The 72,089-nt window shown below is 35.3% G+C and overlaps 1 protein-coding gene and 1 non-coding gene across 2 annotated transcripts; one reads left to right on the forward strand and one right to left on the reverse strand.

Annotated features, from left to right (window-relative positions):
* Positions 1–13,611: 13,611 nt before the first annotated feature.
* LOC145611341 (RNA polymerase II C-terminal domain phosphatase-like 2) lies at positions 13,612–41,774 on the forward strand. Its single transcript, XM_081666659.1, has 15 exons — positions 13,612–14,504; positions 18,943–19,153; positions 23,140–23,297; positions 23,383–23,453; positions 23,580–23,685; positions 23,767–23,856; positions 24,083–24,218; positions 24,320–24,570; positions 24,715–24,769; positions 25,455–25,597; positions 25,901–25,954; positions 34,285–34,381; positions 39,456–39,610; positions 40,260–40,336; positions 41,155–41,774. Exons 1-15 carry the CDS (start codon positions 13,755–13,757, stop codon positions 41,249–41,251), a joined length of 2,451 nt encoding a protein of 816 aa, XP_081522785.1. The 5' UTR covers positions 13,612–13,754; the 3' UTR covers positions 41,252–41,774.
* A 28,222-nt stretch (positions 41,775–69,996) lies between these two features.
* LOC145612829 (small nucleolar RNA R71) lies at positions 69,997–70,102 on the reverse strand. The gene has a single exon (XR_014106745.1). It is a non-coding gene; the product is annotated as a small nucleolar RNA R71 (small nucleolar RNA).
* Between the last annotated feature and the right edge of the window lie 1,987 nt (positions 70,103–72,089).

A 72,089-nucleotide genomic window follows, 5' to 3' on the forward strand; every position in this document is an offset into this window, starting at 1 on the left:
AAATTAGCTTGAAGCTTTTATAGGGTTTTTGAAAAGCCAACATTACAGTGAAAAAGAACTAAATGCAATAAAAGCTTTCAAGCCTAACTTGATAAAAATGAATTGGAGGAGCAATTGGGACCATAAGAATTGTGGTGTTTACTTGTTGAAGCATATGGAAACATACACATTGGAACCTTCAGTAGAATGGGTTTGTGATCTGAAAGCTGATAATGTAAGGTTTCAACTCCTTTAAAATTCAATTTATAACTGTGTTCATTTATATAGAGTGTTTGTTCATATTTTAAATATCTATGTTCATACATTTTTCCAGATTGATCAAATCAGAAAGCTAAGAGTGAAGTATTGTGCTGAGATATTACTAAGCATTACCAACAGAGAAGCACACAGGATAAAGATGGCTGCAAGACGAAGGATGGAAGAATCAACTTAGTTTTTATAGTTAATAACTTTGCAAAGACAACTTACTTTAATAGTTGTGGATTCCTTTTATCACTTGAAACATCGGTTTGTATGATACTATTCATTAAAATTTGAGATTTCTCTCATTATTATATAATGGTAGATCACTTATATAATGCTAAATAAAAAATCAGTAAATTAATTCTTGTAAATCAAAACCATTTATAAAATGAAAATAAGTAATAATGTGTTTTGTTACAACTTTTAGGCAATTGAATAAATTGTCAATTATTAAAAAATCTAAACATTGATTGTCTTATCAAACATGGATAACATTTCATTATATTGTGAAACATTTGAAGATCCACCAACTTCAGACCCTTCAACTGTAGCATTGCGCCCAGCATCAAAATACTAAAAAAAAAGAGATAAAATAAAAAACAATTACAAAAACACATAAGTTCAAAAATAAAAAGCAAATGTTCATAAAATTAACTAGGTTGTTCAGATTTACCTAATACCATTTGCTGTTCTCAGAATGAAAACTTCCTTTTTTAGCTTGATATCGAAATTGACTTGATGAAGAAGGTTGACTCGTATTAGTGTTTTTCTTTGAGGGTCGTCGCCCATTACCCTGTAAATTAAAAAAAATGATCATATGCTATTGCATAAAATTCATATTAATAAACTTTAAGTTCACATAGATAATTACTTTTGATAATGAAGTCTGAGAAGCATTTGTTGAAGTATTAGTGTTATTCTTTGAAGATTGTTGTCCAGTACGCTGTAAAATAAATGTTCAGGTTCTGTAGCATAAAGTTCATATAAATAAGCATAAAGTTCAAATAAATAAGGAAAATTTGTCAAGAATAAGTCAACCTTTGCGTGGTTAGCTCAAAATAAGTCAAGCTTTCAATTATCTCAAAATAAGTCGACCTTTATTATATATCTTTTCAAAATGGGTCAAAACCTGTTAGATTAGAAGGTAACCGGTTGTTAAGGTTAAATATGACATGTGTCATTATGTGGTTGGTCCTATTTAAAAATAATAATTAAAATTTATTTTTTAATTGATTATTTAAAAAATTACAATTAAAATAAACAAAAAATAAAAATAAAAATGAAAAACCCCAGCCACTACCAACTGCCAGTCCACTCCCCCTTCCAGCGGCTGGCGGCCAGAGACCATCTTCCTCCTTCGTCGCCGGCTGCCACATCCCCTCCCTTTCCCCATTCTCGTCCCTAAACCCAACTCCCAAACCCTAACCGAACCCCAGACCCTAAACCCAGCCCCAAAAACCAGTAAACCACCTTATTACTGGTCATTTAGCGGTTCACCGAACTCAGCAGGAGGAGAAGGGGAAAGCGCAGAGGTGATGAGAGAGAAAGTGGATGAAACAGAGATCGATTCAACGAATACCCAGCTCGTGATGAACGCAAAACAAATATTGCGAATGATAGATAATATTCATAGATAATATTCATATATGATGAAAAAATAATTACTTTTGATGATAAAGTCTGAGAAGCATTTATTGAATTGTAAGTATTTGCCCTTGATGAAGTTTGAGCATCATTTGCTGGTACTTTTCTCTTCTTACTTGCACCTTGAACACCCTAAAAATATTATTAGACATTACTAATAGAATACTATTCTTTCAAAAACAAAAATAATAGAATACTATTATAATTGAAAGTATTTTAAAAATTACCATTGATGATTGCTCATTCGTCTGTTTTGGAAGGACATTAAGACTTGAATCCTTTGTTGTTGGGTGTGAATAAGTCAAAGGATCACCATCATCATCTAAAACCTGCAACATTAAACACAAATATAGCTATGTTCATATCCCATACAAGAATATTCACTTAACTACAAAAAAAATTCATAAAAGTACCTGAAAAACCTTTTGAGCAGTAGCTTTAACTTCATCCTTGTATTTATCTACTTTTTTCTTCCACCCCTTGGCCTTATTATAAGCTTTTTCAACAGTGCTCTTTGGCGTTTCATTTCTTTCACCCTTTTTCCTAATTACTTTCGGATTTTTAATAGGTTGTGCATCCTTTTCAACCTCTTGAACCTCTTCTTCCTCATCAAAATCAATTGGCCCCCTAACACTCTCAACCTTCTCCCTTAACATTTCAAATGTATATTCAATTTCTGCTCGTGCTTCAAGATGATCTTGGCAAGATGTAACAAGTTGAACAAACTTTCTTATCATATGAGCTCTCCAAATAGAAGAAGAAATCACATTCTCTTGAACAACATCTTCATCAACCACATGACTACACATCGCGGTTTTGGTCCATCTCTTACCTATATATTCTTCGGGTATCTTTTGAACACAATGAATATTGTAAATACGAAGAGAATGTGAACACAATAAACCCATTTCACTCCAATACTTACATGTACAATTGATTACCCTAGTGAATTTATATAAAACAACCTCATGCCTAATAATATCCTTATTAGGCCTCCATACCAAGTAACTAATTGTCTCTTCATTTTCATACTTTCTCTCTTGAGAACAAGAAATAGCTTTTGCAAATTGATCTTCAAACACAATATAAACCGAAATTGTATAAACCTCTCTAGCATGAATAAGAAGACTTACATTAGCAACCGCCAAATGACGATTACCTCTCAAAAACCGAAAGTCCTGCTTACTTTCCTTACTCCTCCACTCAGCCACTACATCAAGAAAAGTCATGTAAAAATCACACAAATTAAACCATCCGTCTTCCTCAATCTATGAGAAACCGAACGGTTTGTGGTTTCACTCCTTTGTGAACTCAAAACTCCTCCAGAAAAATATTCTTTAGAATAGGCTGGACACCATCTTTCTTTGATCGAGTACAAATGATTTAACCAATCATTATCATTACAATTGTACTTGTTCATCATCCTAGCAGAAGAAAGTTCACTTTAATAAAAATTATATTCATATATTACATTATTATGTTCATAATAGATAATATTCATAAAACAAACCAGTATACAAGTTCATACTGAACCAACAAATTCATAAAAACACATATTCATAAAATAAACCTATAAATTCATAAAATATCTAATTATGATCATAAACAATGATAAACATGTTCATATAAATAACAATGAGCAAGAACAAAATTAAAGATAATTATATTAAAACATATGTTCATGTTTGTATATCATAAATTCATTGTTTCATATAGAAAGTTCATAATGATGTACCAGAATAACAACATAAAAAACAACCAGTTACAGGTTCTTACTAAAACAACAAATTCATAAAAACACATATTCATAAATAAACCTATAAATTCATAAAATATATAAATATGATCATAAACAATAATAAACATGTTCATATAAATAACATTGAGCAACAAATTAAATTAAAACAAATGTTCATGTTTTAATATAGTAAATTCATTTTTTAATTAAAAAAGTTTATAATGATGTACCTTGGCCAATAATGTTCGAATTCTGCAGTAGTTTCACAATACTTGAGCAGATAATAAAAAAGATTAGTGAACCCCTTCAAAACTCTGAATTTACCGATATTTGTTTTTGAGTTCTCAGTAAGATTCCATGTACACAAACGATGTCTAGAATTTGGGAAAACTTCTCTTATACCCGCTGCAATAGCAGGTGCTTGGTTTGTCATTAAAGTAATCGGATGAGGCCCACCACCCATTGATCTCATGAAAGACTCAAACAACCATATGAAACTGCTTGTTTTCTCATCTAGAACAAATCCTATCCCAAACATGACATTGTTACAATGGTGATTCATACCAACAAAAGGGGCACATATCATGCCATACTTGTTTGTTCTATAAGTAGTGTCAAAAACCAACAAATCACTAAAGTGTTCATAATCCCTTTTCATTCTTCCATCTCTCCAAAAAACACAAGTAAGGGAATTTCCTTCATCTACCTCAAACTCATAATAGAAATCAGCTTCCTTTGCTTGCCTTTGAGCAAAATACTTGATCAATTGATTACAATCCGAGCCATCAAGTCTATTGGCCTTTTCAGTAGACAAAGCATTGTATATATCCTTTTGTAATCCCCCGTATTTTTAAATATATTATTAATGAAATTATATTTTATTCATAATATTTATTTGTATTTTTTTCGGATTTAATTTCAAAAGTTTCAAATTATTTTTGGGTTTGATGAACGATTTTATTACAAAGAACTTTTTATGAACCTTTCTTCTATAATTTTAAGTCCAACAAACAAACCAAACCCACTTTACTTTCTTAATTGGCCCATTAATTTTATGAGGCCCAACCTTAAAACTAACCCTACACCACTCTCTCTCTCTTATAAATACCCCATACATCCCCAAATTTCCCCACACAAAAGGTTAGTCTTATTTCCTTTCTCTTTTGTTTTTATTAATTTGTGTAATTATAATTATTGATTATGGGTTTTGATTTTATTGTTTGAATTAATTTAATTAGTATCAAATTGTATTTTGATGATTAAACTTTATAATTTCAGATTTATAAATGTTATAATTTTCAGATTTGTAAATTTAATAACCTAGGGTTTTTAATTATTGAAAATCATGATTTTAGGGTTTTTATGAACAATTGATTTAGGTCTTTTATAGTAATGATGTTTTGAAATTTTGGTGATTATTACTAGTAATTAGTTTAACTTAATTTCAGATTATTTTGAACACGTAAATTCGTGTTTTAATGTTTAGATTTCAATTCGTTAATATTAATCCCGTTTTAATCCCGATCAGGTTCTGAACTCATCCTATTTTGACAAAAAAAGTAGTGTTTTCCATGTGGAAACGATGTTTTAAGAAGCCAAATTCTGCCTCTAAATATGATTTTCGGGCAGTTTTTCATTTTTAACGAAGTTTTTTATGCTTAAAATTTTATCCTTGAGTTTGATTAATAAAATTAATTATGTTTAAAGTTAATTAAGCATATAAATATGTTTTTTTTATTTTAATAAGTTTTTCATCATATTATATTGTTGGAAATTACTTGGGATAGTAATATTAATTGTTGGTTGTTTTCTAGGAAGTGATTATTCCCTAGGAGAATTTTAAGTGATTAAAAGTGGCTCAAAGGATTGTTTATATGAGGTACGTACATGTCTACTTCATTATAAGTAGTATCATGTTAGGTACCGAAAGGAAAGAACTTAATTTCATGATTAGGGAACACTTGGATGAAAATTGTTTGGTTACACATTGATTTAGTTCATGTGCTTATGTTTATGAAACATGTTTTGGTGAATTGATTATGTTTGTATGGAATTATGGATGCAAACATGTTGAATTATATTAGATAAAATGTTTGTATGGAATGTTGATACAAGCATAATTTTATTGGATTGATTTGTTAATCACATTTGGATTATTAAAGGATTGGAATTGAATGGTTTAAATGGAATGAATTTATTAATTATTCCACAAGGTTATTATTATTTATTTATTACTCAATCATAACTTGTTAGTATGTTGAGTAAAGGTGGATTAAGCCGAAATGGCTAGGTGAGTTGACTATGTTCAACAATTTTGGATAATTTGGAAGTTTAATAGAATTAAAGGTCAATTTGTGATGTGATCACCATAATCCTAAATAAGATTAAAAATAAATTGATGTATGATTGTTATGTATGGTCTTCTTGATTGAGTCGGCTATTAATTAAAATTGTAATCACGTAAAGTGAAACATGGATGAGCAATAAAACTCTGGAAAGCGTGCACTTCTAGAGTATTGACAATTATGGGTTGGGGTACTCGGTGGTAGCCCGTGGCTTTTCGAGGCTTGTTTGATCAACATGTCCTCTTCTCTTTTGGTATTTACATTCTATTTTATAATGAAAGTTAGATGGGATCCTAGACTAACTTTGTGAGAATGGAGTCGTGCCCATTCTTGCATCGCGCTAAACTTTTATTTCAAATGGTCATTTGGGACCAAATTGATTTGGTGGATTGGACAACCTGGTCTATTGCTTACTCCAAACTAAATTAATTAAATTAAATATAGAGTCAAGTGTTTTGAATTAGTTAGTAAGTATGTTGAGTCAATTGAATTATTTAAGTGTGGAGTCTTGATTATTGAATTCACGTTGTATGTTTATTTACTTTAATTAATTGAGCATGCTAGGTTTTGTACGTTGTAGCTTGTATGTACTCAGCTTTGCTGATTGCGTGCTTTTGTGTGTGTTTTCTTCTGGTCATGGCCTTCGCCTTTCAATGACCCTATGATGATCCAATTATTACACTTGTATTATTGGGGAGCAGTATTGCACAGGTTAGCTTGATGATGTGAAGTTCGGGGATTTGACATACGAATTGTCAAGGGATTGGTGTGATTGAGAGTATTCGTTCCTTGTGTTGAACTTATTTATGTTTTACTCTTTTAATTATGTTTTGGGATTTTGATTATTGGTTTGGTTTTAAATAAGGGCCTTTATGGTTCCAATTTGTAAGCTTTGACTTATTGATTTTCTAAACTATGTCATTTTAAAGACTTAAGTTTGATTTTCCGCTGCGATACTTTGATAAAACCTTAACGTTTTAACACGTGGCGGTAGCACGTCAATAGTTCTCCACTATTTTATTTAAAGCAAGTGGTTTGGAAAAGGGAGAATTATTGGGGTGTTACACCTTTCGAGTACACCCAAGATTCGGCGAACCACCGACTTCTTTAGACAAAAGACGTAATGAATCAGTTACCCTAACACCACTTGCCTTCATTACACTTATGACCTTCAATTGCTCTTTATTCACATTTCTTTGAGACCTTAACAAATGTCTTTTGTCAATTGGTATAAAAGGATGATTATGATCCATCTGATAATCCACAACAGTCCATACACCTGGATCAATGATAAACTCCACAAAAGCGCCACAATTTGTACGAAAATCTAACTTCTCAAACTTCCTCACATGCCTCTTAGAATCATTCTTCAAACCAGCACATGAACATACATATCTCCTACTTCGCCAAACAGAAGTCTTACAAACTGTTCTTATATTTCCCTTCCGTATACTAAAACCAATCTTCAAAGCATAATCATTGTACAAATTATATGCTTCATCATCACTAGTTACTGTTTTCCTCAATAATTCAGATTCTTTAGCTTCTGAATATATAGTTTCAACTGGAATATCTGAAATAAATAACACTGAATGTTCATAATGTATAATAAGTAAATTCATAAATATGTAAAGAATATTCATTAGACACCTAAAATAATACAAATAAAATGTTCAATATCAAATGTAATGTTTATTATTTAAGACTCAATGATCATCATTTAATAGACAATGTTCATTATTTAATAAACAATGTTTATAAGTTCATACTTTTGAAATGTAATGTTCATTATTTAAGAATCAAAGTTAATGAGAAATAAACAATGTTCATAGCTTCATAATTATAAATGTAATGTTCATTAGTTAAGAGCCAATGTTCAGAACAAATAAAAAATTACAAAAATCATAACAACAAACAATAGCAGCACGCAATAAGCATGATTAATCACAGCAATCACACAAAAATTTTAAAAAATATCACATTCATCAAAATTAACGCAAAATATAGACATAATTATACGATCAATTGATTTTATTATTAATTCATCAAAAATATCACATTCATCAAAATTATACGATCAATTTCAGTAAATCAAGACATAATCTATAAAATTAATATAAAGCATAAAAATATATACATTAAATTGATTTAAAAAATGCAGAAAATCACAAAAAATTCAATTCATAATAATTAAGAAAATCAGATGAAATTGAATTTATAATCAATCGAAAATCAGAAAATCACAAAAAATCAGCACATAAGAATACGAAATTTATACATAATAGATCAAGTTGATCGAACATAACCAAAAATTAGATGAAATTGAATTAATAATCAATCGAAATTAATCGAAGCTAACCTAAAATCGTACAAAAAACAATTACAATTGAAACTAACAAAAAAAAAAGCAAATTACAAATCGCAAAATCAAGAAACTAACCTGCGTTAACAATGTATTCGTCGAGAACAACCAATTCCATATTTATCCAATCGAAACATATGAAATCACAAAAACAGAGAATAAGTTTTCCAGAAAAACAAAGGAAAAAGGAATTAAAGAAGGAGAAAAAACAGAGATATTTTTTTTCCAGAAAAAGAGAACAAATATAGTAATGAAAATTTTTATGGAAAACTTTGATTAGAATTAGGAAATATAGGAGAATAGAAAAAATTGGGAAAGAAGAAACCAAAAAATTTGAAAAAGGAAACTAAGAAACTTGAGCGGGAAGAAACGTTGGAGAATAGTAAATAGGTGGGCTGCGTTTCACATTGTTTCTGCTGCGTTTCACCTAGTGACACCTATTTCTAGGTGTAGGAGGTTACACCTAAGAATATGCACCCTATGTCCTCTGTCTTGATATCCGGTATTGGACTTGTAATAAAACTAGTACTCTGACGAACCGAGCCCTTAATCACCGAATCAAATACCTTTAACTCGGTCTTGGGCTTAAAATGTATAGTCATAAAATACGATCATCTCTAATATTTTCATAGTGGCTCAATAAAGCTCGGGAATTGACATTAATCTGCAAATTCCTACAAAATAATACCAACTCTACAAAAACACTAGAAAACGTATATTAGTAATAAAAATAGCTCCGCAGAGCTCAAATAAGCACACATATTGTGGCGCCAAAATTCAAATATTATTTTGGCTCCAAATAATAAATTTACTAAAATACCGTTTTTATAAAATAATTCCTAATTAAAAAATTAAGAAAATACGTATGAATATACTGGGTATTACATTGATCACTTAAGCCAAGGCGAATCTTGTTTATTTTTGCTCCTTTCATGGATTTGAATTAAAAAAAGAATAACGACTTTGCAATGTAATTCCTACGTAATTGATGCATATAAATAAAATTAACTAACTTAGTTTTAGGTATGACATTGCGTATATCGTTTGTAGATGAAATTATGAAAAAGGAAGAGCTAGTAGAAGCCGCACTAGGGCTAGGATAGCGATTCCCCTCTAAAGGGAACATTATTTTAGTATTCTCGCTCCCGAAATCATTTCTCATTTATGTAGACCAATTTGGGCAAGGGTAAACTTACGATTCGTGCTAATTATCCCATGAATTCCACATGGGAGAAAGGCATGAACGAGGTTTATGAGTTTTCCTAAAACTCATTGACGGCTCCCTACTTGTTTCTTACAAAAAAGCATAATGATAGAATCAATTCTAATTTAAGGTCCCCTAAATAGTTATGAATTCAAATCCTAATACACCCTAACAAGTGTAAAGTCCTAGGCTTTTAAAGGGTCATGGGCATCTAAGGAGAAGGATCCCCTATGGTGGGAACACCCTCCTTACACATATATTTCCTCATCCACTCCATTTAAGTGAGAATGAGTTTATCCCTTGCATCCTTGATCACAACATTAAAATGTTTCACAGACATTGTTTAATAGCATGTTTGACTTGCAAAAATAAAAAAATGCATGCCTAGACCAATGTTGTGCTGATATATTTGCTAAGTATGTAACACCCCAATAATTCTCCCTTTTCCAAACCACTTGCTTTAAATAGAATAGTGGAGAACCATTGACGTGCTACCGCCACGTGTTAAAACGTTAAGGCTTTATCAAAGTATCGCAGCGGAAAATCAAACTTAAGTCTTTAAAATAACATACTTTAGAAAACGAATAAGTTAAAGCTTACAAATTGAAACCATATAAGGCCCTTATTTAAAACCAAACCAATATTAAAAATCCAAAACATAATCAAAATAGTAAAACATAAATAAGTTCAACACAAAGAACGAATACTCTTAATCACACCAATCCCTTGACAATGCGTATGTCAAATCCCCGAACTTCACATCATCAAGCTAATTAACCTGTGCAATACTGCTCCCCAATAATACAAGTGTAATAATTAGATCATCACAGGGTCATTGAAAGGCGAAGGCCATGACCAAAAGAAAGACACACACAAAAGCACGCAATCAGCAAAGCTGAGTACATACAAGCTACAACGTACCAAAACCAGCATGCTCAACTAATTAAAGTAAATAAACATACAACTCGAATTCATCAATCAAGACTCCACACTTAGACAATTCAATTGACTCAACATACTTACTAATTAATTCCAAACACTTGACTCTATATTTAATTTAATTAATTTAGTTTGGAGTAAGCAATAGACCAGGTTGTCCAATCCAGGTCCCAAATGACCATTTGAAATAAAAGTTTAGCGCGATGCAAGAATGGGCGCGACTCCATTCTCACAAAGTTAGTCTAGGATCCCATCTAACTTTCATTATAAAATAGAATGTAAATACCAAAAGAGAAGAGGACATGTTGATCAAACAAGCTTCGAAAAGCCACGGGCTACCACCGTGTACCCCAACCCATAATTGTCAATACTCTAGAAGTGCACGCTTTTCAGAGTTTTATTGCTCATCCATGTTTCACTTTACGTGATTACAATTTTAATTAATATCCGACTCATTCAAGTAGACCAAACATAACAATCATACATCAATTCATTTTTAATCTTATTTAGGACAATGGTGATCACATCACAAATTGACCTTTAATTCTATTAAACTTCCAAATTATCCAAAATTGTTGAACATAGTCAACTCACCTAGCCATTTCGGCTTAATCCACCTTTACTCAACATACTAACAAGTTATGATTGAGTAATAAATAAATAATAATAACCTTGTGGAATAATTAATAAATTCATTCCATTTAAACCATTCAATTCCAATCCTTTAATAATCCAAATGTGATTAACAAACCAATCCAATAAAATTATGCTTGTATCAACATTCCATACAAACATTTTATCCAATATAATTCAACATGTTTGCATCCATAATTCCATACAAACATAATCAATTCACCAAAACATGTTTCATAAACATAAGCACATGAACTAAATCAATGTGTAACCAAACAATTTTCATCCAAGTGTTCCCTAATCATGAAATTAAGTTCTTTCCTTTCGGTACCTAACATGATACTACTTATAACGAAGTAGACATGTACGTACCTCATATAAACAATCCTTTGAGCCACTTTTAATCACTTAAAATTCTCCTAGGGAATAATCACTTCCTAGAAAACAACCAACAATTAATATTACTATCCCAAGTAATTTCCAACAATATAATATGATGAAAAACTTATTAAAATAAAAAAAACATATTTATATTCTTAATTAACTTTAAACATAATTAATTTTATTAATCAAACTCAAGGATAAAATTTTAAGCATAAAAAAAACTTCGTTAAAAATAAAAAACTGCTCGAAAATCATATTTAGAGGCAGAATTTGGCCACGAGAGGGTGGTGCTCACTACCAAAGGTAGTGAGTCTTTCTTAAAACATCGTTTCCACATCGAAAACACTACTTTTTTTGTCAAAATCGGATGAGTTCAGAACCTGATCGGGATTAAAACGGGATTAATATTAACGAACCGAAATCTAAACATTAAAACACGAATTTACGTGTTCAAAATAATCTGAAATTAAGTTAAACTAATTACTAGTAATAATCACCAAAATTTCAAAACATCATTACTATAAAAGCCCTAAATCAATTGTTCATAAAAACCCTAAAATCATGATTTTCAATAATTAAAAACCCTAGGCTATTAAATTTACAAAATCTGAAAATTATAACATTTATAAAATCTGAAATTATAAAGTTTAATCATCAAAATACAATTTGATACTAATTAAATTAATTTCAAACAATAAAATCAAAACCTATAATCAATAATTATAATTACACAAATTAATAAAACAAAAGAGAAAGAAAATAAGACTAACCTTTTGTGTGGGGAAATTTTGGGATGTATGGGGTATTTATAAGAGAGAGAGAGTGGTGTAGGGTTAGTTTTAAGGTTGGGCCTCATAAAATTAATGGGCCAATTAAGAAAGTAGAATGGGTTTGGTTTGTTTGTTGGACTTAAAATTATAGAAGAAAGGTTCATAAAAAGTTCTTTGTAATAAAATCGTTCATCAAACCCAAAAATAATTTGAAACTTTTGAAATTAAACCCGAAAAAAATACAAATAAATATAATGAATAAAATATAATTTCATTAATAATATATTTAAAAATACGGGGGATTACAAAGTATTTATAGGCATCTTCTGACAGAAACTTTATAGACACTATGGCTACCTCAAAATCAATAAAAAAAGGACTTACTTAGCAGACAATAAACCAAACCAAACCATGAAACAATAAACAAACACATGACATCACCATTTACTGAACCTAATTAACACATAATTACCACAGTCGACGATTGTCAGAAGATTCCTCAAGTTCCACTTCAGCAATGGAGATGACGATGCTCCCAGTTGAACCTTCTCTTTTACTAAGATTTTTATACGCACACAAACCTTGGATCTGAGGATAAGTTAGAGAGAGAGAAAAATTGAGGAACTTGTGTAAGGGAGAGAAAGAGATTCGTGGGTAAAAGAAGGTCAAAAAATAATTCAATGAAGTCAATAATGGAGGTTGAGTGTATTGGATGGGAAGAGAGAGAGAGAGAGAGAGAGAGAGAGAGAGAGAGAGAGAGAGAGAGAGAGAGAGAGAGAGAGAGTTACGGGGAAGGAGAAGGAAGGTAGTTAATAAGGTGACCTTGGCTCTCGGTATCGGTATGCCTTCGAATTGAGTGCTATTACCTAAGCAGCCGCCACCGATTTCCGGGCCCGGTTCAACTTGAGTACTCCATTCGGGCCCCCTTCTAGTCCCTCCGGTTGGGACTGTGAATGCGAACTTTTTGGTTTTTTCAATCGGCCGAAATAACCATGAGCAGCTAAGACCGAGAATGTCAATCTTTCTTTCGAAAGAAGGGAGCACACGACACATTGACAGAAACCGTCAAGTGATAATTATTTCTACATTTAGTGAATTTGGGTGGTAGTAAAGTAATTTTTTTTTTTTTTTTTTTTAACAGGTAGCAATTGTGACACATGGTACTTTGACCGGTAGCAAACGTCAATTTTTCCTTTATTTTATAGCTCTTTTTGTTAAAAAAAAAAAAAAAAAAAATGTACACTCTTTCCTTCAATTCCCCAAAAACTAGCGAAATCCGAGTAAAGGTCATCGAGCCCTATATATATGTGATGCAAAATTCAATCCTCCATATTTTCAGACTCGCAACACACCCCTGAGAGAACTTACCCAGATTCTGGAATCAAACTTACAGTGGCGCTCAAATTTTCACAAACATTCTTCAATCATCCTTCAATTTAATTAGTCATTCAATCCCATAAATTAATTGAGTTTTCTGGGTATTAAAAAAAAAATGAGCAAATTAGGGTCGAAAATGGCGGTTTTTCATGGCGAAACGAGTTTGGGAGACTTAGAGGTAAAATCTATGGCAAAAGACTCGAAATTCCAATTTCCGAACAATGAAATTCGAATCCATCATATTTCGCCATCAAGCGAACGGTGTCATCCACTGTCACTTCTCCGTATCATTTCTCCCTTCTCTTTTCTCTGCAAACTCGAACCCTCCGATCAACAACAGCAGCAGCAACAAAGCCTCTTGAGTTTGCACGCTTCTTGCTTTTACGAGCTTAAATCTGCTGTTGTTTTGCTTAACAATGAGGAGATTCATCTTGTTGCAATGCCCAGTAAGCAGAAGAAGTTCCCTTGTTTCTGGGTTTACGCTGCGCCGGTTGGGCTTTATGTTTCGTGTTTAGGGATGTTGAATTTGCGGTGTTTGTCGATTGTATTCGATCTCGATGAAACCCTCATTGTTGCCAACACTATGAAGTCTTTTGAGGATCGGATTGATGCGTTGAAGAGTTGGTTATCCCGGGAGGGGGATCCGGTGAGGATTTCAGGGATGAATGGGGAGTTGAAGAGGTACGCTGATGATCGGGCGTTGCTTAAGCAGTATGCTGAGAATGATTGTGTTGTGGATGGTGGGAAGGTTTATAAGGCGCAATTTGAGGAGGTTGCTCCATTGTCGGAAAATCATGAGACTCTTGCCCGTCCTGTTGTTCGGTTGCCTGAGAAGCATCTTGTTCTTACTCGAATTAATCCCGAGGTGACTTAACTTGTTCTGCTTATAACTCACTATCTTAATTTATGTACTGTCTGTTTTACATATACATGTGATAGAGTATATAAATCGATTTGGTTGAGTTGGTTCTTTAACATGGTATCATACATGAGCTCATGAAGATTTTACTTTATCTTAAAGTGGTTGTTTGATATTAGGGCATAGGATTGCTATTTCGTGTTTCTAATTTGTTCGGTAGTTGTTCCTCACAAATTACCGGCATTCAATTTAGGATTCAAATGGAACTTTCTTGTGTAAGAGGATCATGGGAGTTTATGTAGTTCCCTGCATTGATACTTTATTTTGTAGGACAGTAAGATAACTCTAGGCATTTCAAATTTAGGCTGGGAGTTAAGATTACACGTATTGAGTCGACATGAGAAATAAAACAGATGGTTATGGTAAGGTGATTGGACACATCCTCCGGCTTTTAATAAGTTCTCCATTAACACTTTATGCACTATTCCGTAGTCACTTGACCTACTTTGACCAATGTTTGTGATTTATGCATAAAAAAAAATATAGTCTAGTAGGTATTTGTTGGAATTGCCTCGATGAATTAGATTATTAATTTACAATTGTTATAATTTCTACTTATTGATAATTAAAGATATTATTGGCCAAAGGTTTGGATCGACATATGTGCCTACGAGAAATGGATCACTAATTAAAAGATGGAGGGAGTACAATATAATGGGTTATTGTTGAGGAGATTATGTCTTTTTACGGGTAAGATCGTGCTGGATGTACATAGATGAGTGGTCTCTTACGATCATAGTTCTTGTGTATCTGATAATGATTGTTCTTTGTAAGCGAAATCTTAAGATTAAGGATATACTAATCATGTTGTACATTAGGTGATAAAGCCATGAAGGTTAGTTTCAGTTAGGAAAATTTGTCAATTACTACCGCGTATCAATGTCATTTTGAAAATTACTATCGCAAATTAAAAATCTTGTGAATTGTTATCGTAAAAAATTTAAAAAGAATTTACTACCAACCTCCCCTTTATACCATTAATGACGTCATCTTTTCCCCTTAACCCACGTTTAACCCTTGATTAACCAATTAAATGACAAAAAAAAAGAAAAATAAAATTCCTCTTAACCCATGGTTACCCTAGCTGAAGTATAACCCCTCTTTCCTTTCTTTTTCTCTATAGCTCCACATTGACCCTTTAACCTTTAACCACCATTGAAGACTACTCTACAAATTGGTGTCAAGATTGACTCATTTTTTTTTGCTATAAGTCATCTATTCTCTCATTTCTTCGTAAAATTATACTTGAGAGCATGGGCAATAACATCCTCATTCTCATCCTTTTATATACTCTATCTTTTATTCTTGTTTTGACACCTCATTTTCTCTTTCATATACCCCACTTTCCACTAACTTCATTCTCTTAACTATTTTTCATTCTCTATTTTCCCCACATCAATTAAGGATCCTCTGTTTGCCAAATTGGTGCATGTTTATGTTTTTTTTTTTTAAAATAATTCCCTTTTCTCTTCTCACGTGTCACCCACCCACACAATTCCGCCAAAAAATTGGCTCTTGAGCCAATGCTTCTTCATCCTCCATCTATAGAGGATTTACCTACATCCTCTTTGATTGAGGATCCTTCTAAAAGCTTCCACAACAATCCTCATCATCTAACTTCACAAAAAAATATAATAAGGATGAGGATTGTAGTCCCCATTGTGGGTGCTCTTGTAGGTGAGAATGTTTTTCAAGTTTAATATAAAGAATATATATCTAATTACTTGAATTACAACAACAATGTGAAATGGTGGTCTTGTAACATATGTGGCTGTGTGCTACTTTTGTGTAGTGATAAATATTAATTGTTTTATGGGATATTTGGTTTTACTATAGCCGTATTAAGGGATATTTAGATGTGGTAAAGGAATTTTGTTAAAGAAGTTTGATGCTTATGGTTGGAAGTTAACTAATCATAGAAAGGGGAAGCATTGAAGGGCAGTTGGGAAGCCCGAAAAAGCTTTCACAAATTCTTTTAAGGGATACTCCATCTATACGAGACTGTTTTAGAGGCGCATGTGGGTTTTTCTTGTAAAAAAGACATGAATATGATAATTTTTAAGAAAGGAAGCAATCCAAATGGGAGTGATCACCGCTGCTCATAAAGCTAAGATACACTGGGTGAAGGACATGTTGGCCACAAGAATAATTAACCCTTCAATCTTTCATTACCTCAAGTTGGTGAAGAAAATGGAATGGTCGTGGCACTTTTGTGTCAGAGTTAATAAGCGTATATTTAATCTTGGTTATAGATGAGTTGTTGCATGAATTGCATCAGTAGTTAGTATTTTATGAGCTAGATGTTAAAGTTGGGTATTTCAAGGATGCAAGATTGCCTTTTGGACACACAAAGGGCACTATGAATTTCTGGTCATCTAATTCGGTTTGACAAACGCCCCCACAACCTTTTGATCCTTAATGGATGGATTTTTTTTGCCCTTACTTAAATTTTCTTCTTGTGTTATTTAATGATTTCGTTGGTTAGGCATATCATGGTAAGCACATGGGGTTAGTTTTGACAGAAAATAGCTTATTTTTTTATATGACAAAATGTGATTTTAGGAAGGAGGAGGTGGCATACTCAGGACATGTATATCCGATAATGGTGTGACACTTGGTATGGAAAAAGGGGGATTTGGTTCCTGCAGTGGTATGCGTTTGGAGTCAAGAATAAGAGTAGTGTGGTATGGAGATGGAACTTATACTTAATGCCCTGTATATGGTTTTGTTAGGTAATGATTATTTTTCTTTTACTTAAGACCTAAAAGTCTGGTATGAGTCGTATCCTGTTCCCCCCACCCCCCGGGTTTCTTAAAACAATCGGGGTTTAAGGTATGGGTTTAAAAATTTAAATATCTTAAACAAACACTAGGTATTGGTTTTACCCTTTTTTAAACAATACCTCATACCTAAATTATTTGAACTAAACACCCCATGAAGGTGATGCTTTAATGGCCATTACTAAGCAACCTAAGACAACTAAGATGATTTTTTGGGCTCACCGAGTATTAGAGAAAGTTTATTAAGCAATATGCACAGATAGTAATCATTAACGAAAAAGTTGATAATTTTTAGGGGTTAAATGAGGCATGAGAGCCTTTGAAAGAGGATTTCCCGGAATAAATTTTGTGGTGGAATTGGAAGCTTTGGGTTATGGAGTAGGTGTTTGTGCCATGTTATGCAAGATAATAGGCCTATTGCTTTTTATGAAAAGTAAACAGCTTGGGCTAAGGGCTTAACCTAAATCCATATAAGAAAAAGAACTACGGTAATTTAGCCAACAATATAAAAGTTGAAGTGCTATATTTTAGGTTGTCATTTTGTGATCTGCATTGATTAACAAAGCTCGAAGTTTATAACCTAACAATAAGAAATTGGGACCAAATATGATAGTTTGGTACAATTACATATAAAGGTTTATTTTGAAATTTATATCAATCATACTTTATTTTATTTTATATTTAATAGCAACGTTGGAGATTTTGCTCTATTCACACAACCTCTTTTGACCGTTCTTTGTGATGTACTTTCTCCGTTTCTTTATAGTTACAACAGACACTTTATCACGGTATTTAGGAATAGTGGACCTCACATAATATAATACACTTAAAATGGGGTTAATTGGTTAATCATTTGGGCCATGTTCTTTAAATATAAAGGTAATAGTACAATTTTCACCATAAAAACCTAACTTTTATAGTGTGTTGCAACTATTGTGACATTTCCATTGTAGGGAAGTGTTGCAACTATAAAGAAACGGAGGAATTATATGTTAGGACAAACATAGTCATGTGGGGTCTTGTTGGATTCGTCTTGATATTCACTTCTAAAATATTAACTTTCCATAATATTTTACTTTAGTAAATTTGAAGATATTAACTAATGGTATTAAAGTGTGGGTGAGATAGAATTTGGGTCATTAGTAACATCTCATGGAGTGGTTGGGAAGCTTTGGAGAAGAAGATTTTGGGAGATATTTTATTTTGGATTCATAAAAGACTTAGCATGAAAGATAAAGCTCATCAAGGGAGCATCACAGTTTAGCACCCAGCGTTTTTTTGAAATCAATTTGCTTGCTTGGCATTTGGATCTTGGGATAGAGAAAGATGGAATTAAAAAAAAAAATTGAAATAGTTTTAAGGTCTGTATGGGATTGTGTAGTTCACTGTGCTTCTGCTTTGGGCTATTTTATGGGGCTAATCTGGGGTTCTCTTTTAATGATATATAGTAGCACATAACATTTTGTTTTCCTTCATTTTATTTTTTATGACCCTTCATGTTTTCATTATTTACCTTTTTAAGACTAAATCTTTTATATAGAAGAAATTGAAACTAAACCATTGATAATAAGCAGAACCTCTGATCAACCATTTTCTATGGGCAGAATCGTGATACCAGTGTTCTTGTGCGGTTACGACCTGCATGGGAGGACTTGAGAAGTTATTTGACAGCAAAAGGGCGCAAAAGATTTGAAGTATTTGTCTGTACCATGGCTGAGAGAGATTATGCTTTAGAGATGTGGAGGCTTCTTGACCCTGAAGCAAACCTAATTAATTCAAAACAACTTCTTAATCGGGTTGTATGTGTGAAGTCAGGTAAGCAGGATTTCATTATCATTCTCTCATAGGCTCAGATATTCATCTTGATATTTCTGTAATTTATGCTTATGCAACTGAAAGTAGCTAATGATGCTAAATAGTTGCATCGTAAGGGGATTGGGTTGGTCAATTATAACATATAAGGGCGAAGGGTTCGAAATGACAACAAAATTGATAGCCATGCGAAAGATGCTAATATATATCTTCAAGTAACTTCAAATTTTGATAGCCTTTCCAAGACGTCGGGTATTCATTTGTGATATTGAAAGGTAGTTGTTAAAATGCCTATTTTTGATCCATGAGCATTAGTTTTTTCTTTCTTTATACGTCTTTCGTCATTTAAGTTAAAGCCCATTTCCCTGAATTTCTTCTTTATATATTAAAGCCCCATTTCTCATTTGGAATGGGGCTATCATCCACTAACTTCTTTTTTTAATACACTTTCAATCAACAGAACCCTTTAACCCCATTAAATTCTCTCTTACTTATTAAAAAACAATAAATTGTTAATCAACAATTTTATTTGATAGAAAGGAGCATATCTTATTAAGGCTACCCATTTATTGCAAATGGGCAACTATCTATCAACAATGCCGCACTTCTATTCCTTTCCTAAAACCATGCCCAAGGTAAGTTAGACTTTTATTTAGGGACCGAGGGAGTGTATGAATATAATGAATAATTTTGGCCCCTGTTCATGTTGCTTATTATTCTAAAATCTACTTGCCAGGAAGAGTACAATTAACAAATAACATACTCTCTCCATTTATTTTCTCCTACCAACCCAACTTATTGTTAAATTAGCTAACTAAAAAAAATAAAAAAAAGGTGGGTAAAGTAAGAGAGGAGTGAACACTGGGTGTTAGTAAGAACAAGGTGGATAAGAGTGGTAAAAGAGGGGTGGGGGGGTGGGGGGTTATAGGTATGCTAAAGGTAGAAAGCAATAAACAAAGGGAGTATTTGTGTTGCCATTAATAATATAAATAATTATGTGACTTTGAACTTTTTAATAAATTGTGTTACCATTAAACGAGTATATAGTGAATAATTTTGGCCCCTGTTCATGCTGCTTATTATTCTAAAATCTACTTGTCAGAAAAAGTATAATGAATAATTTTATTATACTTTTATAGGATATGATACTTAAGAACGTTTTATATTACATCCTTTAAAGGAAAGGATGTTTGTCCTAGAAACAAGAAATATACGCTAAAGTATCATAACTCATCTGTTTTCTTTTTGAAAGAAATCATAACTCATCTGTTGATTATACTCTGGATATGTAAGACTGGCCTGGATATTGGACAGGTAGAATATTTGGTAACAACATCAATTTTGATTCCGATTTCTATAACAACATCAATTTCTTTTTAAAACAAAACAATTTTTCTTCTGATATTCAATGTTATAACGTTTTTCCTAAATTTCTTAGTGGTCACCAGCAATTGTCTGAATAAGCAATTAATAGTTGCTAAAAAATGAAATTATTAATTATATACTATGTCAAAAAGCTATTGCACACAAAACGAAATGGGAAGTAAAGGTGCTGTATTGGATGTCTTTTTGCTGCTTTTAAGTTTTTTGAAGACTAATTTTATAGAAAGCTGTTTTGTTTCCCATGTAAGCATAACCTGCCCACTTTAAGAAATAAAAGTTCCTTCACTTTGGTATCTTTGCTTTTCAGTAATTTGGTCCGGATAGTGAAGCCTAGGTTTTCTTCAGGAAGAAATTCCCAAAATAAGAGGCTATTAAATAATATCGTAAGATAGCTGAAACAAAGGACAAGCTAAAAAGTTCCTTCAGTTGAGTATCTTTACTTATTTTTTCAATTTTACTGGATAAGAAGATTATTATAATTTAACCAGCACAGAAACAAGTACAAAGGAGAGGACAAGCTGTCATTAAACTGAATCAGAAATCAAATTTTCAAACCAACCCAGTTTCTGTAAGTCTTTTCATTAGAAACAATAATTTTCGGACCCAATTGTCTTCTGCTCAAACTAAACATTCCACAAAATCCTCATTACAGCATTGCACCAATGCAACATCTTCTTTTTTGCTTAATTCTTCCAACCCCATAGAGTAAATCTTGCAGCAAATTCATAATTTTCAAAGAACATACTTAAGTTTCTTTAAGCAAAGTGAAAGCCTTCTCAATTGTTAACTTGCCACCTCATAATGAAGGAAAATATGTGAACAAGACTATTTGTTGTGTCGATGAAGCATGTAGACGTAAGGTGATAGGCCACGCCTTCCCTGGATTGTGCTTTACCAACATCTACATAAAGCTCTCGCCTTAGAGGTTCCTTTGCCTTCTAGATGATATTAGCTATAGGAAATGCTGGATACTTGGGGGTGCAGTTAAGCAACAAAGAAAGGACTTACAAGAAAAAATCTCTATAGAACTTTCCATTCACACTCTAGAATCTTCCATGTTAATTAACTGTATAAACTAAGAGTCACACTTAGAATCTAGCTCTTTTATTTCTTTATCATGGGTTGGTCTTAGGAAATTTTAATCTCATGCGTTGCTGCCCAAGAAACCACACACAAGAATCACGTTGAGTAGATAATCAGAATATATTGTGAAAATGAGCACAAAAAAGGCAGCTCTCTTTCCTAATAATCCGTTCAAAAATAAATTTGCCGATTATCCCGTTAGTCAACCTTAAAGAGGAGATAAAGAAAATGGAAACTTGTGGAGCATATTCGTTGCACATTATGAGTGGGGATTAACTTTTGGGAGATTCTACATGGTGTCCTTCAAATTAGAAATTTTATTTGGAAGAACATTTTTTTTGGTATTCTATGTAGTCGCATTAGGGAATGGCTAAATTAATTATAGTGGCCGAATTTTATAAAAAGACAAACCACCATCACTACCCCCTCACCCTCAACAACAGCCACCGCCTAACATCACTGAGTCGCAGATAGTAGAAGCCCGCAATGACCCACCATCGCAGGCTGTGATGGGACAGCAACAGCAACAGCACCACCTCCACCTTCACCCCACCTTCGGGGTTGGATTTTCGTAGGGGGTGGGACCGTGGGTGTTTGGTCAGATTTTCGAAGGAGAATGCTGTGTGGGTTGGATTTTCGAAGGGAGTGGCCGGTGTGAGTTGAATTTCCGAAGGGAGTGGGTGGTGTGTTCAAATTTATGAAGGAAAGGGGCTGTTTGGGTCGGGATTTTTGAAGGCAGTAGTGGTGTGGGTCTAGTAAAGGGGTGGCAGTATCTGGGCTAGGGTGGCACTGGTGATGGTGGCTGGACAAAAGGGGGTGGGTGCATGGTGTTTGGTGTTGGGTTGAAGAGAGGGGGAAGGTTAGCTTTTGGAGGGTTAGTAAAATTATTCAGTTTAAGTACAGGTTTTAACCCATTTAAGCTTAGGTTAGTCTAGGCCACTATAATCAATTTTTCCATTCCCTAATACCACTACATAGAATACCAAAAAAATTGGTCTTTCACATCAGTGTTTGAAAAAGCGCGCCTAGGAGCTGACGCGGAAGGCAATCAGGGGGTGAAGCGTTTTTGGTAGGCGCACCAAAAGCGCACGAGGTGCACCCGAGGCGCACATGAAGCAAACATCAGCCGAAATTTTTAAACTGGCCATATAGCGCGCCTCATTTCAAAGAGGCGCAATGAGGTGCACCTAGGCGCAGAAGAACCCCTCTCGCCTTGAGCTTTTTTATACATTGTTTCACTTAGAATATATTGTTTATCTGAAACTATATGGAGTAGATTTGATTGTGAAGCCCTCTATTTAATTAATGTTAACCTATTGATCTCTTTACTAAGGACGACAAACACAGAGGTAATGATGCAAAGGTCCTCATCACGCATTGTCAAAGTATAGAGTGATAGTAAAATTTCCTGTTTAATTACAGCTCTCCATCCTAATAATCCCTCTACCTATGCACATCCACTTTTTACATCCTCGAAAGATTATAAAGATCTCTCTTAATCCTTGTTCTTGTAAGCTTTGCAGGATCAAGAAAGTCGTTGCTGCACGTTTTTCAGGATGGTGTTTGTCATCCTAATATGGCAATGGTGATTGATGATCGGTTGAAGGTATGGGAGGATAAGGATCAGCCACGTGTACATGTGGTTCCTGCATTCACCCCATACTATGCTCCCCAAGCCGAGGTACAAAATTAATTTTGCGGCACAGTGTTGAATCCTACCATTACGTGAGACTAATTATAAATAATTATTTTTCTTTGTTCAATAGACAGCAAATGCTGTTCCAGTCCTATGTGTAGCCAGAAATGTTGCATGCAATGTAAGGGGAGGCTTTTTCAAGTAAGAGTTAAATCAGAATAAATATATAATTATGCTTTCAAGGAGTGCCCCACTTATATGAACTCCTTCACAGTTCCATCATATATTTATTTATTCCCTGTTGATGTGTGCTCTGATTTTTGCTAGAGAATTTGATGAGAACTTTTTGAGAAAAATCTTCGAGCTATTTTATGAAGATGAGATGTCAAATATACCTTCTCCTCCAGATGTGAGCAATTATTTAATTTCAGAGGTATGAATTAGTTGCTTGTACCATCATGTTGGTGAGAATTGCATATGCTTTTGGCCAAAGTTGAACCATGTGTACTTTCAGGAGACAGGATTTATTGCAAATGGAAATACAAGCGCTCCCATGAGTGAAGGCATTTCTGGTGCAGAAGTTGAACAGAGACTACCGCAATTGGTAAGTCTGTCCTGCTCTACAAGCAAAAAAGTTTATTTTTTTAATTCTTTAGTTGATGTATGTTACAATGCAACCATTCAGCTCATCTTTCTAAGATAAATTTTGTTTTTGTCATTTTTTCTATTCATCATAGAATAGTGTGATGTTGTTTCAAAAAAAAAAAAAAAATAAATAAAAAGAATATTGTGATGTTTTTTTCATGACAGTTTCTTCATTTTTTTCTTAGGATGAGAAACTTGCTGTGGATTCAGATACTTATTTAGCAAATAATATTCCTGACTTGAGATCTGAAGCACCACAGCAGCCAATCCCTTCTGTTTCGGGTGTTGCTAATCCTTTGAGAATGACTATGCCTTCACAAAGTATAAAAGCTTTTTCCTTCTATTTGGTTTTATTCTATTGAAATTAGAAATTAGTTTTGATCTTTTATTATATTCTCTTCCCTCTGCTGTTTACATTCTAGAGGGTTTGCTTGGGGTACCGGCTAGAAAAGATATAAGAAGTTTGTCAGGTGATCCCCCAATTCTTAAATTACCTGCTCAATCATCACAAGGTGGTTGGTTGGTTGAAGAGGATGGGAATAGGGGTCTATTGAGCAACCGAGGAATTGTGCCTGCTCAAGATTTTGATATTAAAGTTGATAAACAAAGAGCTTATGCAGGTCATCCTGGTCACAGCACAGCACTTCCTGTTTCTTCGGCCCAGCTTTCCAGGGTGAGGACTGATGTGGTTTTATCTCAAGTTATCCAATTTTTTATGATTGCTCAATTCATCATTTGTTAATCTGCTTTCTGATTACTTTTAAGGTTTCTACATTCGCTTCTCTTGTAGTGATATATTAGTTCTTACTGGCTGCAGGCGAATGCTGGACAGGAATTTTCAAAACAAAATCTACCTGCTAGTGAGACAGCTGGTATGTCAATATAGTCTTTCTAATTATTTATTTGGTTTCACTTGATGGAAGGTATTCTTTTCTATTAGAAGTAAGTTTGTGTTAGACTTTGTTCTTTTCACCTTCAAAAATAGTTAAAGGAATTAAGTTCTGGGATAATAGGTACCCAACTTCAATTCGCAATAAAAACAAGCTAATCTGATCTAGAATAAGAAGGGGGCTTACTGTGAGCAACAAGTGTTACTGTGTATGCTTGCGCACATGAGTAGCATATGTTACTGTGTATGTGCGTGCGCACGTGTGTTGCTGTTTAATTATTGTGCTTTCATGATGACATTGGAAACATGGTAGAGGTTTAGATGCTAAATTAGGATGATGAAAACTTGAGGTGATCAACTTATTTTTGTTCCATAATCATTATAGCAGGTAGAGTTTCAAAAATTCAAACTTTCCAACAACATTTGACATAGATATCTGTAGTTATTTTCTAAGTAAACATAGTAAAATTAAATATTTTGAAAGCATGTGTCAAGATGAATCTAACTAGATCCCACATTTCTTAAGTATAAATCATTATAGATGGTCAAAGGGGAGTGTGTGAATTAAGTAAAAGCCCAAATGTTGTAATGCTTTGAACATCAAATTATTTGATGGCTTTGGACAATGTATAGTATCTGACCATAAGTGCTCTTTTTAACCTGAACAGGTGTTCCTGAAATTGCTAATATTCAGTGTCCAGCTTCTACCACTAACAAAGAAACACTAGCTGATGCTGTTAAAGTAAATACATTGCCTTCCAGCTTATCAATCAGTGTGCTGCAAGAAATTGGTCGAAGATGTTGTTCAAAGGTATGTGAAATGAAATCAGTTTTTAGTAACTTTGTCAGTATTAGTATTTCGTTGAAACAGGTCCAAAGCCATCAAATACTTTTGCTGTCCAATCTTATATACTTTCTTATGATCACTTATGATAAAATAGTATCTGATCTAAAGTATTTCGTTGTATCTGATACTATTTGAACATGTGCTATCAAGTATGTTCAAATAGTTGGGAGTTCTTTATAGCCTTTATGTTCAAACAGTATCTGATCAAAAGTATTTCGTTGTAACATGTCCAAAGCCATCAAATCTTATATACTTTCTTTAATGCAGGTTGAGTTCAAGCCGATTCTCAGCACAAGTAAGGATTTGCAGTTTTCTGTTGAGGTTAGTATATTGCTTTGGTAATGATGTTATTATAGCAATAAGTAACATTGTAATTGATGTTTTTTTACTATATGAACTGCTCAACATGGAATTTGGTCAAAGTTCACCAGTATAGTTAAAATATGGCAATTTATCTTGAAAATTTAAGGCCTTGTACACTTTGTATACTTGAAAATAACTTCCTAACTTTTGGTAAAAATTACTTTCAAAAAGCAAAAGTCCATAATAAAATTCAGTTAGCAAAATAAGTAGATATTTTTTTTTAGCTATGTCATTTGATTAGTAGATATTAGTTTAGCAAAGCCGCTACTCCAAAAACATTTTCATTTTATATTTAAATTGAAGTTTTTATTGTTTAATGATTCTTAAATATAAAAATTAATAACATTATGGCGATAGTGATAAACTGAACTATTTGTTAGAATTAGTGGAAGCAAAAAGGCTGATACATGTGTTAAAGACGCCATGAGCTAATGAAGGGTGTGATGTATTAAACATAATTGCTATCAAATTTCTACGTGGAAAATCCTCACCCCACCCTCCAACAATAACCCACCAATGTCACTTATCAATTTACAATTATTACCAATCCTCACAAGAGTCACAACACTTGAATTATCACCCAAATCTTTGAAGAACTCCAATATAGGAACGTAAGGGTGTTTGTAATCTCTCACAGTATGTTTGAATAGGAAAATTTGGAGAAAAAGAGTGGGAAGGGGAAATGGAGTAGTATAATGTCCTTATTTGGATAAGACATAAGGAAAGGAAAAGGAAAAGAAAAGGAAATAATCTCCATTAATAAACCAAACCCCTCTGTTAAAGCTTTGGAAGGAAAATGGAAGGTAACTCTCTCCTTCCCTTCACCTCCCATTCTCCTTTCTCTTTTTGCTTCCCTTCCATTTCTCTTCGCTATTGTTATCCAAATATAGTGTCATTGTTGTTGAACATTGTGATTAATTGAAACCAATGATTCCTTTATAAGGAATATGAAATTCTACCCTTCTCCAAGTTGCAAGCTATGTTACTTGGACTCGGCATTTTTGCCGCCAAACGCGCGTGGACACGATGCGTATGGGATTCGGGCACGAAATTCATGTCTAATTCGTCAATTTCTCCTCGGATTCGGCAGAAACCTTAATCCCCAAATTAAACAAAAATGAACAAGTAAAATGTAATAAAACTATAGGATCTTCACTCGTGGGCCTCTGGCGAGCCAAACGCCATATCTGATTCTGCAGCGAGGGTGACGGTGAAAAGTGACGCCATTGAAGAGCAGGGAGTTTTTTAGGTGTAGAACAAGATACGAAGAGAGAGACAAGAAAAAGAAAAGAAAACGTTTTACGAGTACCTATTTTTTTTTTGTTTTGTTTAACATCTCTCTTTTAATTCATGTGACTCTTTATACATCCTATTTTTATTCAAGTGGACTTTAAAATTGGGCTTCCTTATGATACTATATATATACATACATATATATATATATATATATATATATATATATATATATATATATATATATATATATATATATATATATATATATATATATATATATAGGCTCTCGTGAGAATTTTTCTTATGTGAGAACACTCTTTATGTTCTAAATTTTAACTCGTATGTTCTAAATTTTAAATATGATGTTCTAAACTTTTCCTTAGGTGTTCTAAATTAGATGAAATGTTCTAATTTAGTATTCACATGTTCTAAACCATAAATTAGTTAAGTTTGATGTCATAAATTTTAAATAACTTGTTCCAAAATTTTAACCTATATGTTCTAAAATTTAAAATCTGTGTTCTAAGATTTTTAATTATATGTTCCAGTTTTTAAAGTGTATGTTCTATTTTTTTAAACGTATGTTCTAAATTCTTTACTCACACTTTCTATATTCTATATCAGTTTGTTCTAAATTTTTATTCACATGTTCATAATCTTAAATCAGATGTTCTAAATTTTACTCGTATGTTTAAAATTTCATAAAGCAGATTCTATAAATTTTTAATCACTTGTTCAAATTCTTAAATTAGATGTTCTTAACATATTACTCACACAAATGTTCTAAATTATTACTCATATGTTCAGAATTTTAGTTCGAGTCATATGTTCTAAATTTTAACCTTGCATGTTCTAAATTTTTACTCACATGTTCTAAATTTTTATTCATATGTTCAGAATTAGTTTGAGTTACATGTTCTAAATTTTAACTCGCATGTTATAAATTTTTACTCATATGTTTTAAATTTTTACTCACATGTTCTTAATTTTAAATCAGTTCTCACATAAGTATGAATTCTCACATATGAAGCTTCATATATATATATATGAGTAAAAATTTAGAACATGTGACTGAAATTAAAATTTTGAACATTTTTTTTTTTTAAAGCACGTTAGGATCGGATCTTATTAATCAAACCAAATCGAGTTCCGCCAAGGCTATTATACCTTGGGGGAAAGAGTTAGAAAGTAAATGCTCCGATCCACTAGGAGGAGGTAATCTAGCAGCAAAATGTGCTACGGCATTACCACAACGCTTAACATGGTTATAACTAAAGCTAACAAGTTTTTTCCCAGCTTCTTTAATATCCTCAATGACAAGATCAAAAGGAGAACGACCAGCACACACCTGATTGACAGCATTTACCACGGCCAGGGCATCACCTTCCAACTCAACCTTGCTAAATTCGAGCTGCAGAGCTAACAGAAGCCCCCACCTTGCAGCCATGGCTTCTGTGAGCTTGACAGAAAAGTCCCCCTCACACTTCATCACCCCCACAGCAATGAGATTACCTTCCCCATCACGAATTACAGCTCCTAAACCCACACTAACCCCTGCAATACAAGCTGCATCAGTGTTCACCTTCACCCCCCCCCCCCCCCCCCCCCCCCCGCAGCAGGAAGCTGCCAATTGCTCCTAGACGCTACACCACCACCCCGAGCACACATCTCCAGGGAGAGTTGAACACCACAGAGTTGCGGAAAGACCACGCAGCCCAAGCCACTGCAGAAAAGGTCAGCAGCTCGTCCTTGGTGATTTTAGCACTCATCCATAATAATACCTCCCTGAAGGAAGACATAGGGGCATCCATCAAAACATTACGCAAAGGGTAAGGTTCCCAAATCTGGCTCACATTCGGACATCCAAAAATAGTATGACATATAGACTCTTGAGCACTATGGCAGATTTCACATTCACCACTCTCTCTTACATGTCTGTCACTCAGTCTCTTCAAAGTTGCTAATGAACCAGAACAAGCACGCCAAAGAAACTGGTTTAACTTTGGAGTCCCCTTCATTCCCCACACAAGTTTCCAGACTTCATTATTATTTCCACCCAACTGCAGCTCCCATCCTCTAATATGCCCCAATCTACCCAGCCAATACCCCGATTTGGTGGACTAAATTCCATCAGATGACGGCCACCAAAATCTGCTGTCCACCGGGAATCTCAGACTGATTGGAATTCCAGCAATACGTCTCACATCATCAGCATAAAAGTGAGAATTAATCATTGCCAAGTCCCACTCCCCTGTACTCTTATCAATCAATTCAGCTACCATAAGATCAGCAGGACTCTCGGTATTTGGGGTTGGCACCACAGAAGTACTCTCACCAGGCAGCCAAGCCTCATCCCACACCTTGATACTTTCACCATCTCCAACACGCCACTTCAGTTCCTCAAGGAGGAGGGATTTGGCACCCCAAATGCTGCGCCATACAAAGCTTGAATCATGGCCTCTACGAGCCGAAGTGAAGTCACTATGCTTGAAATACTTTGCTTTTAAAACCTGATGCACCAAGGAATTCATGTTGGTAATTAGCCTCCACCCTTGCTTAGCAAGCAAGGCTTGGTTAAACACTTTTAAATCCCGAAAGCCCATTCCCCCCATCGATTTTGGAAGGCATAACTTTTCCCAGCTTATCCAATGCATCTTACGAGATGTTCCATCCACACCCCACCAAAATCGAGCAAGCAAAGAGTGAACACTATCAAGAATAGCATCCGAAATCTTAAACAAACCCATCATATAAGTCGGGATGGCCTAAGCTACCGACTTAATGAGCACTTCCTTGCCCGCTTGTGAGAGAAGTTTGTCCTTCCAACCCAACATTATCTTCCATATTCTGTCTTTCAAGCATGAGAACACCATTTTTTTTATCTTCCTATAATCGTTGGCAAGCCCAAATACTTCTCGTGTCTAACAACTCCTTTGACCCAACACATTGAGGATATCTCTTCTTCTTGAGGCATCAACATTTTGCTAAAGGTTGCTTCAGATTTCTCAAAATATATTTTTTGCCCTGATGCTCCTTCGTATATGCTAATGATACTAGCAATTTTAGAGCAATCTTGAAGCGTAGCTCTAGCAAAAAGAATACTATCATCCGCGAAAAAAAGATGGGATATATGCGGACCCCTCTACAAACCATAACACCATGAATCTGCTTCTCTTTTGCCACCTTGCACAAGAGGTTGGAGATATTGGGTCTCCCTGTCTCATTCCCCTTTCTCATTCCCCTTTCTGGAATAACACACCCATCAGTTTCCCCATTCCATTTGAAAGAGTAGCTCACACTCGACAAACAATGCATCACTTTCTTTATCCATTCTGCCGACAACCCGAATCTCTTCATCACTGCCTCCAAAAAAGACCACTCAACCCGATCATACGCTTTGCTCATATCCAGCTTGAGAGCCATCGTATCTATTTTTCCTTCCCTTTTCCTCTTCATACCATGAAAAATCTCGAAAGCTACAATGGCATTGTCCGTTATCAATGGCTTTGTCTGGTGATGGGAGATAATTTTCGGCAAAATTTTCTTAAATTTTCTTGAGTCTGTTTGCAAGCATTTTTGAGATCAACTTGTACACAACATTACATAGGCTGATAGGGCGAAACTCATTCATCTTCCTTGGCTCATCACATTTCGGGATTAGCACAACACATGTTTTATTAATATCAGAAAGATTACGATCATTATTCCATCAATCTTTAATAAAATTTACAATATCAGGACCCACAATATGCCAGAATTTTTGATAAAAAAGGGCATGCATACCATCAATTCCGGAGGCTTTATTCGGGTGCATGTGTGAAAGAGCATCAAAGATCTCCTCTTCCGATGGCTCACCCAGTAAACACTGGTTCATTTCATCAGTCATAAGGCACTCAATTCCCTCTAGAGCATCATCAAAATTTGTGGGAAAGGTGGAAGAAAAAATATCCGAAAAATAATCTGATATGATTCTTTTTAGATCAAGTTCGTCTTCAAACAGCACGCCATTTTCATCTTCCAAATGCACAAATGTGATTTCTTCGATGTTTATAGCTTGCCTTATGGTGGAAATAAGATGTATTTTTATCCCCATCTTTCAACTCGTTTGCTCGGGCCCTCGCATGCTAATATGATTCCTCAAACTTGTGAAGCTCATCCAACTCTGCTACTATCTCCTTACATTTATTTAGCATAGTAGCATCAGCCACCCTCTTCTGCCATTCACCCAATTCCTCTTCTTTTTCATTTATTTTCCTCTTCGTATCACCAAAGGAACTAGCAGCCCATGTTGATAATGATGATCCACACCTCGCAATTCTTGCGCTAACATCAAGACCAGCACTTCCCTCCCAGGCATCCTTAACCACTTTTTGGCAGTCGGCCTTAGCAAGCCACATAGCTTCGAAGTGGAACTTTTTCCTTCCTTTCCTCTGCCTATTATTCCCCTCTATTTGGAGCATAATAGGTGCATGATCAGACAAGTATAAAGGGAGGTGTCGAACAGAAAATTGAGGAAATAAATTGCACCAGTCATCACAGCCCAAGAAGTGATTGAGTCTCTCCCTTATCAGAACCTCTCTGCCAAGTGAATTTGCACCCTCTATAACCCAAGTCGTTTAAGGCACACACTTCCACCGCGTCCCGGAACAATTTAATCTCCCTGTCACTCCTAGTAACACCACCATTTTTCTCTTCACACAAAATTTCATTAAAATCGCCAAAGAAGACCATAGGAATATGAATGGATTCCCGAAGCGATTTCATGAGTAATAATTTAGAACATTTGTGTGAGTAATAAGTTTAGAACATCTAATTTAAGTAAAGAGTTTTTCTTATGTGAGAATTTTTCTTATGTGAAAACACTCTTTATGCTCAAATTTTTTACTCGTATGTTCTAAATTTTAAATCTGATGTTCTAAACTTTTCCATAGGTATTCTAAATTAAATCAAATGTTCTAATTTAGTACTCACATGTTCTAAACCATAAATTAGTTAAGTTTGATATCATAAATTTTAAATAACTTGTTCCAAAATTTTAGCTTATATGTTCTAAATTTTAAAACGTGTGTTCTAAGATTTTTAATTATATGTTCCAGATTTTAAAGCGTATGTTCTATTTTTTTACTCGTATATTCTAAATTTTTTACTCACACTTTGTATATTTTATATCAATTTGTTCTAAATTTTTATTCACGTGTTCATAATCTTAAATCAGATGTTCTAAATTTTACTCGTATGTTTAAATTTTTATAAAGCAGATTTTATAAAATTTTAATCACTTGTTCTAATTCTTAAATTAGATGTTCTAAACATATTACTCACACATATGTTCTTAATTATTACTCATATGTTCAAAATTTTAATTTGAATCACATGTTTTAAATTTTAACTCGTATGTTTTGATTTTTCACTCACATGTTCTAAATTTTAGATCAGTTCTCATATAAGTATAAATTTTACTTATGGACGTATTCTTACTAGATCCCTCCCCTATATATATATATATATACACGTGTTCCCGCACCTGTGTCCAAATTTTGGATTGAGTCCCCGAGTCCCAAAATATTGGACTTTGCCGAATTGGACGCGTGTCCGTGTCCGACATCCACATAGGTTGCAAATATTTTAAACACTAAACTAGATCTTGAAAACTACCTTCATTTTCATTAGTAGCAACACAACCAAGGTTAACTATAAGAATCTTCATGAAACACCGCTACCTTTTTACTGTCTCTATGTCTTTTTGATGTACCTAGGAAGAATATTAAAGAAATCAAGGTACATGGGACCTTTGAGGGTATAAATAACTAGCGAGTAAGGATAATTGGATAAAAAGATGGTTAAAAAATTTGAAATTGGAAGAGTTTTGGTGGGTAATAATAATCGTACTTATTAAAATTTGATGACAATCTGAATACTTTTTTTTTAAAAAAAAAATATAAATCATAATTTTTTTTTGTATAATTAATATTGCAATTAAAATATCACAAGTTATGAATTACCAATATTTTTAAAAACAATATATTTGGAAGGAAAAGGCTAGATTTATCTAACAAAATCCTACTTGACTATGTTTTGAATCATAGGAAAGCGTTTAAGTACAAGATTTCATTTGCCTTAAAATCTCTCTCAAGATTTCAAATGGCACAAACAAATGAAAATGGGGGGGGGGGGGGGGAGTAATAATAGAATTTATAAATATTTTTATCCCTTTTATTTAATTAATGAAAAAAGTTAACAATGATAATTGTTGTAATATAGTCTTTTTTTTTTTTTTTTTTTTTTTTTTTTTTTTTTTTTTAAATTACTTTGTTGTTGATGTTAAGCAAGTTCTTAATTTCTCAGAAGTCTAAATCATAACTATTAAAGTCATAGTAAACACCAAAAAAAGACTGAAAAGGAAAATCGGAACAATTAAAAGGATTTGAGAGTGTATTAATTTACCCTTACCCACCATTCATCACTAATCATTGAATTGACCATGAAGGGACCCAATCATGATACAATTTTCTTGAAAATGTACTATAAAAGATATTAGGAAAAGCAATTACTGTCACAAAAATTCATTTCTACCGAAATCATTCTAGTAACAAACTAACAATCAACTATCATAAAAGATTATATATACTAACTTAATTTTTTTTAAGTTGCATCACTTTGCTAATTGCGGATTCGTAGGCAATTTTTGTAGATGAGAGAGAATAAAATAAATGAATCCATGTAATAGGAGAGAGATAGAGAGAGTTTAATAACCGAAAAGGAAAGTGGTGTAACTAATTTGAAACTTCCGTATTAAGAAAGTGATGAAACGGAGGAAGTATATACATTAAGACCTCTTTCCTACGTGCTAAAATTCTTGCTAGATGTCATCATTTCACATATAAGACCTCTTTCCTCTAGGCTAAAATTCTTGCTAGATGTCATCATTTCACAATCTTAGCCTTTCAAGAATTGGTTTCTTCATTTTGTCTTGTTTGTGTATCTTCAAAATGATTCCACATTATTTTCTTATCATTAAAAACCTAATATGTTTACTCTACTCTTTGGTTCAGGTATTATTCACCGGTGAGAAGATAGGAGTTGGAATGGGCAAGACTCGAAAGGATGCTCAACAGCAAGCTGCTGAAAATGCTCTTCGTTGTTTAGCTGGTATGTAATGTAAATGGCAAATCAAATATTTTTATCTCTTGAATCAATAGAATTATGTCCAATCTTCAAGTATGATAAATATTTCCATTATTGCTTACAATTCAACCGGAATTTTACTCTTATGTCAAAAAAATAAATAAAAAAAAATCCACAATACAACCTCTTTAGGAATGGCTCATTTTTTTTTGGTTTTGGGCTAAGAAATGCTCAAAACTTCTAAGTTTAACAACCAGATTGGTGGCTATTTGGGTTTTATGTCTTTTAGGGTGTGTTATATTGACCTGATTTTTCATTGAACTTATCTTAACTTATCTAAACTTGTTAGACCTTATTAAAACTTATATTAGTTGTAATTTGTACTTAGGTAACCCTTATCAGAACTTATTAAACCTGATTTGAACTTAATATTATGTTTGTATAATGTTATATTGCTCTCAGGTTTTAAATTATAGGAAAAGTTTGTCACAAACCACATTTTGAAAGATAAATCTTGTCACAAACCATGTTATAAATTTTATTCACAAACCTAATTTCAAATTAATAACTATATAATAAAATACACACCAGTAATGACACGTGTCAATTTCTGGTGTGTCTTTAGTATATTATTTTAAATATTTAAATATTTAATAGTAATTAATTAATTACTAAATTTTATTTAAGGAAGTTATTTTGTTTTTTTTTAAAAAGTTTTTTTTTTTTGTCAACTATATAAATGAGCAATAATATTTACCATTCTTATGTTAATAAGCAATTAATTACGAAATAGTAAGTAAATATATAATCTTTTTTGACAAGAATATGATCTTGATCAAATATTCCATGTTACTTCAAATTTTTTCAAGATATTTTAAACAATTTTTATATTTTATGTAATAAATAAATTAATTTGTCAAAAGAAAATATGAGGTAATTAAAATAACATGGCACGAGACCTAACCTAGTTTTATTTATGTAAGAGCCACATTTATGCGAGATATGGTCATTGACTCACTATTTTGGCTTTGACACCCTACATCACCACCCACACCAGCTTTGTTGCCGTGCCACTTGCCCTTACCACCCTCCTAACCCGAAACCACAGTCACCAGCCAAAAACCCCACCCTAACCACCCACTCGAAATCATCCTTCGTTGGTTTAAAACCCTCCCTAACCACTTGAAACCACCCTTCACCCCATGAAGACCATCATAAAACCTCCCCTTTCTCTTCCCCTCCCCCTCCCTCAAAACCTTCTATCCTCAAGCTCTCCTTCTCCCATCTTTTTTTGGTTTGGGGGAGGGGTGGCTAAGGGTATAGGGGTGGGGGGAGGGGCATTTGAGGGTTTAGCAGAGAGGTGGAAGGGAGAGGGTTTAGAGGGAAGGTGGAGTGGTTTTTAAGGGATGAAGGGGTTTTTAAGGGTTTCATTGGGTGGTTCGGAGGGATGGTAAGGGTGGCGGGAGAGGCGGCTGGGGGAGGGGTGGGATTTTGGGTTGTAAGGGTGGATGGTTTGACAAAAATTTTGAAAACAGGTTTAGTTTATAAAAATATAGCTATAATGTGATTTATGACAAAATTTGAGTTTTTATAAGGTGGTTTGTTATAAATTTTCCCAAATTCTAATACTTTGCTTGTAAGTTAGAACCTAAGTGTTAGAGTGAATTTGGTTATATGTTTGTTTCGTATTTGCTATACTATGTTCCTTTTATTTATTTATTTATTTATTTATTTATTTATTATTATTATTATTATTATTATTTTATTTTTTTTATCATGGCTTTTTAAGACTACCTTAGATGACCCATGCGCGGAGTTTTAGGAGGAATAGTATAAAGTAATAAAATACAGCCGCATAAGGAAAGTGGAGCAAGTAACAAAATACGGTGAGAGTAATTGTTAATCATGTTGATTCTTTTACATACTTTTAATGCACATAACGTGACTTGGCTAGTGTGAATCTATGTTACATGGGTTCTTCATTTCACTTCAAGTTCCCATGTCGGACCCTCGACACTCGGACATGGGTATGACACTTAGACACTTCACCTTTTTGGTTCAAAACCATGGATCTTTTTTCACAAAGTGGACGCTTGGACACAAGATGTGGATTCTAACCCCTTGTTTAATCAAGTTTTTAGAAAACCCACAATTTTGAAAGAAAGATCCAACCTTGAAAGAAATATTTAAGATTGAATATAAACGAATCGCTATTTCTCCTCACAAGATCACTCCTGAAACTTATGATATCGAATTCCCATATTAATTAACCTACTCTTGGCGCTAATTATTTTGAGATTAAACTGTTAGCCTACTCCTAGGCCTAAGTGTTTTAACGTTCTAATCTTTAACCAACTCCTTGAATCGAAAACTAGTAAAAACTGTTTAAGCAAGAGCTAAACAATGAATTTTTATTCAACTGAATTTTTGTGTATTTTTGGTGTGTCCTACAAAGCCATGAAAATCCCCTATTTATAGACTAAAACTAACTAATTCTAAGTCTAATAGAACTAGGACAAGCCCCTAGCCTTTTAAAAACTTTTGCATGCCCCCGATTTACAATAATTTTATTGTACATCGAACATTTTGCCCGTGTGAACAGTAATATTACAAAAGTGACCTTTTTTTTTTTTTTTTTCCTTTTCTAAAGTGATCCATATTTTCATAAAAATGACCCCTTTTTTTTTTCTTACAAAAGTGACATATTTTCAAAAGTGACCCCCCCTTTTTTTTTTTTTTTTTTACAAAAGTGACCCATATTTTCACAAAGGTGTCCCTTTTTTTTTTTTTACAAAATTGACCCATATTTTCACAAAAGTGACCCTTTTTTTTTTTCACAAAAGTGACCTCCTTTTTTTTACAAAACTTAATACACAATAGATCTCCATCATTTATTTGAAGCTAGATTACTAGTCTTCTTCATTCCACAATTTACAAGTAAAAATGTACTGAAAAACGACAAAATAAATGCAATTAAAAATCGAAATTAAAGTTCAACAATAGCAAAATCACATAAATTATACAGATATACCGTAAACAATTTAAATAACATATTTGCATGTGGTGGATTTGTACTAATCTTCTTCATTGATATGTTTAACTTTAACAAGCTTCAACAATCAAAAGAAAAATGCATAAAATTAAAACTAGAAATCGAAAAGTAGAGTAAAGCCTAGAAAATTGAGAAATCGAATTGGTAATGGTGAAAATTTGAGCCTTAAAGAGATAAAAAGTGAGTATGCATAAAATTAAAACTAGAAATCGAAAAGTAGAGTAAAGCCTAGAAAATTGAGAAATCGAATTTGTAATGGTGAAAATTTGAGCCCAAAAGAGATAAAATTTGAGTCTAGAAGAGAGAAATTGAGAACAGAGGAGAGAGAAAGTTGGGTGAGATAAGAGGAAAGATTAACGATTAAGTAATAAAAAAAAAAGAGGAAAGTTTGGCTGGCACATGAGTGAATTTTTTGGATACTTATTTTTACAAACAAAGCCTGCCACACAGTAATTTATTGTGCCCCAGCCTTTATTAAACATTTGTCCTTGCCTTTAACTCCAAGTAACCTAAATAGTATAGGAAAACTAGTTCTACTTAGATTAGGAAACTTATAGTAAGACTAGTTTAGCTTAGTCTATAATTCCTTAAACAAATCCTAATCAACTTAGGAAACTTATTAAGCTAAAATAACAGAAATTAAAAGGTATCCTAAGTGCTTAAACCAAGAAAAACCCTTTCAAGTGAAAGGTAAAAATTTGCAAGCAAAACTCTAGGAAAAAAACCTAACTATGGAAAATCTTCTATTTCAAGTCGAAGTCGAAACTCATTGCACGTGCCACCAAGGAGGGGCATGCGCCTGACCACCGTCAAGAAGAAGCCAAGCCGGAGCTAGGAAGCCGGCGCGTGGGATCTAAAACGGTGTCGTTGCTGGAAGTCAGATGTGTCATTTCGTCTTCCATGTGAACCATGCTTCCTTCTTTCCCATTTAAGCTATTGAACCTTTCCTTATTTATTTCCTTGTTTGGGCAACCTATAATGGAGTTGTTTAGACGTTCTAAAAGTGTATTAGACCCTTCAAAAGAATTAGCCTCTTGATTTACATCAACTCATACCCATGTTGGACATCACTATCCGAGTCCATGTAACATAGTGTGACATTACTAAATATATGAATATCATAGTATCATTCTATACTTTTTGAGTCATTTGATGATGGAAACTTTACAGGTGATAGTTTTTATTCTTATGTGCTTCACTGTTTATTTATCCAAATTGTGTCTATGATTCAATATGGTACCCGTCTTATATGTATAGAGCCATTCATATAGATAGCTGGTGATTTCTTGCTTTTACATTAAGGACATGTTTGTTATGTGGTATTGTAGTAATAGCAATGAATTTGTAACTCCGTAAGTGGTACTCGTCTTCGATGCATAGATAGCTGATGATTCTTAATGCTTTTACATCTTAGGACCGGTTTTGTAGGAGGTTTTGGGAATGATTGTAATTGAACTTGAAAGTCATGTGTGATGGAGTAATGCTAGTTCACCCCTAAAGTTTGTGTTTTCATTTTCATAAACATTTGTTACACTTGAGGGGGGGGGGGGGGGGGGGGTTGGTATTTACAGGTGATGTGAGCTTATGGAGAAAGTTTCACATGCTTGGGTTGGTGTTTTCGACTGATTTATATGTCATAGTTTTATGATCACTAATCAGGTTATTAGATTTCTGCATGCTTGTCTTGTAATTTGATTGAAAATTGGAAGTATTAGCAATGGAAGGAAATTATCACCAAGGAGAATTACAACCCTAGGCTTTGTGTGGCTGAACACTCTTAACTACAAACTAATGCCAAATACTATGATCAAGACAGTTATCTGATTATTTTCCCCTCTCTAATCTCCTCTATCTTTAAAAGTTATGCTCCTTTTCTCTATTTTAATACCTTATATACTAACAATTCTATATGTAATAGATGTCATTCACCAAAGTGCCCTTACCGCTTGGCTAGTCTATTACAATATTTTTTACATGTGCCTTTGAGATATGATTTGTAATGAAGCATGACTCTGACAACTAAAAAATCACTCTCTGGTTCCACAGAAAAATATCTGACTTATGTGACTCGTTCTGGGTTAATTGACCGGGATGAAAAACCTCAAGTCCAGAATGAAAATGGATTCATATGGGATGACATTAACCTTCAACCTGATGAACTATCTTCAGATGAGAAGCCGCAGAGAGAGAATGCTTTGGAGGTGAGTATACATTGACACTGTTTTAATGTTACATAGTAATTCATTTATTATAGATAGGAAAGATAATTACATAAATGGATTATAAAACCATTCAGATTCATAATTTAAAAGGAAAATGTAACTTCGGAAGCTCTGTCGATCATGCTTTCAAATTTAAGAAATTTTGTATATTAATTCTGTTATGTTAGATGTGATGGTGGTGGGAACTGATGACATGGGAAATGGAACATTGAAGTTTATACCCCTAAAGTTGGAAGTTATTTTTTAAGAACTGTTATATATACTTCCTGTCTCTGTTTTTATGATTATGTTACCTTTTTTTAATCCACTGTGCACTTATGACGACACTTGCACACCATAGCAAAAAATACTTGTATATGGTAGTCAAGTTTTCATGCTCTCCATCTTGCCTTACTCCTCTAGCCCCATGCACTTTCTTTGTGCTGTATCTGAGTAGATAACGTAGATGATGGTTTGGCTGTGCTGTTCGTACATTAATTTTGTCAATTTATTGACACAGTAGCAACAGAGCATCTTTGAGATTGTCGGTTCTCAATTTCTTATCTTAGGCTTCAGGTACTTGCAACATCTGTAAAAAGTGATGCATTTGATTTTTACAGCACTTTATACAGTGAGTAATGTTTTGCAGGCTGTAGAAGTAGCTTCTGTGAGTACTTCCTCGATGATCATTAATCAGCAGCCCGCAAAATCTGCGAACTCACCCAGGTAGGGGGTGTGTATAAATTTATAATCGTTTCTCATGCATTTTTGCTGATGAACTGTCATCAGTTATTCAGTTCTTTAGTAGGAGCTGCAGACCTGTTGAATTTTTGTGCATTGTATGTTTACATGGCTTTGTGAAGCTTTGATTGATTTACTTGAATTTAAATATTTCCTCCATTTTCTATTAAATGCATCACTTTTAAAATTGTGGACTCCTAGGCAATTTTTGGAGTAGAGATAGATAGAATAATAAAGAGGTCCCATGTGATACGAGGGAGATAGAAAGAATTTATTGACTAAAAAGAAAAGTAATGCATCTAAATTGAAACTTCCATATATAGAAAGTAATTCATCTAATAAAAAACGGAGGAAGTATAATTTGCAGTCAATATGGCTTTACTTAGTGGGCCATTCTTGTTCAAATTCTATTGTTGGTTATCCAGACTCTTGCATCAACAAGACATGCATCACGCTATTCATGTATTTCACTCTGGTGTGAACTAATCAACTGCATTTGTTGATATGTTTTTGCTTGAGATAGTGCTTGATCTGGGTTGGGCTTGTGGCTACTAATTATCATGTTCTTATTGTGTGCGTAAAATGGTAACCTAACAAACATGTCAATATGTCATTGACGGTACAATGTGGTGGAGTGGTATATTGTTATGCATGTGTTTGTAGCCGTAACTGTATTTATTAATATCACTGTCACACTCTTGTTCTGAACTTGCTTCTTACTAACATTTTTCTGAGGCCCTGCTGTTTGAATATATCAAAAAAAGGTATTGACCTTGAGTTTCTATCATCCCTGCAAATTCTAGGTTACAACATTCTTCATCTAGCAAACGGTCAAAAGATGAGACGACACGTGGTCTGCAAAGTTCATCATCTCTCCGGCAACACAGGAATGGTCATTAAGCTGTCAAGAATTTATTAGTAGGATTTCTAACAGGACATACTTTACCCACAGCACTGCAGATGGTTTGCAGAATTAGTTTCCAAAATGTGATTAGTTGCTGCCTACCTGCCAAGGTGAGAATCCTCGTCAACCAATGGGCATACATGATTCATTAGATACCCTATTTGCCAATTAACGGGAGCAACTTTTGAGATGTTTTAATTTGAGCTGGTTAAGCAAGGTCCTAAATCGGGTATCAGGCTTGGCATGTAAATTATGTTTCAACAGGCCAGCTGAACAAAGGGTGGAGGGGACTTATGTAAATTTACTAACTTTGTTTGGCTATCATTTTCGGACTGAGCTATCTTTAAAAGACGGCTCTCAATCAGTCTGTTTTGCTGTAAATCTGTGATCTCTATTATGTAGTATCAGTTTTATTCTACTTCGATTGGTTGATATTTTAGATGATTGTGAACGTTGCTGGAATTCTACGAGTAATTTAATACTCAAATAGTATTGTTCTAAGATCACGTTGAAAACATTTTTTTATACATGTTTAATATTAGGATTTTGGAAGCTACAATTGTTTGCTATAATACAGTTATAGCCTGTAGCCTTAAATAAGTCTGCGCTTACACCCCAATAATCTTTGGGTTCGTTCTGTCACTGCTAAATATCTAGCAAACAAATCCTTTTTGAATATAGTCCCCAACCAAAGGACTCTTGGATTTGGAAAAAGATTCTTCAAATTCGACCCCTCCTACTTCGTTGCCTTAGGTGGAAAATTGGTAATGGTACTAGTGTTCTTTTTTGGCTCGATAATTGGTGTTGTTCTGAAAATTTAATTACTATGCTTAATTTAGATACTTCGAATATATATCCAAAACCTAGATCTTACTATTGATCATTTTATTTTGGAAAATAATAAATGGGATATTTCTACTCTTTAACTTTATGTCCCATCTAATATTGTGCACCTTACTAATGGGAGACGTCAAGGAGCTGATTCGAAATTTCACTCATATTGATTCGCGCCACATTTATAGAGAGGGTAATAGAGCACCAGACTATGTTGCGTCTTTGGGACATTTTATGCAAGCTCACCAAGATATCGATCCGTTCATAGATAGTAAATTTTCTTTTTTGTTTTTATTTTATCTAATTAGTTAGGGTATAGTCTTGAGAGAAGATTATCCTAACTTCTTGTTTATCTTTCCATGTAAAAAAAAAAAAGAAAAAAAATGAATCTGTGGGGTCATACACTAAGCAAGCTTAGATCATTAAATGGTATGAACACAATTAGATTAGTACAAACTTTTTTTTTTATCATTTCTAGAGGGTTCTAAACTCTATAATACTATCATATTATAAGGTACAAATCTAGTTGCGAGTGTATGAATTGTACTCTCTTCGGTCCTTTTAAGTTTTTCTTCGTTTACCTTTGACAAGTAAAGCATAATATAGGTCCTTGAACTTTTGACAAAGTTGCATATTAGTCCTTGGACTTTCGATTGAGGCAAATTTCCTTAACTTGGTTAGAATCCTCTAATATCAAAATTAGCAACTGAATTAGCTAAATTTTATTTTATAAGAAAATGTTTGTTGAATTTATAAATTATACAGATTTTATTTTTTACCGAGCAAAGAGGAAGCTTTCTTCCTCTTGCTTACAATATGTAGAATAATAAAACTTACATCATCTAGAAATGGAGATTTAAACACATTTGAACCGTTAAACAAGAGCATATTGGTCAACAAATAAATAGAACAATAAAAAAGTAGTTGCTCATTTCTTTCATTCCCCTTTAATCTCTTAAATTCTAACAACTCAATATTTTAAACAATATATAAATGAATCGACTTAAAAAATAACCAATTAAATTAGCCTAATAAAACTTTAAAAGATCAAAATTTGTATTCTTATTATTAGAATAATGAAATACCAATAGAGAAACTTAAACATATACAAAGCATAAAACATAAGTGAATGGTTGTTCCCTTTCCCTTTCCATTTCATTTTTTTTTTTAAACCTCTTTCTATTTTATTTCACTATTGCTCTTTCACATTATGACCTTTACCTTATCTATTTTACATTATCAGTGTATCTTACCCAATCAATTTTCATGGTTAAAAAATAATGACACACTAATCGAAATATTTTTCAACACGTAAAACGAAATATTTACTTTTTTTGTCGATTCTGAGCTTAATTTGTTCCCATAAAGATCAAAATGACCTCCAAAACCTTACCCGGTCAATTTTGATGGTTAAAAAATAACGACACGCTAATCGAAATATTTTCAAAACACAAAACGGAGCATTAACGTTATTTTTTTTGTCAATTCCGAGCTTAATTTATACCCTTAAAGAATCAAAATGACCCCCAAAACTATAGCCGAGCAATTTTTGCCATGAAAATCAAGAAAAAAAATATTTTTTTATTAATTAAAATGAACCAGTTTTATCATGACACGTGTCATGATTTAATCTTAATACCTAACAGAGTTAACGGCCGTTAGTGATTAATGAAATTTGGTGAATTTTGTAAAAGCTCAATGACATTTGGTGAATTTTGAAAACCTTAATGACATTTGGTGAATTTTTTAAAACTCGATGGCATTTGGTGAAATAGCCTTGGTTTTTATGTAGTGAAAATAACGGTAAGGATTATCGGAGGTTAGGCATTTTTATGATGAGTATATTATTTGTCAAGCAACATGTTAGGCCAGTTGCACATTATGACTAATATCTTTCTTTTAGTAATAGCAAATTCTTATTCATATATTATATTCTAAGTTTTGCTTCCATGTTATTGGATGCATTGTGTGCTACTCGATCTTAGTTGCAATGTAGTGATAATAGCGGTTAGAAGTATCAGAGGTTGAGCATTTTTATGATGACAATTCTTTTTGTCAAGCAACATGGGTTAATATCCCTCTTCTATTAGTAGCAAATTATTATCCACATTTTATATTCTATTAATTTTTAAGGTGAGATGAAGGGTACTACCAAGATGGAACTCCTCACAAGTCAACCCGGGTTGGGATAGCGGGCTAGAGAATTTGGGAGAGTAGAGGGAAGGTAAGGGAATCCAACACCCCAAATTGTCACCAGTTGGGATTGAACCTCCAATCTCATGGTTGGAAGGTGCTCTCCTTTCCACTCGACCCAAGTTTAGCTTTGTAGATTTTATATTATAATAAGAATGAGGAACTCATCATTTGGACCGTTGATCACACTTTTTTTAATGAAAGAAACCTCACCCACTTAATTAAGGGCAAAATCGGAAGTTTAATGTTTTGAATGACTACGTAGAAAAATCTTCTGATTCTTATTTCACTTTCTCTCAATTCTTCACGCTTTCTCTCTCTTCCTTTGAATTATATCTAGTGCAATTTTGGATCTTTGATTTAGTTTATCTATGCTCTAGCTTTGATTTGCTTTATTTTGTAGTTTATGGAGATATAAGTGTTTTGATTTTGAATATTATTATTATTGATTTAATTAGATAAATTTGTTTTAGGTTTGTAAACACCTAAAAATGTCTCCCCAAAACCGAACCCGATGATGAGCAACCTTTCATCGCCAATGCTAGTCGGGTTGAGTATCTAATCTTTTGAGTGCTTAATATGTATTTCCATTCAATATATTTTATAAACCAACTCAATTCTTAGCCCATTTTCCGAAACCATAACATATTTCGTGTCCACATCACAAAACCGAGATGAACTGATTTCGTGGTCTTAAAACTTTGATCCAAAAATTATTTTGTTGGATAGGCCATTCAATAAGCTCTCCAACGGTATATCATAAGCACAATTCTGGTTTAAAATGAAGAAGATATGAGCAAAACACTAAACTCCGCCCAAAACCGACACCCTTTAACTTAAACAGCCACATCATAAAATCTACCAATGATTTTGACCTGAATATAATTGGGTTGGGAGAGTAGACTTGATAAGATTTACGACGATATATTATACGCCTTATTCCAAGTTACAAATCAAAAGTTATCATAGTTTTAAAAACGCGTAAAATGTTGGAATTATCGCGCCATGGTATTGCACATCGTGTGACGGTGTATGCCTACGTGGCACGGTGCCTTGTACAGTGTCACGGTATTCTTCACCGTGTTACGGTACTTTTGCGTGTCTTCTCCGCGTTTTTTCTCACGCGCTTTTGAATCAGGACGCAATTTTAGACAAATTATACACCACGACACGATGTGCTTCACCGTGCCACGGTGGACAGTACCGTGTCACGATGCCCAATTAGGGTTTTTCTATGACTCTTATCTCTTCTAGGGTTCCATGCATCAACCTGTTCGTGTCCTCTATAAACACAAACCTGATTTCTGCAGTTTCGGGGTACCAAATCATTCTCTATTCCTCTCTTATATATACATCAAATAACTCTCTCTTTCTCTTGCTCTAGCCTAAACCCTAGCGACCATATTGTAGGGAATATTTCAAGCATTATGATCCCAAACTTGAACCCCACTGTGATCATACACTAAAGTATGACGGCGTTCCAAAGGGAAAGAAAAGAGAGCAAAAGAGTCGCCAACAAGTTTTAGGAACTTGTAAACCCAAAAGACAATCCAAAAGGACCATCAACTACTCCATAAGGTCTTGAACCAAATAGGGTCCGGGGATGAAGGTACGAACCCAATCTACAAAAGAAAGGACCCGCCCTATAAAATAGGCCTCTACTTTGTTCTGCTCGTATTCATGTGCGCTTTTCGAATAACATACAAACATTATATTGAACCTACCCTGTTTATCTATGTTGGTTGAATATTAATGCACAAATAAGACTATTATTGGCGATCACTTGAGTTAAAATCACATTAGCCTAAACCAAATTAATAATTATCTTATTAAGCGTGATTTTAAGTACAAATTCCCTTTAAACAAGCATAAAAGGTGTAATCAAGCAATAACAATAAATAAAATATAAAGCAACATAATAATAATCAATAAATAATAACGATGATAATAACATGATAAGGCATAATAAAGCTTAATAATAATAGCAAGATCCTAGGCATGATACTAACAAGATTAATAACAACTCCTAGCATGTCACTAAACAATAAAGATCAAAGCTTTAACCTAACATGGTACTAACATAATAGTAGAAAGAGTAAAGGCATCCTAAACATGATACTAGAAAGCATAAAATAACATCCTAACATGATACTAGGAATTAAACATCCTAACATGATACTAGGAATCATTAAAACAATAATAAGCATGCAATCTACATTGTTAATAAAATAGGGAGTAAGCTAATCTACTTACTTTGAAGCCTCGTACCTCTTTCTAATAACAAAATACACAAGTTAGTAAACTTCAATGAAAATAATAAATCAAAGAATTAAATTAAATAATTGAAAGAAAGAGTTAAAAAGTTTAGACTTGATTTGGGACCAAACCCTCAGAAATTATCAACCTTTCAAGTCTAGGGCGAAGGCAACTTCGAACTTGGTTAGGTGTTTCAAGATCTTGTGTATGCGGTATTGTGTTTAAAAGGTTGGTTTAGAAAGAGAGAGAGAAAGAATAAGAATTAAGTAATTCTTGAGAGAGAATAGAGAGAATTGATAGTAAGAATTGATAGTTAGAATTGATTAAAGTTGATGATAGTTGATTGGGAGAATTGATAGTTGATGAGAATTGATTGTTGATGATTGAAAAACAGAGATTCGGACCCTATTTATAAGGAAATAGTTCGGAAAATCATAGAATTTGATAAGAAATAAAACTCCACGCTGTCGCTAACAAACCACCTTGTCGCCAAGAATTTATCCTGTCGCCAGGCGACAGAGTCTGTCGCGAGGCGACAAGCCTGTCGTTTGGCGACATAAACAGTTTTTGCGGATTTTGTTTTTTTATCATTTCTTTTGATCCAGAACTCCAAATAAGTCATATAATATGTTGTTGGAAAGCTCTTGAAGTCTAATTTATAATTCAATTGAAATCAGATTAAAATCTTTTGTAGATAAAAAGATATGGAAGAAATAGTGAAAGGGTGTCAATTTTGGATAGAGTTTCGTATATCTTTAATATCTTTTTCGTTATAGCTCGGATTTAATATTATAATATATCATAGGAAAGATAATTTCAAAATCTATCAAACCATATAAAGTTTGGATAAAAATATGAGGCACGATAATAATATCTGACTATCTTTGAACATCTTAAAATCCGAATAGAATTAGGAAAGTTTTAAAGAAGGAAAGTTTTATTTAAATCAAATTCCATGATCTTATCTTTTCAAAAAAGGATAATTAAGATATTTTAGAAACTTATAGAAGATTCTAATCAATACTAATTAGTTTAGGATTAGGATTAAACCCTTGGACCCTCCTCATGATCATTGGGTCGTAGGTAAAATCCGGTTTGGGCCCAGTTTAGTATTTTGGCCATAACTTCCTCATTATTCATCGGAATTGGGTTTATAATATATCGTTAGAAAGGGTTTTTCAAGCCCCATCCAACTACATTATTATTGGACCCTTATCATGGAACAAAATAAACTGAATTGGACGTTTTCATAAAATAGAGTTGGTTATCGAAAACAGAAATATGAGAATTTTAATAAAAACTAACCGCAACACTTGACTTTTCACACTTTCACCTCATTCGATTATGGTTCGACGCAAAAAGGTATTCATCACTGGGTTTGGTTTTGGGAAGACACAAATAGGTGTCTACAGAAGCCCCCACATTGACTGAGTTTGGCGAAACTTATGTTTCGAAAACGAAAGTCAAAGTATCGATAGGGACGGAGAATGATTCAAAACGTTCTGCGATTTCAAATCATTCTTATAACGCCGATACCTGCAAACTAATCATTAGTTAAACAGATAAAAGAGTTAAGAAACGCGTATCTTGCACCGTCGAGCACACGTCTCTGAAAGTAACCATTTTGCTGCATTTCATTTTGACGACCTTCTACAAGCTAGAGAACGCCATCTTGCTGTTGTTGATGTTCACTCGTCTCTGAACAATGGAGTCTTTTTTAAGGGTTGTTCACTCGTCTCTGAACAATGGAGCCTTTTTTGAGGATTGCTCACTCGTCTCTGAACAATGGAGCTTTCTTGAGGAATGTTCACTTGTCTCTGAACAATGGAGTATTTTTTGAGGATTGTTCACTCGTCTCTGAACAATAGAGCTTTCTTGAGGAATGTTCACTCGTCTCTGCACAATGGAGCTTTCTTGAGGAATGTTCACTCGTCTCTGAACAATGGAGCTTGATAGAATGCCCACGCGTCTCTGAACAAAAGAGCTTTGATGATATGTCCACGCGTCTCTGAACAAAAGAGCTTGATGATATGTCCACGCGTCTCTGAACAATGGAGCTTGATGATATGTCCACGAGTCTCTGAACAAAAGATCTTGATGATATGTCCACGCGTCTCTGAACAAAAGAGCTTGATGATATGTCCACGCGTCTCTGAACAAAAGAGCTTGACGATATGTCCACGCGTCTCTGAACAATAGAGCTTGATACTTGAATGTTTGTTGCGATCGTTCGGTTGGCTGTGAACAGGAACTGTGCTGAATGGTTGTATCTTGTAAAATTCGAAAGAATTGCCAAAAGACTTTGCTGGTGTTTTTCTTAGGGTTTACCTAAGGCTTGATGTGTTTCTTAGGGTTGACCTAAGGTGAATGATTGACTTGAGGTTAACTCAATGTGAATTGTTATGACATGACTCAATGTACATGACTCGTGTGTGGTGTGCGACTCGAAAATGCAAAAAAGCAAAAATTTTAATAAATTTTCCTTCATTTTTGTGGAGGGTACCGACTTTATCCCGAAAAAGAAAGACGCGAAAAAGAATCGCAGTGTTTGATGGTTCATGTTGAAAGAGCTTAGTCAAGTATATGCATTTGATACTATTCCTCAAGGTACAAGGAGTAATTCCTCCTAAACTATCTTAGTTGACTCGACTATGAAAGTATTTAGGTAACTTAGGCACGGAGGCTAAGTACTTCATACTTTGATACAATGATGATTATAAGTGATGAGTGATGTGTGATATGACAAAGCATGCTTCAACGTTATGTTAAGATTTCATGACAAAAGGTTCCTAATTGGAAGTCTATTTGGTCATGTATCTGTGATGTGTGTGAAAGTGACACTAAAGTTAGGCTGCAAAGGCTAAGTGTATGGAAAAATATTATTTAATAAGAGTCAAATAATGATGACTCTTAGGCTAGGTAGGCTAATGATGTAAGGATCAAGCCCCCAAGTCTAGCTCTAAGTAAATAGGGATGAGCATTGGAAATCCCTTGATATAATCATGGTGTAAGTGTGTGAATGTGAAAATGAATGCATTTTTATTATGGCCGCACCTCATTGTGAGGTTGCCTACGTATCCGTAAGGAATCAGGCCAAACGTAGCTCTAGCCGAACCTCGCACAAGTGTATGTATACCTCAAAAAGGTCTTTTTTAAGGGTTGTATCGTGGTTAGGCTAAAGGTTAGAGAAGAAGGGGATAAAGGCTCAACACCCTAAATAAGCCCCCAAGGTGTGAAACCTTGCTTTTGAATATTTTTATGCTTGAGGTTTCTCATTTTTGAGCTTTCTTTTTTTTTTGTTCATTTTTTGCTCTATCTTTTTTTGCATTTTTATTTTTATAAGTGTGGGCAATCCCGATCATGCGGTCTATCACTCACTTGGCATTCATGTTTCTCAGGCACGGTACTGAGCATTCGATAAGAGAAGCAATCTGAGACATGTTCTTATCAAAGATATTTTCATATCATAGACATTGGAACACTTGCCCTTTTGTACACTTTTATTAATTTACTTATTTTTATTTTATTCTTTTGAGATCACTTAAGCTTTTCATATTTGTAAATTGCATAAGTTACACACCATTCCATCCCAAGGTTAGTAGATGTGGGTTGTAAAATGAAAGGTCTATCGTTAGACGAGGCTCAAAGTAGTTTATCAAAAAAAAAAAAATTATATATTTAAAGGGTGAAGATGATATGACATGGCTACAAGGGGTGCCTCAAATCATTGGTATACCTTGTGCTTAATTCGACCTTGATTTTTTTTCTTTTTGTTTTTTTTTTTTTGTTTTTTTTTTGCTATGCAATGCATTGATCATATGTGAGGGAAGAAATGCTCATTTTATTAAAGGGGAACAAAATAAAAAAACCTGTGTAATAAATCTAAGGTAGACAAAGGGTGCCTATGCTAGACTTATTGGGGAAATGTTTGAAAAAAGAAGAAGAAAGCATGAAATCTTAGCTTAGTGAGAAGCTTGCCTTGTCTTTTGTCTCATCATTACTTTTTTTTATTGTTGTTAATCACATGACTCAAACTCAATCCAACATGCATAGGTGGAGAAAGATCATGGAAGAATGAAGGGAATGATATTTGTGGAGAAAGTATGTGGAGAGTGGGAAGAAGATGTAGATGAAGAAATATGGAAGAATTAGGAATAGAATGGACCCCCAACTCAAATGACGGAAAAACGACTCATGCATGAACCTAAGACATGGTCATGATGACATGTGCAAAGTGTGTGCTAAGACTAAGGAGTGTGGGTGACATGCTAAGACTTGTGTCATGACCATGTGGCTAGACTATGTGACTAGACTCAAGTAAAGACTAAGTTAAGACTTCACGTATGTGCATTAAACTGGACAGGCTGTAGTATTTTAGTCATAACGTTTAATCTGTGAGTCGGATTGGGATGAAACCAACGCCAAATTAAAGATAAAACCCGGGGCTACAGATCCATAGGTTGTACGACTCGTGGTTCTTCCTAGAACTCCGGCTATGACCAAAACAAGTTGACGCATGTGCAGTATACAGGAATAAAAATCCGGCTTGACTAAAAGGAACTATGACTCGACTTTAGGCTTATTCATTAGTTCAAATTAATTAATTAATTAAACAAAGTCCTTTAGTCATTGGTTAGAATATTTAGTCTTAATCACAAGTCAAACAAACGGTTAACACACATATAATATGCACAAGCAAGGATGCACAAGTAGTTCACATAGTCACAATATGATGCAATGAGTTTGCAACCTAACCATGGCTCTAGTTCTCTAAAGTTCAAGGATATGGGTTAAGTAAAAAAGGTCCATGGTTGTGAATCCATATGCATTGCACACAAGCCTACCGTGAGGGTTGGAGCGAATGGACGGGATCCCGCGAGTTCGTGATGAAATCGAACTCCACTCCATGGTTTGGTGGATTCACAAACTTTGCACGTACCCAAATTTGAACTTTGCACATGATAGTGGGATATTCCATTGGGCAGGTGAAGCAGGAACCCCTAGAGGGTTATATCCATATGTAGAACACATATGGGTTCAGAAAAGTGAGAAAAGGACTCAATCAATAAGTAAAATCAAGTCAACAATGCTAGAAATGGTCAAAGCAAGAAGGCAGACCCCTGGCTCGGTATTGGAAGAACTTGGCGCCAGACTACAGGGACTGTCGCCGCAAAAAAGCCTCTGTCGCCAGGCGACAGAAACTTTTTACGGGCGACAAGCCCTGTTTTCTAGAGGCTAGTTCCTACATGCCTTGGCAAGTTTCTGTATTCTTAGAATTTTCCAGATTTCGCAACATCTTTTCGATTCTAGTCGTGAAAGATATTTCTCAAATTTCCTACGTGTAAAATTCCTAGGTATTGACTCATGGGGCTCTCCCATGAGAACCTTTTAATGCATATGACAATAATGTTAATCAAATCACCCACATGAAAGACTTAGAATTTTTCGAGTCTCATCCGCTCATTCTAAATAATTGCCAAAATAAATTTCAGGAATATAAATAGAAATCCTCCCCAGCGGAGTCGCCAAAAACTGTAGGGAATATTTCAAGCATTATGATCCAAAACTTGAACCCCACTGTGATCATACACTAAAGTATGGCGGCGTTCCAAAGGGAAAGAAAAGAGAGCAAATGAGTCGCCAACAAGTTTTAGGGACTTGTAAACCCAAAAGACAATGCAAAAGGACCATCAACTACTCCATAAGGTCTTGAACCAAATAGGGTCCGGGGATGAAGGTACGAACCTAATCTACAAAAGAAAGGACCCGCCCTTTAAAATAGGCCTCTACTTTGTTCTGCTCGTATTCATGTGCTCTTTTCGAATAACATTCAAACATTATATTGAACCTACCCTGTTTATCTATGTTTGTTGAATATTAATGCACAAATAAGACTATTACTGGCGATCACTTGAGTTAAAATCACATTAGCCTAAACCAAATTAATAATTATCTTATTAAGCGTGATTTCAAGTACAAATTCCCTTTAAACAAGCATAAAAGGTGTAATCAAGCAATACCAATAAATAAAATATAAAGCAACATAATAATAATAATCAATAAATAATAACGATGATAATAACATGATAAGGCATAATAAAGCTTAATAATAATAGCAAGATCCTAGGCATGATACTAACAAGATTAATAACAACTCCTAGCATGTCACTAAACAATAAAGATCAAAGCATTAACCTAGCATGGTACTAACATAATATTAGAAAGAGTAAAGGCATCCTAAACATGATACTAGAAAGCATAAAATAACATCCTAACATGATACTAGGAATTAAACATCCTAACATGATACTAGGAATCATTAAAACAATAATAAGCATGCAATCTACATTGTTAATAAAATAGGGAGTAAGCTAATCTATTTACTTTGAAGCCTCGTACCTCTTTCTAATAACAAAATACACAAGTTAGTAAACTTCAATGAAAATAATAAATCAAAGAATTAAATTAAATAATTGAAAGAAAGAGTTAAAAAGTTTAGACTTGATTTGGGACCAAACCCTCAGAAATTATCAACCTTTCACGTCTAGGGCGAAGGCAACTTCGAACTTGGTTAGGTGTTTCAAAATCTTGTGTATGCGGTATTGTGTTTAAAAGGTTGGTTTAGAAAGAGAGAGAGAAAAAATAAGAATTAAGTAATTCTTGAGAGAGAATAGAGAGAATTGATAGTAAGAATTGATTAAAGTTGATGATAGTTGATTGGGAGAATTGATTGTTGATGATTGAAAAACAGAGATTCGGACCCTATTTATAAGGATATAGTCCGGAAAATCATAGAATTTGATAAGAAATAAAACTCCACTCTGTCGCTAACAAACCGACCTTGTCGCCAAGAATTTATCCTGTCGCCAGGCGACAGACTCTGTCGCGAGGCGACAAGCCTGTCGTTTGGCGACAGAAACAGTTTTTGCGGATTTTGTTTTTATCATATCTTTTGATCCAGAAGTCCAAATAAGTCATATAATATGTCGTTGGAAATATCTTGAAGTCTAATTTCTAATGCAATTGGAATCTGATAAAAATATTTTGTAGGTAAAAAGATATGGACGAAATAGTGAAAGGGTATTAGTTTTGGATAGAGTTTCGTATATCTTTAATATCTTTTTCGTTATAGCTCGGATTTAATATTATAATATATCATTGGAAAGATAATTTCAAGATCTATCCAACATTATAAAGTTTAGGTTAAAAAATATAAGGCACGAAAATAATATCTGACTATCTTTGAACATCTTTAAATCCGAATAGAATTAGAAAAGTTTTAAAGAAGGAACGTTTTATTTAAATCAAATTCCATGATCTTATCTTTTCAAAAAAGGATAATTAAGAAATTTTAGAAACTTACAGAAGATTCTAATCAATCCTAATTAGTTTAGGAATAGGATTAAACCCTTGGACCCTCCTCATGATCATTGGGTCGTAGGTAAAATCCGGTTTGGGCTCAGTTTAGTATTTTGGCCATAACTTCCTCATTATTCATCGGAATTGGGCTTATAATATATCGTTGGAAAGGTCTTTTTAGTCCCCATCCAACTACACCATTATTGGACCCTTATCATGGACCAAAATAAACTGAATTGGATGTTTTCATAAAATAGAGTGGGTTATCGAAAACAGAAATAAGAGAATTTTAATAAAAACTAACCGCAACACTTGACTTTTCACACTTTTACCTCATTCGATTATGGTTTGACGCAAAAGGTATTCATCACTGGGTTTGGTTTTGGGGAGACACAAATGGGTGTCTACAGAAGCCCCCACTTTGACTGAGTTTGGAGAAACTTATGTTTCGAAAACGACAGTCAAAGTATCGATAGGGACGGAGAATGATTCAAAACGTTCTGCGATTCCAAATCAATCTTATAACGTCGATACCTGCAAACTAATCATTAGTTAAACAGATAAAAGAGTTAAGAAACGCATATCTTGCACCGTCGAGCACACGTCTCTGAAAGTAACCATTTTGCTGCATTTCATTTTGACGACCTTCTACAAGCTAGAGAACGCCATCTTGCTGTTGTTGATGTTCACTCGTCTCTGAACAATGGAGTCTTTTTTGAGGGTTGTTCACTCGTCTCTGAACAATGGAGCCTTTTTTGAGGATTGTTCACTCGTCTCTCAACAATGGAGCTTTCTTGAGGAATGTTCACTCGTCTCTGAACATTGGAGTATTTTTTAAGGATTGTTCACTCGTCTCTGAACAATGGAGCTTTCTTGAGGAATGTTCACTCGTCTTTGAACAATGGAGCTTTCTTGAGGAATGTTCACTCTTCTCTGAACAATGGAGCTTGATAGAATGCCCACGCGTCTCTGAACAAAAGAGCGTTGATGAAATGTCCACGCGTCTCTGAACAAAAGAGCTTGATGATATGTCCACGCGTCTCTGAACAATGGAGCTTGATGATATGTCCACGCGTCTCTGAACAATAGAGCTTGATACTTGAATGTTTATTGCGATTGTTCGATTGGCTGTGAACAGGAACTTTTTACGGGCGACAAGCCCTGTTTTCTAGACGCTAGTTCCTACATGCCTTGGCAAGTTTCTGTGTTCTTAGAATTTTCCAGATTTCGCATCATCTTTTCGATTCTAGTCGTGAAAGATATTTCTCAAATTTCCTATGTGTAAAATTCCTAGGTATTGACTCATGGGGCTCTCCCATGAGAACCTTTTAATGCATATGACAATAATGTTAATCAAATCACGCACATGAAATACTTAGAATTTTTCGAGTCTCATCCGCTCATTTTAAATAATTGCCAAAATAAATTTCAGGAATATAAATAGAAATCCTCCCCAGCGGAGTCGCCAAAAACTGTAGGGAATATTTCAAGCATTATGATCCCAAACTTGAACCCCACTGTGATCATACACTAAAGTATGGCGGCGTTCCAAAGGGAAAGAAAAGAGAGCAAAAGAGTCTCCAACAAGTTTTAGGAACTTGTAAACCCAAAAGACAATCCAAAAGGACCATCAACGACTCCATAAGGTCTTGAACCAAATAGGGTCCGGGGATGAAGGTACGAACCCAATCTACAAAAGAAAGGACCCGCCCTATAAAATAGGCCTTTTATTTGTTCTGCTTGTATTCATGTGCGCTTCTCGAATAACATACAAACATTATATTGAACCTACCCTGTTTATCTATGTTGGTTGAATATTAATGCACAAATAAGACTATTATTGGCGATCACTTGAGTTATAATCAAATTAGCCTAAACCAAATTAATAATTATCTTATTAAGCGTGATTTCAAGTACAAATTCCCTTTAAACAAGCATAAAAGGTGTAATCAAGCAATAACAATAAATAAAATATAAAGCAACATAATAATAATCAATAAATAATAACGATGATGATAACATGACAAGGCATAATAAAGCTTAATAATAATAGCAAGATCCTAGGCATGATACTAACAAGATTAATAACAACTCCGATCCTAGCATGTCACTAAACAATAAAGATCAAAGCTTTAACCTAACATGGTACTAACATAATATTAGAAAGAGTAAAGGCATCCTAAACATGATACTAGAAAGCATAAAATAACATCCTAACATGATACTAGGAATTAAACATCCTAACATGATACTAGGAATCAATAAAACAATAATAAGCGTGCAATCTACATTGTTAATAAAATAGGGAGTAAGCTAATCTACTTACTTTGAAGCCTCGTACCTCTTTCTAATAATAAAATACACAAGTTAGTAAACTTCAATGAAAATAATAAATCAAAGAATTAAATTAAATAATTGAAAGAAAGAGTTAAAAAGTTTAGACTTGATTTGGGACCAAACCCTCAGAAATTATCAACCTTTCACGTCTAGACGAAGGCAACTTCGAATTTGGTTAAGTGTTTCAAGATCTTGTGTATAAGGTATTGTGTTTAAAAGGTTGGTTTAGATAGAGAGAGAGAAAGAATAAGAATTAAATAATTCTTGAGAGAGAATAGAGAGAATTGATAGTAAGAATTGATAGTTAGAATTGATTAAAGTTGATGATAGTTGATTGGGAGAATTGTAGTTGATGAGAATTGATTGTTGATGATTGAAAAACAGAGATTCAGACCCTATTTATAAGGAAATAGCCCGGAAAATCATAGAATTTGATAAGAAATAAAACTCCACGCTGTCGCTAACAAACCGACCTTGTCGCCAAGAATTTATCCTGTCGCCAGGCGATAGAGTCTGTCGCGAGGCGACAAGCCTGTCATTTGGTGACAGAAACAGTTTTTACGGATTTTGTTTTATCATATCTTCTGATCCAGAATTTGAAATAAGTCATATAATATGTCGTTGGAAATCTCTTGAAGTCTAATTTCTAATGCAATTAGAATCAGATTAAAATCTTTTGTAGATAAAAAGATATGGACGAAATAGGGAAAGGGTATCAGTTTTGGATAAAGTTTCGTATATCTTTAATATCTTTTTCGTTATAGCTTGGATTTAATATTATAATATATCATTGGAAAGATAATTTCAAGATCTATCCAACCATATAAAGTTTGGATAAAAAATATAAGGCACAAAAATAATATCTGACTATCTTTGAACATCTTTAAATCCGAATAAAATTAAGAAAGTTTTAAAGAAGGAAAGTTTTATTTAAATCAAATTCAACGATCTTATCTTTTCAAAAAAGGATAATTAAGATATTTTAGAAACTTATAGAAGATTCTAATCAATCCTAATTAGTTTAGGAATAGGATTAAACCCTTGGACCCTCCTCATGATCATTGGGTCGTAGGTAAAATCCTGTTTGGGCCCAGTTTAGTATTTTGGCCATAACTTCCTCATTATTCATCGGAATTGGGCTTATAATATATCGTTGGAAAGGTCTTTTCAAGCCCCATCCAACTACACCATTATTGGACCCTTATCATGGACCAAAATAAACTGAATTGGACGTTTTCATAAAATAGAGTGGGTTTTCGAAAACAGAAATAAGAGAATTTTAATAAAAACTAACCGCAACACTTGACTTTTCACACTTTCACCTCATTCGATTATGGTTCGACGCAAAAGGTATTCATCACTGGGTTTGGTTTTGGGGAGACACAAATGGGTGTCTACACATATTATTCCATAATACTTCCCTTACGCACTCCAAGGAGTCCATACTTGATATGAGGTTCCGTCCATAAAGCAAGGCATGAAAGGTATAATTAGCCGAGGGTTTGGACCAAATCAACTCTACTTTTTATTAATTTAAATTTCCATTTGATTTATTATTTATTGAACTTACTTACAATTTATTCATGTACTAGCAATTCAAGGAAATGCAGAAAGTGAGTAATTAGGTTTATTTTTATTTTATTTTACTAACACCATTATTATTAAATTGCTTCCAATAATTATTTGACTAATTCATGATGGTGCGGGCGCACATCCTTTGTAGTGCGGCCGCACCGGCGTGGGTCTTTTCCGATCGGATCTTGACGATTTTCTTTCTCTTCTTATACCTATTTGAACCCAATTTTTGTAAGCAAGTTTCATAATAGAATTAGATTATATTCTTAGCTTAGTTGAGAGCTTCTCTCTCTAGATCTAGGGGTTAGTTTTAGGAGTAGATTTTAGAGAGAGAAAGTGAAGAAGTTCAATGCTGATTGAGAGATTGAAGATCCAATGGTGACAATTATATTGGAGATCTACTCCATTATCAATGAGCATTTCTAAACTCTATCTCATTTATTGTTTTGTTTAATATTAACATTTAGATTGTTTGATTTTGATTGGATTTTGATGATTGATGATAGATCTTAGATTTTCATATTTGTTTGGTTTTATATTGATATTTGATCTTTGATTAGTGGATTTGTTCTTCTTTTATTGTTGATTGTTGATTTCTTTAGTTGTTTGTTGATTTCATGATGTTGCTAGAGTAGTTGTTTGGTTAGGGATTTGGTGAAGCTTATATTATGTAATGGATTGATGTATATTGGAGATTTTGATGGAGTTGATGAGGTGATTAAATTGGTTAATTGATTATGTGCATGTGTGTGTTTGATTTAGGCTTGATCACCCTAATTATTCACACTAGATTGCATTGTAAGTTCACATTGATACGGACCATTGATTTGTGGCTTACATTTACACGATTAAGGTGTCTTGTGATGTTTCCTAGCTAGAGTTTATCGTAGTTGACGCTAGTTAGACCTCTAGGAGAATAGCTTGATATGCTCTTTTGGTTGCACAATTGATCTTCCCTCACATTGCTTGACTTAGTCAACTTCCTAAACCAATTTTCATTGTTCACTGCAATTATAGGTGAATCCTAATCCCTAGAACTTTATTTGTTTGGTTTCTTTGTCTTAGTAGTTGTTAGTGTCCTCTTTTACCCTTCGTCTTCGACCGAGCTTAGGCACATAATTGAAAGCACTTAGACATTACCGTTCCTTTGGGTTCGACCCTTGACTTACCTCTATACTTGTATTTAGGTTTGTTGAGTGTTTATAAATTTTGTTTGGCTTAGGAAGATTAGTCCAACGACCTAATTTTCCCTCGTCAAAATGGCGCCGTTGCCGGGGAACGGTGTCTATGTTTGAGTGTTTTTGATTGCTTGAGTCTAGGTCTTTGTTTATACTTTTCTTTTATTTGGTTTTTGTTTGTTTTATATAAAAATGGCATGTCTATCTTTTTCTTAACATGATGATGAGCCTTTTTGTGAATATTTGACAAGGGAATAAACGCGTTGTCAATTGTCTATCCCTATATCAAATACAATTTATATAACCTAAACAAACCTAATACGAGTATAAGGCAAGCATAGGGGTCGAACCACAAGGAGACATGCATAAACACCACATTCACTACTTAAGACTTAAGCTACCTCGGGACAAGAAGTGTGAATAACTAAGACATTAAACCAAAGGTTAAGAATGATTAAAAATCAATATAACTAAACACCAAGGGAAGTGGGTAGATGTAGTTGCCATTTAATCATGTAATAACACGGAAGCAAAGCAATGGTAAACTAAGCATGCAAGAATATCGAAATAAAGCTCTATCTAACCGCCTTTCGGGGTTAATCGATTTCTCCTAACATAGCCTCTATGTTTCCACACTAGAACCATATATTAGAAAGTGCAATCAATGAACTATTGATAACAATGAACCTTAACTAAGTCAACCTCCATTTCTTGTTAGCAAAGATTCACCTTTAATCAACCAACAATGTGCACTTGCAAGAAGGTTAAAGAATATCAAACATACAAAGACTTTAATCACCATTAACTTAACCCCAACATCATAAGCATGAATTAATTAACAACTACACCATCCCCACACCCTTGGCTAGGTGACTACTCACAAATCATATTGAAGACAATATCAATCATCAAATCAATAAGCATCAACATGATCAATAAGCAAAGAAGGAAAATCAAAATAAGGAAAAAAAACTGTAGGGAATATTTCAAGCATTATGTTAACCCCAAACTTGAACCCCACTGTGATCATACACTAAAGTACGGTGGCGTTCCAAAGGGAAAGACAAAGAGCAAAAAGAGTCGCCAACAAGTTTTAGGAACTTGTAAACCCAAGAGACAATCCAAAAGGACCATCAACTACTCCATAAGGTCTTGAACCAAACAGGGTCCGGGGATGAGGGTACGAATCCAATCTACAAAAGAAAGGACCCGCCCTATAAAATAGGCCTCTACTTTGTTCTGCTCGTATTCATGCGCGCTTTTCGAATAACATACAAACATTATATTAAACCTACCCTGTTTATCTATGTTGGTTGAATATTAATGCACAAACAAAACTATTATTGGCGATCACTTGAATTAAAATCACATTAGCCTAAACCAAATTATTAATTATCTTATTAAGCGTGATTTTAAGTATAAATTCCCTTTAAACCTGCACAAAAGGCGTGATCAAACAATAACAATAAAATATAATCAAGCAACATAATAATAAACAATAATGATGACAATAGCATGATAAGGCATAATAAAGCTTGATAATAATAGCAAGATCCTAGGCATGATACCAACAAGATTAATAACAAATCCTAGCATGTCACTAAACAATAAAGATCAAAGCTTTAAACCTAACATGGTACTAACATGATATTAGAAATAATAAGAGGCATCCTAAACATGATACTAGAAAGCATAAAATAACATCCTAACATGATACTAGAAAGCATTAAAAGCATCCTAACATGATACTAGGAATTAATCAATAATAAGCATGCAATCTACATTGTTAAAGAAATAGGGAGTAAGCTAATCTACTTACTTTGAAGCCTCGTACCTCTTTCTAATAACAAAATACACAAGTTAGTAAACTTCAATGAAAATAACTAAAGAATAATTAAAGAATTAAATTGAAATCAAATTAAACAAAGTTTTGACTAGTTTTGGACCAAGCCCTCAGAAATATCGAACCTTGCACGTCTAGGGCGAAGGCAACTTCGAACTTGGCTAAGAGACTCAAGATCTTGTGAATGCGAAATATAGTATGCAAAAAGCTAGTTTAGAAAGAGAGGTAAAGAAAGCATATATTGCTCAAGAGAGAAAAAAGAGAATTAAGGAAGAATTGATAGTATTGATAGTAATTGAAAGTAATTGATGGTAATTGATGATTCTGAAAACAGGGATTCGGGCGCTATTTATAATGAAAATAGTCCGGAAAAATCATAGAATTTGATAAGGAATAAAACTCCACGCTGTCGCCAGGAATTAACTCTGTCGCGACGCGACAATGTCTGTCGCGAGGCGACAGGGTCTTTCGCGAGGCGACAGGGTCTGTCGCGCGGCGAAAGGGTCTGTCGCGCGGCGACAGGGTCTGTCGCGCGGCGACAGACTTGTCGTTTGGCGACAACCTGTATTAGCGCGTTTTTCTTCACGCGGAATCCGATCTTTAATCAACTTGATCTACGGAATCCGTACAGAAGATAAAATACATATTTTTAAGATAACAAAACAATATTTTATTCCAAAATAAAAACCTTTTAAAGTTAATTAATTATTAAATCTAATAATATTAGAACTAAAAAGAACTTTCTAGAAACTTCTAGAAAACTATAATTAATCCTAATAATTTTAGGAAAAATAATTAATATTGAGCCCTCCTCTAGATCATCGGGCCGTATTAAAATAATTAACCAGGCCCAGTTTAGTATTTTGGGCATAACTTCCTCAATATTCATCGGAATTGGGCTTATAATATATCGTTGGAAAGGTCTCTTCGAGCCCCATCCATCTACACTATTATTGGACCTTAATTATGGACCAAACTAAACAGGTTTGGCTATTTCCAAATAAATAAAGTCATTTTCAAAAACAGAGAGAAAAGAATTTAATTAAAACTAAACCGCAACACTTGACTTTCAAATCACTTTCACCTAATTCGATAATAACACAAACGTGAAAGGCATTCATCACTGGGTTTGGTTTTGGGGAGACACAAATGGGTGTCTACAGAAGCCCCCACTTTGACTGAGTTTGAAGAAACTTATGTTTCGAAAAACGAGAGTCAAAGTATCGATAGGGACGGAGAATGATTCAAAATGTTCTGCAATTCCAAATCATTCTTATAACGCCGATACCTGCAAACTATCATTAGTTAAAACAGATAAAAGAGTTAAGAAACGCGTATCTTGCACCGTCGAGCACACGTCTCTGAAAGTAACCATTTTGTTGTTGCATTTGTATGTTGTTTGTGACAACCTCCACTGTGCCTCGTGAACGCCATCGTTGAAGATAACCATATGTCGTCGCCTTCAATATTCTTGGTGACAATCCTCCACAGTATTTCGGGAACATCGTCGAAAATAACTGTATGTCGTCATCTTCTAGGTGTGGCCGTACGTCGCCACGGCAGTACGTCGCCGCTATAGACAATCTCTTCTTTACCTTGAGTGACCGTCGAAGGTGACCTTACCTCGCCATCTCCACTATTTGTGACACTACCTCGCCACGACCGTACTTCGCCGCTAGACAACTCCTCTCTATGTTGAGACATTGCCAAAGAATCATTTTACCTATTGACCCTTAACATCATTATTTATCGTTGCTTTTTATATTTGTGCCAGTACTTTGGTGCTTTTGCCTCTGTAAACCATTACTTTGGTGCATCTATTGAACCAATATTTCGGTGCCTTATTTGTTGAACCCATATTTCGGTGCCTTATTATGAGCCAATACTTAGGCGCTTTAAGCTAAGTGAGACGATCTTTCATCAAGTCGATCACTTAGTGCATTTTGCGATCAAGCTGACTAAATCATGTCAATTTTCTTAAAGGGACTAAATGGCGTACCAAGGAACCCAAATTACTAAACTAGACCCACAGAACCATAAGGAGGGGCCCAACACTCTGTCGCCGCTCCAGCGCTGGCCAGAAGTGCCTGTCGCCGCGCGACAGAGTCTGTCGCCTCGCGACAATTCTGTCGTTTGGCGACAGAATCGGGGTTTTAAAACCCGTCTTCTTCTTCTTTCTCATTTCGCTGCTCTGCTTCTCAAAACTCACGAAATCTTCATTTTGCTCGTTCTCGCTCATTTCTCAACCAAATGCGCTCAAACTTGTTGCAAATCGAAGCTTTTCTTATCTATTTTCCTGATCTATGTAAGTTTTGCTCAAACTCCACTCGGTTTTTAACGAATTATACATTCTTGTTCGCGTTTTTTCCGAAAATTCGAAAATGTTTTTGCTTAATTTGCTTTGTTTGTTGAATTTTATGCCTTGAATTTGTTTAATTATGCTTGTACATTACCTTGGGAGTATTTTGAGACTTGTTTGACTCAATTTGGTGAAAAAATGAAGGATTCACCATTGTTGGACCTCTCAAGGTCGTGAAGAACAATGTGGGTCGTTCTTTACATTTTTACTGCTTTTACTTGTACATATTGTCACAATATTCATCATATGTTTGCAAGAAATTGTTTATTTGCTTAAAGAACACTTCCATGCTTGTTTGAAATTTTGCTTTGTGTTAGTACTACGTACTCTGTTTTGCGAACATAGTATCATGCGGCCTAGGCGAACTTTAGATACTGTAGAGACTTAAAATTAATTACTTTTACATACTTTAGCATGGCTAGACGATGTGGTTCCGGTTCTCAGTCGAGGGACACGTGTCGAGAGGACGAGCCCACCAGCGAGGGCGAGAACGTGCCTTCTACTTCCAGGCTGGGTCTCATGCCGGACTGGGACGAGCGCACCCTGTTTCACGCGCCGGTTCATCATTTGTCGGAGCGGATCCGACGAGGTCTTGCGAGTGGGAGGACCCGTAGCCATGGCTCGGGTAATTCCACTATCATTTCTCTGTACGACAAATTCATCTGCCGCGATGAAGGGCTTCGTCGTCTTTGGGAGTCATGTGGATTGACTCCCCTGCTGCAGGCCACCCGGGCCATGTTTTCATACGATGGGGGTAACCTCGTCGTTCGGGCTTTGGTGGAGTTCTTTTGGGACACCACCAACACTTTTCACTTTCCCTGGGGTGAGATGACAGTCACTCCAGCTGACTTTAGTCTCATCACGGGGCTAGAGTTCCAGTCTACTCCCCTGCCTTTCGATGCCGGTGTCACTGTTTATTCGCCGGAGGTTTTGGAGTTATTGGGGCCGATCGTTATTCGGGCCCAGGCTGAGGCTCAGTCGGGACAGCTGAGTTCCCGATGTATTCGTCGCTGCACACTGGCTGCAGCCTTCGAGGATGATGCGACTACCCGAGAGCAGCGGGTGCGCATCTTTGTGCTGATTCTGCTATCAGGGACGTTTTCCCCTAATCGAGGTAGTAGAGTACTACTATACTACCTGTCCGCTGTTCGCGACCTCCAGTTGGTCGGGACATATGACTGGGCCAGCATGGCCTATGCGGATTTTCTACTGGGCTTGCGGCGCTCCTGTCGTCACAAGGCCCTGTCTGGAGAGATTGCCCTTTCCAGTTTCTGGAGGGTCGTAGAGGTATATCTCTTTTTTCCTTTTTAGGTTTTAACTCTAGATTTAGAAGCACAATCTTTACTGATTTTCATTTTTTGTATAGATCTGGTTCTACGAGTATTTCCCCTCTCTCGCGCCTGCGAGGCCTTCTCCTCGCGTGCTCCCTATTGCTGCCAGTTGGGGAGGCCGCAGAGGTCCGTCGGAGGTGCTGCGCCTTCGAGAGATGATTCTCACGGTAGATTTTTTTTTAATTCCTACTTTCTCTTTTATCATCTTTTGGTGTTAGTATCTTACTTAGTAATGTTTCAGGAGCCTAGCCCGGTCTATCGAACTTAGGCTGCTTTCCCTATCTCTGCGCTGGCAGCACAATACACAGCTGAGGGTCGTTACTTTCTGGGGACGTACGACGCGGTGGTCTACCTAGGGGAGAGGGTATCCATTCAGCATTCCTCAGATACTTTTGTTGTTCCCGCTCCTCCTCCTCGGCATATGTTCCACGACGCCTTACAGCGGGATCGTGCTGGTGGGCCTACCCGGGGTACTCCTTGGAGGTCTTACGTTCTCCTTGAGCAGAGCTACGAGGAGGACTTACTGCCGTTGCTGGCGCCAGCTCCTGTCCTTTCTGAGGAGGCAGCGGTATGTTTTCATTTATTTAGTTTATCTTTCTTTAGGTAGCCCCCAAGTATCTTTCTAATCTTTTCATTCTTAGCAGGCTGGCCCTAGGGAATTCATCCCTTCGAGGATGTCCATACGCTACCAGGGCACGTATGGGCCGATCGAGGAGCTTATTCCGCCGGCTCCAGAGGGTGAGCAGTTCGTGGAGCGGTCTATTCCTCGTCACCAGACTCGAGTAAGTAATTTTTCCCATACCATCCTTATGTTTGCTTTATAATTGTTACTGACTTGGTTACTTTGGCAGTTTTCTCGTGAGGTGGTGACGGCTATGGCTAGGTGCATAGACGCCTTTCGCAGCCAGCTTGTGAGGTTGCGGAACCGTGCTACCTGTCGTAGCAATGACGCTGAGGAGGTATTACTTTTGTTTTTATTATTTTTTTGACTTTATTCTTGTCTGCATTTGCTAACTTTGATTTACTTTTGCAGGGGCAGCCTATTCCTTCTCCACGCACTCGGTCGAGACCCGAGCCTAAGAGAGAGACTACTAGGTCCGACTCAAGGCGTCGCCGGACTACTTCAGGTGGTCGGGGTGGTCGTTCTGAGGCCGCCGCTGTAGAGGACTCGACGTCATCACCTGAGGACGTTTCAACCGGGCCGATCGTTCGAGGTGGGATGGGTGGTGGGACATACGAGTTTGGCTCGTCGTCGCAGCAGCCTTTGCAGCCCCAGCCTCTTTCCGTCGGATTTCAGGGTGAGGTTAGGTGGCCTGGCCCTGAGCTGCAGTTCGCGCCGCCTGGTGGTTCAGGGGACGATGATGGACATACTCCGCGGAGTAGGACATTTTTCGATACATTCGGCATTCCTCGCGACTTGCGACCTCCGGCGCCATAGTTGTACCTGTGTTTATTTTATTTTTTGACTTTTGTAGGACTTTATCTATTGTATTCATATGACTCACGTACTAGACACTTGTATATATATGCACTTTATTATTTATTAACATTTTATTTGCCTGATTTATTATTTGTATAACAAATGTGTTGTGCATATGAGTGTGTGAGAAAGTGTAATTTTTGCGCGAAAATTTTCCGTCATTTTTAATATTAGTGGAGGGTACCGACTCTCTCCCCCAAAAAAAAGAAATGAAAAAATAAAAATGAAGGAAGAAAAATGATAAGCCTAAAATTAATTAAGCTTAATATGACATAATAATAATAATAATAATAATAATAATAATAATAATAATAATACTAATAATAATAATAATAATAATAATAATAATAATAATAATAATAATAATAATGATAATGGTGATAATGATAATAATAATAATAATGATATTAAGGGTGTATGAATAGGAATAGAACAGTAAGTCAAGTCGAAGTCGAAATCAAGTACGTAAAAACACGGTTTCCTAGGCGTAATAGGTGTCGCTGCAAAGAAATAAACCGGTGCCGCGTAATTCATTCTGTCGCCAAGCGACAGGGTCTGTCGCCGCGCGACAGCCTTTGTCGCCACGCGACAATTTTGTCGCCTGGCGACAGACGTGTTTTCCTGTTTCCTACAGGATTTGAAGTCCGTTATGAAAGAAAAGTTATAAATAGCCCCCGAATCATCCGTTTATGCTAAAGATAAAAAAGCATTAGATATTTCTCATATGGGGGGTATGTTTGGAATCAAGGGGATGAGTCTTGACATTGACTTTATTTATTCTGCCATAGACTATTGGGATATTGATACTCACTGTTTTAGACTTTTCCATGATGAAATATGCCCCTTACCGGAAGAATTTGGAGCCATTATAGGTTGTTATTCCACAGATCTTGCGGTAATGCCTAGAATCAATGAATATTATTATAAAGATTTTGAACGCTTTTTTGATTTGAGGGGTACGGCTTTAAAACATATAGTGCATGGTAATATAGTTGATTTGACAGAATTTGCACATTATTTTTATGATAATCCTAATCCCGATTTCCGTGTCTATAAGAGAAGGGCTTTTCTTTATTGCTTGTTTAATCAATTGCTCTTAGTTAGTGGTAAGGATAATGAAGGCCAATCAATGATTATATCTGTTATAGAACAAGTTGAATCTGGGAGAAATCCAATGCCGCTAATTGTTGGAGACACTATGCTATGGTTGGATGCATTAAGAAAAAATCCAAGAGCACCTTTTCGGGGTTCTCCAATTTTATTACAGGTATAAAATAATGCTATTTTTAATTGATCAAGAACTAAAGAATATTATTTTACACTGTAATACTAATTATATACATATTTTGCAGATATGGCTCATGGAGAGGTTAAAGCTTATTAATCCTCCTGACGATATACACACATATGTTCCAAATTGCATAGTCCGGCGAAAGAAACGATTTTTGAAAATAGGTCGCCGTGAGTGGGGCAAGGTGTTCGCTGCCGGTGACTTTACCATAAACTGGATTGTTCCTTGGTGGAAGATTGAGGCAATGGTTGGTTGTAGTAACCAAGCATATTGTCGTCTCCCGAGCTTGTCGAGATTAACTTTTTATTTTCCTTGTAGAGTTATGAGATAATATGGTCTTTGATGAGTGGTATTTATACCACCCTTTTACCCTTTTCTTTAAGGGTTTTTCCCTTCACTTGACACTTGTTTGAGCCTTTTCAAGCACTTTGTTTTAGATTTCTTTGCCTTGTTCCTTTTTGTGTTTTCCCCTCCTTTTTACTTTGTTTTTGGCCTTGCTTTGCCGCTTTCCCTCTTTTCTATGCTTATGTTTGTGTATGAGTGTTTGAGCAGGTTTGATGGAGTGCTCGCGTGGTCCTGCTCGAGGCTTAGTCAACCTTTTGAGTGCATTGGAATAGCGGAAGAGAGGAGCATGGATTTGGAGAAGAGTCCGGAGCTATAAAGAGGAGCGCCCGCTCACCATAGTGGAGCGCCCGCTCCATTTTCTCGTCTGATCTCCTGATTTCCAGACTTATGGAGCGCCCGCTCCACCAGAGAGGAGCGCCCGCTCCATTTCCTCTGCTGATCCCCTGTTTCCCAGACTTATGGAGCGTCCGCTCCATCAGAGAGGAGCGCCCGCTCCACACCGGGAGCGCCCGCTCCTGTCTGGGAGAGCGCCCGCTCCAGTAAGGCGGCTGTTTAGATTAATACCCTCTGGAGCGTCCGCTCATCCTCGATGGAGCGGCCGCTCTCGTGGGTATTTCCGTGCATTTTAACTCATCTTTAGAGTAATGTGAGGGGCATATTAAGACCCCTAGTTTTGTAATGAGAACATTATGTACATTTTAGCCCTAATCTAGAGAGAGAAACTTCATTAGTAGAGAGAGAAAGTGTGGATTTCCATTGATGAACTTGGATATTGAAGAAGGAGCTTGCTTGAACCTTTGTAAATCTTCATCTTCAATTAATGAGCAATTTCTTACTCTCTTTCTTTGCTTTTGTATTTAGTTTTATTTGCTTATTTTGATTTTCCTTAATTGCTTATTGATCATGTTGATGCTTATTGATTTGATGATTGATATTGCCTTCAATATGATTTGTGAGTAGTCCCCTAGCCAAGGGTGTGGGGATGGTGTAGTTGTTGATTGATTCATGCTTATGATGTTGGGGTTTTGTTAATGGTGATTAAAGTCTTTGTGTGTTTGATGTTCTTTAATCTTCTTGCAAGTGCACATTGTTAGTTGATTAAAGGTGAATCTTTGCTAACAAGAAACGGAAGTTGACTTAGTTAAGATTCATTACTATCGATAGTTCTTTGATTGCACCTTCTAATATATGGTTCTAGTGTGGAAACATAGAGGCTATGTTAGGAGAATTTGATTGACCCCGGAAGGCGGTTAGATTAAGCTTTAATTCGATATTCTTACATGCTTAGTTCACCACTGCCTTGCCCCCGTGTTATTGCATGATCAATTGGCCATTACATCTACCTACTCCCCTTGGTGCTTAGTTATTTTGGTTTTGATCATTCTTAATCTCTAGTTTAATTTCTTAACTTTTCACACTTCTTGTTCCGAGGTAGCTTAAGTATTGAGTAGTGAATGTGGTGTTTATGCATGTCTCCTTGTGGTTCGACCCCTATACTTGCCTTTTACTTGTATTAGGTTTGTTTAGGTGTATAAATTATATTTGATTGAGGTGTAGTCGTTTGACGACGCGATTATTACCTTGTCAAATTTGGCGCCGTTGCCGGGGAGACGGCTTCCATTAATTTTTCACTACTTCATTTGAGACTATCTCATTCCTTGTCTTTTAGTATTTGTTACTTCTTGTTACTTGTCAGTGCTTACGATCTCCTTATCTTTGTTGTATGAACAGAGGACGAACTCGCTCAAGGTCTTTGGTTCCCATTGATCCGGAGTTAGAAAGATCTTTGTCCTTACTTCGAAGAGAAGCGAGAGCGAGGAGTAGAAATTCTTACACCCCAACGAAAGAAGGAGTAAGAGAATTGGAAGATACTCCACCATATTCACCCTCAAGTGAAGACTTAGATAGCCCTAATTCGCTATCAAGTCCCGATATCAACCCTTTTTCAAACTTTAAGTCCGGAGGTGAAGACGGTCCTAAAATGGGAGAGAATACACCTTTGAGTCGTCTTGGGGCTCCCGAAGCCTTTAGAGCCCAAAGTGGGATCCTAACTCCTACCACTCAAGCCAACAACTTCGAAATCAAGCCCAATTTGATTGCTTTGATAGAGAGGAAACAATTCTCAGGTGGAAAATTTGAGAGCCCTCATGAGCATTTAAAAGAATTTGAGAAATATTGTGACACAATCAAAGCCAACGGGGTGACTCAAGAGTACATCCGTCTCAAGATGTTTCCATTTTCTTTAATTGGGAGAGGTCTAGAATGGCTAGAGAAGGAGGTGTCCCCTAACTCTCTCACAACTTGGGACCAAGTGACAACGACTTTCTTGAGGAAATTTTATAACCATAGGAAGACCGCCGAGGCTCGATCGTTGATCCAAGGCTTTCGCCAAAAGAGTGGTGAGACTCTAAGTGCGGCATGGGACCGGTACAAGGAGCTTCAACGTCAATGCCCACATCATGGGATACCCAAGTATCAACTCATCCACACTTTCTATGGAGGTCTCTCACCTCAAGGGAGAACAAGCCTAGATGCCGCCGCCGGCGGTCCAATCATGAACAAGGGAGAGGATGAAGTGGAATGCATCATAGAGGAGGCCGCAAAGCACTATGATGATTGGTACGAAGGAGAAAGGGAGGCCACTTCTAGCAAAGGTGTCTATGCATTAGAGCAAGCCAACGCAATCAACAACCTTTCTTCCCAAATCTCCAAGATGGCCAAGCAAATGGATGAAATGATGAAAGAAAGGTCCAATCCTCATGGTAATACCTCCCCTTCAACCAAGGGAGGCAATGGTATGGCCACTTCTTCCCCCTCTTCTTATAATAAAATGCCTCAAGGATGCATGTTTTGCTCAAAATGTGAAACCTATGATCATGATACCTCCCATTGTGTGTATGCTTGCGAAGTTCAACCCCCTCCCTATGAATATGATGATAATGTAGAAGATGTCAATGCTATGAATTTTGTTCCTAGAATGGAAAATGTAGGGAACTTGAGGCCAAACCCCAATCAAATGGGGAATTGGAATCAAGGTGGAAACCGTGGTTGGAACCAAAGTGGTGGTGGTTATGATAACCAATACCATGGTGGGGGAGGCCCTTCCAATTTCAATGGAAGAGGCTACTCTAACCAAAGAGGGTATGGCTACCAAAACCAACAACCCAACTCCCGATACCAAGACCATCAAAATCAAAATTTTGGTGATCAAGGTAACATGGGAAATAATCGACAAAGCAATGTTCCCAACCAAGGAACCGGAGGCAATAGGGGCCAAAATGTTTCTAACTATGCCCAAACCAATAGGCCTCCGGGTTTCCATCAATCCCAACTTCCTCCACCTCAACAACCTCTTCAAATTGAGGCCCCTCCTAATGATCCCGTGATGGCTAAGCTAGATGCCATCATGAAGATGCATGAGGAGGAAAAGAAGAGGAATGAGGAGGAAAAGAAGAGGAATGAGGAGGATAAAAAGCGAACCAATGCTCATATGAAAATGCTTGAAACCCAAATTGCCCAACTTGCTTCCAATTCTTCTTCTTCTTCTTCCTCTATCCCTAGTCAAGGAGTCAACCCAAAACCTTTGTATGCCGTGACAACAAGGAGTGGAAAGGTAGTAGGGAGTGACCCCTTAGTTGAGGAAGAACCTCGAAATGAAGTAGAGTTGGAGAGGGGGAGTGAGAGAACCAAGGAACCTTCTAATGTTGAGAGGGAGAGGGATGTTGAGGTGCAAAAGGAAAAAGAGACCACCCCCTTGCCCCTAAATCTCCAACCTAGAGAGGAGAGGCTACCTTTTCCCCAAAGATTTGTGAGAGCTAAGCTTGATGCTCAATTTGGGAAGTTTTTGGATGTGATCAAGAACTTGCATGTTTCCCTCCCTTTTATAGATGCTATGAAACAAATGCCCCATTACTCTAAGTTTTTGAAAGATCTTTTGAGTGGGAGAAGGGAGTGTGAAACGGTGAGCTTGACCGCCAATTGTAGTGCAATCCTTTCCAACAAACTTCCCACTAAGTTGAAGGATCCGGGTAGTTTTTCCATTCCTTGTTCTATCAATGGGATTGAGTTTGACAAAGATTTATGTGATTTAGGAGCGAGTGTGAGCCTCATGCCCTACTCCGTCTACCAAAAGCTCAATGTAGGAACCCTTTCCCCCACCAACACCACTCTCCAACTAGCGGATCGGTCTATTAAATTTCCCATGGGGAAAGTGGAGGACATCCCCCTTAGGGTAGGGAAGTTTACATTCCCCGTGGATTTTTACGTGCTAGAAATGGATGAGGATGAAAGGATTCCTATTATCTTGGGTAGGCCGTTCTTAGCCACCTCTAGGGCCATTATTGATGTGAAGGAAGGCAAAATATCTTTGAAAATTGACAATGACTCAATTGAGTTTGATTTAAATAGTGTCATGCAACAACCTTCCTCAAGTAGTGAATGCTTTAGAGTAGAT

Source organism: Chenopodium album, chromosome 24 (assembly GCF_948465745.1).
Source record: "Chenopodium album chromosome 24, dcCheAlbu1.1, whole genome shotgun sequence".
In the NCBI taxonomy this organism is placed as follows: Eukaryota; Viridiplantae; Streptophyta; class Magnoliopsida; order Caryophyllales; family Amaranthaceae; genus Chenopodium; species Chenopodium album.

Bases quoted from the DNA above. Each gene is read 5' to 3' on its own strand.
- LOC145611341 (XM_081666659.1), top strand. From the start codon at position 13,755: ATGAGCAAATTAGGGTCGAAAATGGCGGTTTTTCATGGCGAAACGAGT. The intron at 23,298-23,382 runs GTACAAAATTAA...TTTGTTCAATAG, and splicing joins ACTATGCTCCCCAAGCCGAG to ACAGCAAATGCTGTTCCAGT. The intron at 40,337-41,154 runs GTAGGGGGTGTG...TGCAAATTCTAG, and splicing joins AAATCTGCGAACTCACCCAG to GTTACAACATTCTTCATCTA.